A 60,948-nucleotide genomic window follows, 5' to 3' on the forward strand; every position below is an offset into this window, starting at 1 on the left:
CAGAGTTGAGCGAGTGCACCACCACAGTGTGAAGGCAGCATGAATGGAGCCATGATACCACGATTCACCATGGCAACAACCACAAACAATCGGTCGGCATACTTCACCCCTAATGAGGTGGAAGTATTAATGCAAGCGTACGGCGAGTATGAACACGCAGCAAAAGAGAGAGAAGCAGCGTGGGAGAAAATTGCTGTTCGAGTCAACGTGTAAGTTCCAATATAGTGTTGTCAGGTAACATTTCATTTACACACTAATCATAATTCATACGTTTTACCAATTCCCAGTGGGAAAATTACATATTTTACACTCTGTTTGTTAGAATGCACTACACACAGGCTTTAAATACACACCCATGCTCATATTTAATCACAAGAATAATTAAAAGTAGGAGCTAGCCCTCAGCCTAAACAAGGGAAGGCCAGTGGCTGAAGGCATCCCTGGAGGGAGCTCCTCATCTGAGGCAGCCACATCCCAGGACACAGGTGCCTTTATAATATGTAATGGCCTTATATTCATTGTATTCCAATGTGAATAGATACATTATTCCCTTCACAGGTTTGTCATTTGTCCCAACAGATTCTGCGGCCTCTCCCTTGTGGACCCTCATGCCACAGCAGAAGTCCTTGAAGCTGTAAGACAACTAAATACCCCAGACATGATGCAAGTACTTTAGAGTCTATAACAATGCTCCTCTCCACAGGATAAAACCGATGAAGAGAACACATTGTCTGCTGTGACAGAGAGGGAACCAGAGAGGCCTACAGGGGTATTATCACCACTATGTTACTGATAGTCATCTCCACATTCACAGTTCCTAACACTGCTGCGTGAAATATGGAGTGCAAAATGTATGACGGATATTCTACTTCTCAACAGAACATGGCTGGGCAGAACAGGAGGAGGGTCCATCAACCTCCACATCACAGCTAAACACAGTAAGATGTGCAACAGCTACCAAAGATGACGACGATGACAGACGGAAACGGCAGGGGCGACATGACGGTGGCAGACCAAAACAAACAAACCTGTCATGGTTAGAGCTGACACAAGCACGCCTCTGTCACCGGGAGCCGCCGTCATTGGCGATCAATGCATCAAAATCCCGGAGTACAAGATTGATACGGATTACCGCTTTCGCATTCGAACAGAACTTTGGCCGATCCTGGACTGTAAATGGACTCCAACTGTCTGCAATTTGTAAATGGATTGTTCCCGATGGAAGTATAACGGATTAGGAGACTGCAATTTTGAAATATAAAATTATTCCCACGTTTTATTACAAATAAAAGTCTTTTATACATACATATAAATACACATGGTATTTGCTGAGCCACAGAGGCACTGTAACAAAAAGAGAATTAAAGAACAGCTTTAATTGTGGATGACTTGTGGATTGTGGATGACTGGCAATATAAACCTAGTGTTTATATATATATATATATATATATATATATATATATATATATATATTATAAATGCAGAATGCAAATGAAGTGTGAAATGTTAAAATATTATAAATATATATGAAGCAAAACCACACAAACAATGAATAAAAACAAACCTAAAAAAGATCGGGGCCATTTACACAAGCAAAAACCTTTAAATGACTGTGAAACAGAATTCGTTGCAATTAAGAAAAAAATGATTTGCAGTGTTTCTGTCCACCGCTGCAACAGTTAATAAAGGGAAGAAGATGCTTAGAGCAGAATACAGCAGCCTTGACTTGAAGCTCTTTAGGTTGAACATTGTTACTCAAGCCACAGTCATTCTTTCCCACAAAACCCCGAGACGGTCATTCGCCGGGCTGCTCGGTCAGCGTGACGCCGCCTGACCTCCGTGTCCGCTGGACGTCATGTGATGCAGGTCAGGAGTAGAAGTTTTCGGCCAACTTCCTCATTCTCTTATTGCAGCCTTTGGTGACGGGTGCCGGTTCACTCGGCCCGCTGCGGTCCATAATGTGGCCTTGGTGCACAGGGGAATCGGTCTCGTCACCGGACAGCGTGGTCTTAATAAAGGAAAGGTGCACAGGGGAATCGGTCTCGTCACCGGACCGCGTGGTCTCAATAGAGGCCAGGAACATAAGGAAATCGGGCACGTCAGCGGACATCGTGGTCTCAATGGAGTCCCCTATCAGCTCCCCCTTGGCCACGTTAGGATGGTAGCACTTGTAATAAAGCATTTTCAAAAACAGGCCGAGGATGTAAGCGACGACAACGCAGACGATGCCGACGACTTCAGAATAAGGCTCTGTGATCATCTGCCAGCCCCACAGGCCGCAGAGGAGGGAGATGTCGACCAGCATGTAGCCGTGATACAGCAGGGTCCTGTACTTCGTCCTCCCTTCCGCCACGTTGAACCAGTTGAAGTACCAAATGAGCCCCACGGTGGCTCGGTAAAGCCGCTCCCCCCCAGGACTGTCCATGAGGTCTGTCTTAGATCGCCACGCGAAGAAGCACAGAACCACCCAGGAGGACAAGAAGTGGGCGAAGATGAAGCAGGGCAGCGCGGAGGCGAAGAGGGCGAGGGCGGTGAGGCGTGACGAGATGAGGAGCAGGTTCCAGAGGAAGTAGACCACCGACGACGACATCTGCTGCTGCTTCTTGTCGGGCAGGAAGGAGCGCAGCGAGCGGTGGTACATGGTCACGCCGAAGGCCATGGTGGAGGCCGACCCGAGGGCCTTCAGCACTGAGGAGGAGGAGGAAGAGGAGGAGGAGTCATTGGGGATCAGTCACTTTGTTTTTAGTGAATATATTTCTACACAATTGCATTTGTAAAATCACAATTTAAAAAAAAACTTTGAACCTTTGTGACTCTTCAAGATGCATTTCTGTCAGTTAAAGGGCCAGTACACCAAAATTATGAAATACACATTAGTTGTGTACTAGTATTCAGCCGTACATATAGTGTTGGCTTTCATTTGTCCATGTTTTCAGAGATACATCTTTATATTTCTGCTGGCGTCACAACTGAATGAGAAGATGATCCACAGAACAGTGTCTCTATTTTGGAAGCAGCTCACATGTTCTGGTTCTGGACTTTGACTGCACGGCCCCTTTTAAAGGCCCGATCGTTGTCATGAAGAACGCACCTGTGACGGCGCCGAGTTCGCCGCGCTGCAGGATGATGGCGAGCATGAGGATGACTTGAGGGGCGCTCTCCGAAAACGTCTCAATGAGCCGCAGCATGCTCAGGTCGTAGCTCATGTACACGGCGGTGAGAACTGGGTCTGTGACCTTTGAGGAGAACAGATAGACCTTCACCAAATCTGCGTGCCTGGGAGACAAAAGGTCGAGGGGGTCAACAAGTGTTGTAATGTTGAACAAAGCGCTCTGCAATCAAATGGGATTGTCTGTCAACAAGGGTGCCGTGGCCCCCGAAAGACATCAACGGAATAACTACAATACACACAAATAATACCAAAATAACCTCCACCATGAGCTACATTTAGAGGAGAGGGGAACGAAACATTCCAATGATTCCACCACTTTTCTCTGGTACAAGTCCTGTGTTCCTGCACTGACACCCGACTTCCGACGCGGCCCGAGGTGTTTTAAAGATGAAAAAGGCGGTGGCGGCGTCGCCGCTTACACTACCTGAAGTAGGTTCCCAGCTGCAGCACGTGAAGCAGCTTGAGCTGCCTCTCCGTCACGCACTTCTCCACCTCGGTTTTCCTCTCGGACTCGTCGTAGCTGTACCACAGCCAGCTGAAGGCCTGGCCGAGCACGGACGAGCCCAGCAGGAGCAGCAGCAGGATGCCCAGACTGGCGTAGTCCCGTTCCTGGTAGAAAGACACGACGGCGTATATGTCCAGCACTATGTCGAGCAGCAGGGAAAAGAGACCCAGACAAATGAGGAGGAAGTCCCTGCGAGAGTACTTGAACAAACGCATGGCGTCCTGTCAAGCTGAAGTCCAAGAAGACAACCGGAATTGGCCAACGGTCACATTCTTACACCCTCGGTAACCACTCCCTTAGGGCTACAGCTTGAAGTCGTACTGTGAGAATAGACAAAAAATCACAACATGCGCAACATGCGCCACTTCAACAACGACAACAAATGAGGTAAATTATTAACAACCAGTAGACCTTTTGACACTTTGAACCCTGAAAGAGAAACAAAGAATGAAGTGGAAGAGGACAAACTGCTCAGGATGTGTAGCAGGGTTTGTGCACACTGAGGACCTGCCAGGCCCACAGCGCGAACGCCGACCACAGCATCAGGAAGTGGGCGGCCATGTACCCGGACAGCACCGAGGCGCACAGGGCGAGGGCGGCTCAATTCAATTTAATTCATTTCATTTTGTAGAGCCCAAAATCGCAAATTACAAATTTGCCTCAGAGGGCTTTACAGTTTGTACACATACAACATCCTCTGTCCCGAAACCCTCCATCGGCACAGGAAAAACTCCCCAAAAAATGTAAAAACCCAGAGGGAAAAAAGGGAAGAAACCTTAGGGAGAACGTCAGAGGAGGGATCCCACTCCCGGGATGGACAGACTACAATGGATGCCATGTGTACAGAATGAACAATGTATAATACATGCAATTCCTATGACAGAAATGATAGTAATGAAGTAGTTGTGAGTAGTAAGCCAGGCGCACAGCAGGACCACTGCAGGGGCAACCACCATCAGATATAACCACCATCACATAGAACCACCATCCACAGAAGCCTGTGGGGAGGGAGAGCACAGAGATTTTAGGAGGGTAATGTCGGTTTATGAGTAAAGTAATATGATTAATATCTAAAATAATGATGATGATGATGGCAGCAGCAGGCGTCAGCATGGCCACGGTAGGTGTCAGGACCAGGGTCCCGAAGGAACCACGATCTACGGAGACCTGATAGGGAAGAAAGCACAAAAAAAACTCCCGGAAAGAAGCTGAATTAGTCATGTGCATTAATAAAACTTGAATTATGGTAGAACGAGAGCGTGAGAGAGGTGCTTGGTGTGTCCTAAGAATTCCCCCGGCATTCTAAGCCTATAGCAGCTTAACTAAGGGCTGGTCCGGACTAACCTGAGCCAGCCCTAACTATAGGCAGAATCAAAGAGGAACGTTTTAAGTTTTACTTTAAAAGAGCTGACCGAATCTGCCCCCCGGACTGAAAGTGGAACCTGGTTCCACAAAAGAGGAGCTTGATAACTGAAGGCTCTGGCCCCCAGCCTACTTTTTAAAACCATAGGAACAACAAGTAACCCAGCATCTATGGAGCGCAGTTGCCTTGTAGGGCAATACGGTGTTACAAGCTCTTGAAGATACAACGGTGCCTCACCAGCAAGTGCCTTGTAGGTGAGGAGAAGTACCTTAAAATCTATTCTTGATTTAACAGGGAGCCAGTGCAGAGAAGTTAATACAGGAGTGATATGATCCCTTTTCTTAGTTCTTGTTAATACACGTGCTGCAGCATTCTGAATCAGCTGGAGAGGCTTAAGAGATTTACAAGAGCAGCTTGATAACAAAGAATTACAGTAGTCCAGTCTGGAAGTGACAAACGCATGAACTAATTTTTCTGCATCACTTTGAGACAGGAAGTTCCTGATTTTTGATATGTTACGTAGATGAAAAAGGCAGTCCTGGAAGTCTTCTTCATATGAGAGTTGAAGGGCATATCCTGGTCGAAGAGAATTCCCAGATTCCTGACGGTGCTGCTGGGTACCAGAGCAATTCCATCCATAAAAACTTTATCGCCTGACAGCTGGCTTCGAAGGCGCTCTGGGCCTATCAAGATAACTTCTCTTTTTTCTGAATTTAGCATCAGGAAGTTGCCAGTTTGATCGACAGATACTGTTGAGTATCATCTGCATAACAATGGAAGTTTATGGTGTGTTTCCTGATAAGATCGCCCAGAGGAAGCATATAGAGGATAAATAAAAGGTGAGGTCCAGCAAGACAAGAAAAGAGATGAGTCCTTGATCCGATGCAAGTAGAAGATCATTCGTAATTTTCACCAGTGCTGTTTCTGTACTGTGATGCACTCGAAATCCTGACTGGAAATCCTCGAACAAAGCATTGTTTTGTAGAAAGTCACATAATTGATTTGCGACGGATTTCTCAAGGATCTTAGAGAGGAAAGGAAGATTAGAGATAGGTCTGACTCTGTAGTTAGCCAACACCTCTGGAGCAAGAGTAGGTTTCTTAAGAAGAGGTTTAATTACAGCTACCTTGAAGGACGGTGGTACATGTCCTGTCAACAAAGACAGATTCATAATATCTAACTCAGAGTTGAGCGAGTGCACCACCACAGTGTGAAGGCAGCATGAATGGAGCCATGATACCACGATTCACCATGGCAACAACCACAAACAATCGGTCGGCATACTTCACCCCTAATGAGGTGGAAGTATTAATGCAAGCGTACGGCGAGTATGAACACGCAGCAAAAGAGAGAGAAGCAGCGTGGGAGAAAATTGCTGTTCGAGTCAACGTGTAAGTTCCAATATAGTGTTGTCAGGTAACATTTCATTTACACACTAATCATAATTCATACGTTTTACCAATTCCCAGTGGGAAAATTACATATTTTACACTCTGTTTGTTAGAATGCACTACACACAGGCTTTAAATACACACCCATGCTCATATTTAATCACAAGAATAATTAAAAGTAGGAGCTAGCCCTCAGCCTAAACAAGGGAAGGCCAGTGGCTGAAGGCATCCCTGGAGGGAGCCCCTGATCTGAGGCAGCCACATCCCAGGACACAGGTGCCTTTATAATATGTAATGGCCTTATATTCATTGTATTCCAATGTGAATAGATACATTATTCCCTTCACAGGTTTGTCATTTGTCCCAACAGATTCTGCGGCCTCTCCCTTGTGGACCCTCATGCCACAGCAGAAGTCCTTGAAGCTGTAAGACAACTAAATACCCCAGACATGATGCAAGTACTTTAGAGTCTATAACAATGCTCCTCTCCACAGGATAAAACCGATGAAGAGAACACATTGTCTGCTGTGACAGAGAGGGAACCAGAGAGGCCTACAGGGGTATTATCACCACTATGTTACTGATAGTCATCTCCACATTCACAGTTCCTAACACTGCTGCGTGAAATATGGAGTGCAAAATGTATGACGGATATTCTACTTCTCAACAGAACATGGCTGGGCAGAACAGGAGGAGGGTCCATCAACCTCCACATCACAGCTAAACACAGTAAGATGTGCAACAGCTACCAAAGATGACGACGATGACAGACGGAAACGGCAGGGGCGACATGACGGTGGCAGACCAAAACAAACAAACCTGTCATGGTTAGAGCTGACACAAGCACGCCTCTGTCACCGGGAGCCGCCGTCATTGGCGATCAATGCATCAAAATCCCGGAGTACAAGATTGATACGGATTACCGCTTTCGCATTCGAACAGAACTTTGGCCGATCCTGGACTGTAAATGGACTCCAACTGTCTGCAATTTGTAAATGGATTGTTCCCGATGGAAGTATAACGGATTAGGAGACTGCAATTTTGAAATATAAAATTATTCCCACGTTTTATTACAAATAAAAGTCTTTTATACATACATATAAATACACATGGTATTTGCTGAGCCACAGAGGCACTGTAACAAAAAGAGAATTAAAGAACAGCTTTAATTGTGGATGACTTGTGGATTGTGGATGACTGGCAATATAAACCTAGTGTTTATATATATATATATATATATATATATATATATATATATATATATTATAAATGCAGAATGCAAATGAAGTGTGAAATGTTAAAATATTATAAATATATATGAAGCAAAACCACACAAACAATGAATAAAAACAAACCTAAAAAAGATCGGGGCCATTTACACAAGCAAAAACCTTTAAATGACTGTGAAACAGAATTCGTTGCAATTAAGAAAAAAATGATTTGCAGTGTTTCTGTCCACCGCTGCAACAGTTAATAAAGGGAAGAAGATGCTTAGAGCAGAATACAGCAGCCTTGACTTGAAGCTCTTTAGGTTGAACATTGTTACTCAAGCCACAGTCATTCTTTCCCACAAAACCCCGAGACGGTCATTCGCCGGGCTGCTCGGTCAGCGTGACGCCGCCTGACCTCCGTGTCCGCTGGACGTCATGTGATGCAGGTCAGGAGTAGAAGTTTTCGGCCAACTTCCTCATTCTCTTATTGCAGCCTTTGGTGACGGGTGCCGGTTCACTCGGCCCGCTGCGGTCCATAATGTGGCCTTGGTGCACAGGGGAATCGGTCTCGTCACCGGACAGCGTGGTCTTAATAAAGGAAAGGTGCACAGGGGAATCGGTCTCGTCACCGGACCGCGTGGTCTCAATAGAGGCCAGGAACATAAGGAAATCGGGCACGTCAGCGGACATCGTGGTCTCAATGGAGTCCCCTATCAGCTCCCCCTTGGCCACGTTAGGATGGTAGCACTTGTAATAAAGCATTTTCAAAAACAGGCCGAGGATGTAAGCGACGACAACGCAGACGATGCCGACGACTTCAGAATAAGGCTCTGTGATCATCTGCCAGCCCCACAGGCCGCAGAGGAGGGAGATGTCGACCAGCATGTAGCCGTGATACAGCAGGGTCCTGTACTTCGTCCTCCCTTCCGCCACGTTGAACCAGTTGAAGTACCAAATGAGCCCCACGGTGGCTCGGTAAAGCCGCTCCCCCCCAGGACTGTCCATGAGGTCTGTCTTAGATCGCCACGCGAAGAAGCACAGAACCACCCAGGAGGACAAGAAGTGGGCGAAGATGAAGCAGGGCAGCGCGGAGGCGAAGAGGGCGAGGGCGGTGAGGCGTGACGAGATGAGGAGCAGGTTCCAGAGGAAGTAGACCACCGACGACGACATCTGCTGCTGCTTCTTGTCGGGCAGGAAGGAGCGCAGCGAGCGGTGGTACATGGTCACGCCGAAGGCCATGGTGGAGGCCGACCCGAGGGCCTTCAGCACTGAGGAGGAGGAGGAAGAGGAGGAGGAGTCATTGGGGATCAGTCACTTTGTTTTTAGTGAATATATTTCTACACAATTGCATTTGTAAAATCACAATTTAAAAAAAAACGTTGAACCTTTGTGACTCTTCAAGATGCATTTCTGTCAGTTAAAGGGCCAGTACACCAAAATTATGAAATACACATTAGTTGTGTACTAGTATTCAGCCGTACATATAGTGTTGGCTTTCATTTGTCCATGTTTTCAGAGATACATCTTTATATTTCTGCTGGCGTCACAACTGAATGAGAAGATGATCCACAGAACAGTGTCTCTATTTTGGAAGCAGCTCACATGTTCTGGTTCTGGACTTTGACTGCACGGCCCCTTTTAAAGGCCCGATCGTTGTCATGAAGAACGCACCTGTGACGGCGCCGAGTTCGCCGCGCTGCAGGATGATGGCGAGCATGAGGATGACTTGAGGGGCGCTCTCCGAAAACGTCTCAATGAGCCGCAGCATGCTCAGGTCGTAGCTCATGTACACGGCGGTGAGAACTGGGTCTGTGACCTTTGAGGAGAACAGATAGACCTTCACCAAATCTGCGTGCCTGGGAGACAAAAGGTCGAGGGGGTCAACAAGTGTTGTTATGTTGAACAAAGCGCTCTGCAATCAAATGGGATTGTCTGTCAACAAGGGTGCCGTGGCCCCCGAAAGACATCAACGGAATAACTACAATACACTCAAATAATACCAAAATAACCTCCACCATGAGCTACATTTAGAGGAGAGGGGAACGAAACATTCCAATGATTCCACCACTTTTCTCTGGTACAAGTCCTGTGTTCCTGCACTGACACCCGACTTCCGATGCGGCCCGAGGTGTTTTAAAGATGAAAAAGGCGGTGGCGGCGTCGCCGCTTACACTACCTGAAGTAGGTTCCCAGCTGCAGCACGTGAAGCAGCTTGAGCTGCCTCTCCGTCACGCACTTCTCCACCTCGGTTTTCCTCTCGGACTCGTCGTAGCTGTACCACAGCCAGCTGAAGGCCTGGCCGAGCACGGACGAGCCCAGCAGGAGCAGCAGCAGGATGCCCAGACTGGCGTAGTCCCGTTCCTGGTAGAAAGACACGACGGCGTATATGTCCAGCACTATGTCGAGCAGCAGGGAAAAGAGACCCAGACAAATGAGGAGGAAGTCCCTGCGAGAGTACTTGAACAAACGCATGGCGTCCTGTCAAGCTGAAGTCCACACAGCCACACTAAGTGCACACAAAGCTTGTCGCGTGTTAAGAGGAAAAGAAGCCAACCGAAAGTATGCAACGGTCCCATTCTCATTACCACTCCCTCAGGGTTACGCAACAGCTTGAGAGGGTACCGGGAGGAAACACACAAATCACAGCATGCGCTGCCACTTCAACAACGAAGCTCAGTGCAACGTTTAAAGTAAGAACCTCCACTGTAAAACACAAGAAAAGACCACAAATATGTGTACAACAGTACAACTTTAATGATGTGGCAAATGAGGGAAAACATTAACAGCCGGTAGAAGTGGATCCACTTTGAACACTTTGAACCCTGAAAGAGAAGCAAACAATGAAGTGGAAGAGGTGGAAAAACCAACTGAACAAACAGTGGACGAGCGAGCAGCAGTAACGCTGGTGGTTCTGTACCTGAAGCCAGAGGGATCATGTCCACTTTGGTGTAATATCGTAACAATTCTCAGTTGACATTCAAACAAGCTGTCTGGAGGTGTGAAGCAGCTTTTTCACACAGAACATAGAAATGCTAAAAGCAGAACCTAAGGGTTCATTTTACATTCAAAGTCCTTCAAGTAGTCTCCAGTAGTAACCGCTGTAACAACAAAACCCGCTAAAAACACCACATACACGTTTTAATACCCCTTGCAGTCGTGTAAAAACCTCAGAAATGCAAGACTGGTCATTCAAATGTAAAGGTTCAACTACATCGATGAACTATTCTGTTGCATTTATTTGTTTGTAAATACATGGCATTCACACAGAAGCAACAACAAACCCATATGACTATGTGGTTATGAATGGAAAAGTTATCCACATGACTTCATGTGTAAAGATAAAAAAATACTATTTGCTTCGTAGAAAAGTCTCAAATAGCTTTAAATTTCCCTTTAAATGGATCAAATTGCCCTGTTTCCGTACATATGACAATGCATACAGTAGGTTTTTTTAAATAAAGTTCAAACCGTCCTCTTTAATATTTGTGGTGATATTAGGACATTGTGGCACAATTCAAGTAGCGCATTTTTGGTAGAGTTGCAGTAATATAATAAAGTGTCTGGATTAGTACAAATATTCTAGTAAAAATGTTCTCCCCGAGAATTTGCTCAATCATACGTGTCAATATGTGTACTGATTGGGAACCATTTAATCCATATTGCTTTGGGTTAAAATGCTGTTTTTCAGCCTGTAATTGAGATACAGGAAACAGTCTAGAGATATATTGTTGCAGACCATCACAGCCAAAGAAGGCAAACCGTATCAGTGAGTAAACATTTGACATCGCAGGCTCCATTTGTGTTACTGGAGCTCCTAAAGAATCATTCCTCTGAGTAGAAACGGGCGACCTGGCCGGCCATCCGCTTGTTGAGGAGCTTGGGGGACAGGCCGCCGTCCTGGATGGGAAAGTCTCTCATGGACACCTGCGCATCGGGCAGATCATTGGGGAGCCCTGGGTCCCTCGCCGGGGGCCTCCACAGCTTGGGGTGGAAGCAGCAGTAGTAGAGGGCCTTGAAGAGCAGACCAAGGAGGTGGAAGAGAGGCAGGGCGATGAGCAGAGCGAGGGCGTACGACTGCGTCTGCACAGGGTCCCTGTGGCACCACCACGTCGCCAGCAGGATCGCTCCGTCGGTGCTGATGAAGGAATGGTAGATGGCGCTCCGGCTACGGGTCTGACCGTCCTTCACGTTGAACCAGCTGAAGTACCAGATGAGCCCCACGGTGGCCCGGTACAGCCACTCCCCGGCGACGCTGTCCATGAAGTGCGTCCCCTGTCGCCAGGCCCACAGTGCGAACGCCGACCACAGCATCAGGAAGTGGGCGGCCATGTACCCGGACAGCACCGAGGCGCACAGGGCGAGGGCGGCCACGCGCGGGGCGATCAGCAGCAGGTTCCACAGGAAGTAGATCAAAGAGGAGCCCCAGCCCTGCTTGGCCTTGTCCGGGAGGAAGGAGCGCAGGGAGCGGTGGTAATCCACCACCATCCAAGCGATGGAAGTGGTCGACGCAGCGATGCTCACGACTGCAGACAAAAAAAGGGCGGAAGTTACACCATCGATGTAGCAACCCGAGTAGGAGTGATGTTTATCAACCCCCCCCCACCCAAAGGGAACTCACACTGAACCGCCCTGGCCTTGTGCGTGTGCAGCATGACGTAGATCATGAGGGTGAGCTGAGGGGCGCTCTCGCTGAACGTCTCGATGAGCCGCAGCATGCTGAGGTCGTGCGTCTGGTATATGGCGTACTCCGACCCCTTCTCCTTGCGCCACCACACCCGGAAGCCCTGTCGTATGGCGGAGATGTGCCTGCGTGCAAAGAAATGGGTAGTTAACAAAGAGTGACCCGCAGAATGTGATAAAACTGCTTCACATACCAAACCCCATTCCAGCTAAACGTCGTAAAGTGGCATGAGTAATATAGGCTCTTTTGTCCCGTTCACACCTCAGTACCACACGTCTTCATGTCACTGTTTCGACAGTAATCGTTATGCATGGTCACATCACCGTGCAAATGTTATCAGCTATGTGCTCAGTCGGAATATCCAGGTTTTCTTATTTACTGGTGAATAGATCAATTCCACACACACACCCCCACACCATTCATGTAACATGTTTTATTACGTTATTAACACACCAGATGAGTCATTGCAGTTTAACTCGTGTACACATGAACTTGGTGACTGTAAGTTTCGCACAATAAAAACAAAGAGATGACGACACGCGGCGCTATAGCGGCTTTACTAACGGCCGCGCGCGCGTCGCTCACCTGCAAAGGAAGCCCAGCTGCAGCACGTGCACCGCGCACGAGAGCTTCGCCCGGTCCCCGAGGAGCACGGCCGCCGCCTCGGTCTGCGCGCGGAACCCCGGCAGCTCTCGGTCGTACTGGAACCAGAACCAGCTGAACGTCTGGACCACGAAGGACGACAGGGCCATGAGGCCGACCAGCACCCAGAACCAGGTCACGTCCCCGCGGCGGTAAAACTCCGCGGCCAACCACACGTCCGAGCCCCAGTCCACCAGGAAGGTGCACGCTCCGATCACAGAGAAGACGAAGTCGATCCAGGAGTACTTTGAAAAAGTCGCGCCCTCCATGACAGTTTCTTTTTCGGCTTGTTTTTTGTTTTGTCTAGTTGACCAACCAACCGACCTGTTGCTGTTTAGCTAACATTGGGCTAACGTCCTGAACCGTTATCTGCCCGCCGCGGAGACAAGGCCGTTGAAGAGAAACGTTACCGACACGTTTACCGGTCAGCTTGTGGTCTCAACTCACTCGAGGAGCGGACATGACGGAGGAGCGGCCATGAATTCAGGGAGAAAGATGTGTAAATAAGCGACGAAATAAGGCAGCAGCTGGTGTTTCTGTAGTTATCCCCTCTGTCCGGATAGTGGTTAGCACCGCCCACCCGGTGTGTGTAGGTTATTTAAACTTGTAAAGCGCACAGCGCATGTTCGATAATAAACCCGGCACGTTTAGTCGATTATTTGAGTCGTCCGTCGGTACTTTCCACATGAAATATGAAACAATAATGTGTTTTCTGTCCAGCCCTTAACATGTTGTGATGGAAATATTTATGTCAACTAAGTAAATCTACTCAATTACATGTTATGTACCTGTATTACCCACTGCTACATCTACTACCTTGTAGTTCTACGCCAATTAAGAGGTTAATGTAGTATTGTTACTACACATCATTGACTTCCGGTCCGGTCATTAGACCAGACGGTTATTTATTGCACGTTTTAGAATACATTACAAGAATTAATTAACATAATACTCAACAACTTAAATATGATGTAATGTTAGGAAGATTTCATTTAATTGATTTCCGTGGGGAAATTCACACGCTAACCATGATGTACATTAATTGGTGAAAATGAACCCACTTTTACCAGCTTCAGCAGTAAACTAAACACAATAAAGAAGTGTCAAAAGTAAAAGTAGTCCCTATCCCGACTATTTCATTTCGGAATGGATTTATAATCCATACAAATTTACAAGTTTAAACGGCCTCACTCGGTACTGATTGGTAAACCCCTGCGAGACTGAACCCAGGTCAGTTAAAACCAACATAGCCAGACCACGCCCCCCCTGCCCGCGACCTGTTGTATCAAAGGAGCGCGTGTATGTGTCTCTGCAGTCTCGCGCCTCATCTCTGCCCTCGTTCGGTTTGAGCCGGATCCCACATTTCGCAAGGTTAGCACGCGCAGGCTAACACGATGTCGAGGGTGTACATCGGAAGACTGAGCTACAGGGCCAGAGAAAAGGACGTGGAGAGATTCTTTAAAGGCTACGGGAAGATACTCGAGGTCGACCTGAAAAACGGGTAACGTTGAGGCTCTTTATCGATGTCCGTTGTTGGTGGAGCCGCACAGGCCGCACAGCAACGGTTGCATGCTCTCTGGGCCTTCATATTTTCTGCACCATGCTAATGCTAACTAGCTACCTGGTAATTTTGATGTATATATGAAAACAGCCGACGATGTAATTTACCGCGACACCCCGAGGTCTTAGTGTTGCCTAATGCTTGCTTTTTTAAATAGCCGTACTAATATGTGTCGGTGCTTTTTGGAAATCGCGACATGTGCTAACGAGCTAACGTTAGCTAAGGTTAGACGTGGCAATGTCACAGGCAGTCGCGTGTATTGCAAGCAAAAACCTCCGTTAAACGAGTGCAAATTTAGTCACAATCGTTTACACTTTAAATTGGATCCGCTTTCTGCTTTGAACGTGCAGTCTGGCGAAAATAGGGCTGTGCAAATAGCCACGATCCGTAGTTCCAATTGCGCCTCACGGCGTCGGGGTGAAACTTCTTTGTTCAGCAGAGCATTATTTGCTGTGGACACGGAATGGCAGCAGCTACTAGCTCTGCACGCATAGACAAATACACACGGATATCAAGCTCTGCGTCAGGTTTCGGACCTAATTCGACCACCATATACGGTCTCTAGACATTTCTGTTCCTTTTTTTAAACATATTTGTTTATTTATGCAATTCAGAGCATTACCCAATATTTTATATATTTCAGCAAATGTTGCAGTACATTCTAATGTGTTTTCCTAACGTTTATGACATGCAATGTTTAAAACAGAATTAGCATTTTAAAATGTGAGAATTAAAATCAGCATTTATTTTAAGAATTTGCAGGGTTTTTTATTCAATCGATTAATCAACTTCACATTTGCACTTCCTTGCATTAACGTCAGACTGGCAATAATCTACACATCCACAGGATATTTGAGCTTCACATAGTCATTGTTTAGCCAACTAACCAGCATGGAACACCTATATTTTTCCTAACCGCACCTGTGAATGAGATCTGTAACCAGGTCCCTGTATGGAAAATGGGAGTTAATCGTGGTTGAGTTGTAAATGTCACTACACACATCAATCACATATGCCAATTCTGTGTTTTCGATTATGAACATCCCAATCCGTAGTAGTCGCCAGGTCTTAACATGTTCTCTTCTTTTATAAAGGTATGGGTTTGTTGAATTTGATGACCCACGTGATGCAGATGATGCTGTGTATGACTTGAACGGCAAGGAGTTATGTGGGGAGAGGGTCATTGTGGAGCACACCAAAGGACCACGCCGGGATGGAGGTTATGGTGGTAGTGGAGGCGGCGGAGGCGGCAGCAGCAGTGGCGGAGGAGGAGGTGGTGGTGGTGGAGGAGGAGGAGGTGGAGGTGGTGGCGGCGGCAGCGGGGGTGGTGGAAGAAGTAAGTGTTCAGTGAAGAATTATTTCTTTAACATGGATGTCATATGATGAGGGGTTTCATTCATTACAGGGAGTCATTGATCTAAATTACATTTTAAGTCCTTGGTGGCTTATGTGCTTTCAATTTATGTTCATGTCCTGAGGGTCGACCCTCTGATCATAGTGGATTAAGTGCTATAGTGTTTTCAGTGCTGATCCATTATGTTTTAAATGCCTGTGTGGAGGTGAACTTTTTTAAGGCAACATTAGGCTCGTTGTAAGCAATGCTTTCCCAATTTTGTAAAATGTTTAGCAAAGGTTTGTATGAAACAGGAATATAAATGTAGAGAATTCATTGGAGAAGTGTAAACTGTAATGGTTCACCCAGCTGTAGTCGTACCTCATCTCCTTTATAAGTGAACTCTACTGATGTCAGTGTAACTGTTTTCATTTTAGTTGTCTTAGTTGTCTGATTTTGCGATAGAAATATATTGACCTGTTTTTATTGTGCTGCTAATAAGAGTTCTAGTGCTCATTACAGCCCTCTTTAGTTCAGGGGGCCTTAGAGATTTCCACATTTGACTGTCAAATTTGTGTGCACCGTAGCCACCAATGACTTAAACAATTTCTTGAGTAACAATTTGATCGATTTTTGAAAATGAAGTGATATGTGATGGGGAAGTGGCTTAATGATGGAAAGGCTATAAATGTCTTAAAATATTGTAAACTTAGTACTTGATTGCTAAATATTCTGTAAATTATTGATGTATTACTTTATTTTATTTAAAATGATTGTCAATTTTAAAGGTAAAGATTTAACAAAGAACCTCAATGTTTTAATTGAAAGAGTCCTTTGCTGACTGCCTGCCCCTATTGCTGGCCATGGTGTCCCCCCTTTCCAAGAGTGTGGTTTGACCATTCTGGGCCCCTGGGCAGACCAAAAAAGGGAGCCATTGTGAATGAAGACCGCTTTTCCCATTAGGCCCAGGCCGGGTGGTGAGGATGCCATGGGGGTTAGGATCAGATGTGGGTTCAGCTCTTATAGGTGCCTGAAAAAAAAGAACTTGTTTTGTAACAGTGAATGATGTTAGATAAGATAGCTTGCTTTAGTTCACCGTAAGTACTTCCTTGATCAGATGTTTTCTGTTCTTATTTAGGAAAAAGGCAATAGACACTTTTTTAAATCAAAATTTTATAAGCTACTAACGTGTTAGGTTTAGGCTTTGTAATACATTTTTTTTGTAGAAATATATATTTTTTCTTTGACACCTTTTTTTTCTTTTTCCCCTTATTTCTTTTCCCCCCAAAGTGAATATTCATATATTTTGTAGTCTTTAGCTTGGAGTTCAGTATTAATGCACTACCACAGATTCGTTTTGGGCCTCATTTTTTCTGCCCTTTCCTTGTTGCCTTGAAAGGTGGATACGGCCGCTGGGGAAGAGACCGATACGGTCCGCCCATAAGAACTGATTATCGGCTCATTGTTGAGAATCTTTCCAGCCGCTGCAGCTGGCAGGACTTGAAGGTATGAATCCTTGGCTTTAATTTTTATTCTACAGATGGAATGTAAAAATCCATTAAGTAGTGCACTGAAATTGTTTTTAGAACTCCATAGTAAAAAATCTAAACGTGATGTACACACACACCGTTTGCTGGAAATCCTTCAGTGGATTATGTATCAGACAAAGAAAATGCACTGAAATTAAATCTCCTTGTTTCTTCTCTGAAGGACTACATGAGGCAGGCAGGGGAGGTGACTTATGCAGACACCCATAAGGGCAGGAGGAATGAGGGGGTGATCGAGTTCAGGCTCTACTCGGACATGAAGAGGGCACTGGAGAAGCTCGACGGCACCGAAGTGAACGGCAGAAAGATCCGGCTGATCGAGGACCGCCCCGGAGCCAGACGCAAGCGCTCATATTCTCGCAGTCGCAGCCATTCCAGGTAATTTCACACGGCTCACTGGTGCATGTTGATGTTTCTGAGCGTGTCAGTAGAGGAATCGTATACATTAGCATTTAATCGACCGATACAGCGCCATGCGTTGCTTTCTGCAGTTGGCCTGCTACCTCAGGGGTTCTTTTTCTAATTGCTGCCACGTGTGTTTTCAGGTCTCGCTCCAGGAGCCGCAGGTCTCGAAAGAGTCGCAGCCGCAGTGACAGCAGCAGTCGCAGCCGCTCCCGCTCCAGGTGAGAGTCCGAACTGCTGGGAGGGGATATTTGGTTAAAAGATGGCATCAAGCAGTCGATAAATGGAGGAAACTTGGATTATTATTGTACAGAAGACACAAACAGCCAATCTCTCAATCAAAGACGTTTGTGCCCCAGTTAGTGAGATGCGGATATTTCTTTGAATAGATGTCCATGGCGGTGCAAGTAGAAGCCTGATAGCTACGGCTGTTTGAGGCAGCAGGTCGTGGCCACGTGGTCGGTCACGTGGCTGAATGTTTAACGTGGAAAACGTCAAACAATTCTACCTGGTTTTGTCAACAGAGCGGCGTCCCACTCCCGCAGCCGATCCCGTAGCAAGAAGAACAAGATCAAGGGCAAGAAGGAGGAGGAAGAGCGGAGCAACGGCGCCCCGAAGAAGGAGCGCAGCAGGAGCCGCAGCCCCAAGAGCAGGAGCCCCAAGAGCCGCAGCCCCAAAAGCCGGAGTCCCAAGAGCCGCAGCCCCAAGAGTAAAAAGGGCAAGAAAGATGGGAAGAAGAACAAGAAGGATGAGTCCAGGTCTCGTTCTCGCTCTCGCTCCAGGTCTCGTTCCAGATCCGGGATGAAGGATCGCTCCAGGAAATCCGGCTCAAAGGGCCGCGAGCCACCCAAGAGCGAAGACGAGGGAGGCGAGGCCGAGCGGGGCTCCCGTTCTCGTTCCCGCTCCCCCGCTGAATCCAAAGCCAGAGCCCGGTCTAAATCAAAGTCCAAATCTCGTTCCCCCTCCCCCGCCAAAGCCCATTCCCGCTCCGCCTCCCGCTCCGAGTCCCGCTCCAAATCCCGCTCCCAGTCTCGTTCCCGCTCCCGTTCTCGCTCATAGTTCCAACTTTGGACTGTTTTGTCTTGAGTATTCGTCCCAGTGTCTCCGCCCGCCCGACATTCCCTATCTACCCCCCCCCCCCTGATCCCTCCCCTCTCCCGTTTTTTGATAAATAGCTGTAGATGACCAGGCACTCGACGTCTTTTATGCACACGCAACTCCATTTCATTTGACTTTTACTCTGCGTATTTTTTCATTGGAGCGGTCTTGTATGGGGTGTATGTCAAAAAAACAGGGTGCAAATCTCAGTTTTATAAGTTTAAATGATGGTGTGGTGCGTGTCTTTTTTAATCAATTGTAGAAGCATACTGTTTAGTCAAAATGCCGGGTGGGACTGTCACCTTTTTGTGAAATCCTTGTATCATTTTATTTCAGATTAAAAACACCTGTTATACTTGTGTCTTTGGGTTTTTGTATTAAGCAGCAAGGTTTGGTCTTGATTCCAAATGTCAATCTGAGGCAGAAAAGCGTCTCAAAGACTTCTTCTGACATTTAAAGCATTGGGCTGAATGGGCTTCAGGCAGAACACAGAACCTGAGAGTTGTTGAAATCCTTCAAAATATCAAATGTATGATTGTTTGACTTAATGAGATAATTGAACTGTATATCCGTGTTGCCACAGTTTAATTTGATTACTCCTTTTAAAAAGTAACTTTAGGTTAGATTAAAATGTATTCCGTAGCTGCCGACACCCCCGCTGCCTCAACATGAAAATGAAAACCGGTTTTGCCAACTCTACTTCATTAGAAGTGCATTTTAACAGTAATGTATCTCCTGATATTTTAAGTTCGCCTTAAACTATTTGGGGAAAAAATACTAAAGTTGAATGTCAGCTCAAAGACTAATAGCCAAACGTACTATTTATGATCTACATTGTTTATGTAACTTAAATTCTTTTCAACATGTTTTATGAACATTGTACCAGTTGACAGCATTGGAGAAGCAAGGAGGTGTAACGTCACTTGTAGGCGGATATCAGGTCTACATTTGTAGCTTTGGCCTAATACGTTATGAGTAGACTGTTGTACGGTGAAGGCTTTCGCTTTCTGCACCAATAACCTACGTGTCTACTGCGAATTCTCCCACATGCTAATGCAGCTCTAATGTGGATCTACTGATCCAGTGGAGCGTTACTCCTATTAGCGGTCCATAAATAATATCCACCTAATTCAGCACGGACGTCAGATTTATCTCCATCACTGATCGTGTTTATTATGGCACGAAACGAGGGCGAGTCAACAGTGTTTACGGGCAGCGTTTCCTCTACAACATGCTGCCCGACCAACGTCTGCAACTCCCCCACTTACTGGTTTTGGACCAAAGTCCTGCTGTTATTTGGGTGGTGGGGAACCGTCTTGTGGGATTTGCGGTTTCTTCAAATTTGACATGTTTTTGTAGCTTGATGGCACTTTGTCGCCACCAGCACAGTGTACAAGTGTGTACAACGAACCCTCTGTAGCTGACAAATACTCAAATTAGTGATTGTATTTCAATCTCTCTTCCATTGTGTACATACACATGACTTCACTCCCAGAGACGCAAGAACAAATCAAATATATATTTTACTATTAATGACAAAATGGTAACGCACGGGACAAGTAACTTTAATCTGATTACTGGTTTGGAACTAGTAACGCATTAGTCTTAGCTGGGTTGCATCCAAAGCAAATGACGATGGAAAAACCATTTAATTCATATGATCACCAAACTATTTACAATGCATGGTTGCCCATCAACAAGTGCACGCTTTGGCCAAAGTTATACTTTCTGCAGCTGCAAGATGTTCAATGTCATCAGAGCAGCTGATCGGAAGGTGTCCTGACTTTAAACTGACCCCCCATCTGTCTGTCCAGTACAATAACCTTTACAAACAACCGCTGTGCTGTTTACTGCGAATGAAACCATTTTATAGCAGATTCTTAGTATAACATTTTTTGCAGGTAAATAGTAATCTGAGGACACGGAACAAAAGTGGCGTAATGCTTCCGCCATCCCCTCACTGAGTGGGTCACATGTAGCGCTCTTCTTAGCACGTCTTCGGCCCGGTTCCTTCATCCAGCAGCAGCTCCTCGCCGCTCTGAATGAGTGCGTGCCGTCAGCAGTCTGCCAGTGTCAGTCATCGTTGTCTTCTGAGGAGGAGGAGGAGCACATCGTCCCGTCGCGGTAGCAGCGGCCCAGCAGGCGCAGCTCCTCCAGCGCGTCCTTGTAGTCCGACATTTCAGGCCCCTGCGAGAGGAAGCTGGGGGCCGAGCGGCGGATGTCCAGAGCGCCGGCGCCGCTGTGCAGCTGGGACAGCCACGAGCCGACAGCGGGACCCGACTGGAGGGACGTCATGACGGGCGCCAGGGAGACCGCCCGGCCTGCAGTTTATTAAGAAACACATGTAGAAAAAGACGATTTTCCAGCTGAAAACTAAATAAAAATGGAACTCACTGCCAGGAGGAAGAGGCTGGCTCTGCAGGAAGCCCCGAGGACCAAGGAAGTGACTGAATATCTGTGGGAACGGCGGCGTCAGCGCACTGGGTGTAGATACCAGCTGCAGCGCCCTGAAGAGACGAGCGGTGGGTTCAAATGGGCTCTAAACCAGTACGATGATTTATTGGTGACGGTTTGGGGACTCACAGGGGGGACCTGGGGTAGAAGGACCTGACGTAGGACTCCAGGACGTCCTCGCCTCTGTGAAGGTCGTGCAGAGGAGTGGCTGGCTGGGTCCCTGGAGCCAGAGAGCTGATGGAAGGGAAAGGAGTTACACAGTAAGGAAAGGGGAGCCGTTCGATGCCTATTTCCTTATTAATCCTCAATCATTTCTGTACACTCTATAAATGTGTAGACTCAACGGTTTTAAGCTTAACTGTTCTTCTTCCTCATGCTTTCATCTTTTTTTAAAGCATAAACTCGCATATAATCAGAGTCAAATCCAAAGCAGCCAGGAACCCGTGTTAACCAAAAAAAAAAAAGCACAAGTCCGAAGTGATAATAATTAGGGCCGACACGGGGAGGAGGGTATGAATGAATTAAAAGGAAGATTGTAAAAGGTGAAAGTGAAGTAAATGAATAATGTGTACAGAAACGTCTCACCTGGTGAGTCTCTGCCCCTCGAAGCCTCTGAGTGTCACCAACTGGCCGTAGCAACGGCCGTCGCCGGGTTCAGGGCAAGCCGAGAGAGGCTTCCAGGGCAACGCGTCCGCGCAGGCGCTGAGTGCGTCGGGGAGAGCGGCGCCGTGCATCATGGGAAAGGGCACGGCGCCGTAAGCGGCCACCACCTATCAAACCACATTGTGAGATCAGACGCCTCTCTCTTTGAACGGAGCGGACAGTGCGGCTCCTCCAGCAGCAGGAGGTCACCTTTCTGCCGGACACGGCCAGCGTGTCCGCCATCTGCCACATGGGGGCGCCGTCCTTCAGCCTGTAAGGCAGGGTGAGGGCATCGAGGGCCAGAGCCAGCACGGAGCTGGAGTGATACCACAGAGAGGGCTGGGAGGGGAACACAGACCACCGTCATTATCTTATGGAAAGAAAGTCAATAGAAAATGTCAAAATAAGGCGCAGAAATTAGAGATAAGTTCAATTACTGTTAAACGCATCTTTGATAATATTAATATTTATTGTTATTATAATAAAGGATTTCAAATAGGAGCTCACATCATAATTTAGGTGGGGGAAAGCGACGGGCGATGAGGGCCGTCTCCCCAGTCCACCCCGCAGCGTCAGCGGGCAGAAGAAGGAGCTGTTGGCGGCCATGTTGACCGTCCCCAACGCGCAGTTCAACACGTGGTAGAGCTCCTTCATCGGCGTCTGGCGGAGCGGCAACAACACAACGGGTACAGAAACCCATTTCCGCAACATCTGCTTCTGCTCCTACTGGCGTTCCATGACTCACCGTGTCCGGGTGGCTGACAGGCGCCAACCCCCAAGTCAGGATGCCCCTCCCGCCATAAGAGTCCTGCAGCATCTCCGTGACCTTTGACCCCAGGCCGGCAAAGCCATCGGCCAGGTCACAGAACACCTGGAAACCCTGAGATTGAAACAGCACGCGTTTTACACCTGGGAAGACGAAATCTGTTTGATATAATAGAGCACAGTATCACATGTCATTTAGCTGACGCTTTTATCCAAAGCGACTTACAATAAGTGCATTTCAACCATAAGGATACAAACTCAAAAGAACCACAAAGTGCAATTTCCTTAAATAAGCCGATTTACAACTCGCTATAGATAAGAGCCATTATAAGTTTGGTATATGGTAAAAAGACTTACCTGAAGGTAATCACACTCCTCTACAAAGAAGTGCAGTTTGTCCTCTAGCTGCTCCAGCAGCGGCCCCTGCAGGAGACCTTCTCCCTGACCAAAAGTCTCCAGACGGTGAGCCTCGCTGCACACAAATAAGAGACATCACTGTTTGGGGGGCGGGAAGGAAGAACAACAGGCTATGCAACGAGGACGCAGTTAAGCACTGCGGCCAGCAGCACTCATGAATCTGCTACAACCAGCAAGGTCTTCTGTACCAAACGGCCCCGGGGAGGAGGCGTAGGACATCTAAGCTAACTCAGCCAGGACCCGAGGCTATGGGCCGTAGCATGGCTGCGTTGCATTATATCAGTACATGACCCTCGCCTGCCTGTGATTGAAGCACAACTCAGTGTAAAGACATCTACTGGAGAGAAGAAGGTACTGCACGGGGAAAGGCCTCGTTTTGCTCATTGGCGTGCAGGAGAGCAGGAGGTTGCCCCTACCCGTCATGGTTGTACTGGTGGATGACGGAGACGGATCGAGGGTGCAGGTGGATCCTGAGGAAGTCGGACCACACCTTCACGCTGCCCTCCAGCCGGTAGCCTTTTTGGACACGAGCCAGCTGGCTGTTCACAGTGTCCACACTCACTGCGCCTGCTGGGAGGGTGGCGCTCTAGAGTGATTGCTGCTTGGTGTGACACTAAATCGTGCGTATACCGTGCAGGGTTTTTAAAGAAGGTTTCCCTACCTGAACAGTGAGGCCGGGGACTGGAATAAAAATCATCTTGAGCAAGGATCTCTCCTTTCTGGTAAAAAAGATTCACAATAATTGTTTCTACGAAGGTAATACACTAAGCCCCTACAATAGAGAATAAACTACTGTTGTAGTGGCAATGAAAATATAAAATGAACACCAACATCTAAAGTAGCAATGAATAACTTTCTCATACAATCAATTAATAAAAGTCAAGACAATATTTTGAAGGAAAATTGTACGTATAGTTTGCACCAGAAACACTCACATCCATCCTGTCCAGATCTTCCAGGAAGGAGTTCTTCTGAGGTGGACTTTCTTTGTGCATCATGAGGCTTCCCTCCCTGTCGGATGGAGAACGATTTTTTAACATCAAAAGAGACTAGGAATGGTCCAAACAGAGACTTCTGGTTTTAAAAATAGTCACAAAATCCTTTATTAATGGCTATGTCAATTAATGTAGGTCAATGTGTATCATTGTAGGTTTCATTCATTAAATAGTTAGTTTTTCATTACGCAAATTTGGAACAGAAAGATTCAGGTGAACATCGGTCGAAAAAAATCACAAATACTGTTTACACATAAATCTGTTGGGCCCTTGAATAAAGGATGTTACTGACCATGTGGCAGCGGAGGTGTCTGTGCCGGCGTCATATAGATTTCCCTCCTGCCGTAGAGTCCGCAGACTTCCTGTTAGAGACAGAGTGAGGCGGTCAGGTGACTCAGCATTAGACACGAGTTACCAAATTGACCCGTGTCCAGCCCAGAAACCCAAATGATGAAAATATGTATTATGTAATCAAACTAGTACACAAAAGGACATTAGTGTCACAACAGAAATACAAAGCTGCTCCAGCGCTGTCCAACGTTGGCGACATTCAGAAAAACGCCTTCAACGGGGAGAAGTTACCTTTGAGATCCATGGCGATGAGGCGCGGCGTGTGGGTGACATGTCCACCCGGAGTCTGTTCTTCACGAAACAGGACATCGCTCTGGATCTCACTCGGTGGCGTCTCTGGGTCGTATGATAAAGAAGCATCCTGCATGCAAATACAAGCCTGCTGTCATTTCCCTGTCAGAGTAATAATACATTTAATTAAACTAAATGACTGAACTAGTAATAGTAGTACTAACCTAATTGAATAAACTAAATATAATAATAAATAAATATATATATATATATATATATATATATATATTCTTCTTTGTATCAGCATCAAAACATTTAAATCAGAAAGTATTTTTAACTTTTACTTCAGTACAAAATACGCATTCAGAACTGTGAACATAATCAAAGTCATTTTCTAATATCAAGTGTGTAGTGACTTCACAGAAAGATTAACGGTTAGTGAGAAAGTACAATAGTTAGTGGACTAACAGTAGAAGTATGATGGTGCATAAAATATGATATCTGTTGTACTATAAAGTACAATGTATATGAGAAGGTATGAGACGACATCCTCTGCAGGATGCAGGAGGCTCAGAGATGTTGACTGACAGAGTAACTCTTCATCAGCTTCACCATTTCAACAGAGGCGTTATTTATACAACCAGGTTTTAAATTAGCACGTGATCTGTATCCTCGACCATAAGAGACAAGTTCGCTCTAAAATAAAGAGTATACTAATTTGATCACAAATATACTGCTGCCTTCAGGCTCGATAGCAGCTTTCAGCATCGTAAACGCCGATGTCGTCCGTCATCTTTACGGGGCAGCTCCATCGCGTATCAAGGCGTATTCACGCTGCTGCTGATGTGAAGCTCTCTGTGCCGCTCGGTGCAGCTACAAGTTTGACAACACATGCAAGGCTAACGTTAGCTAGCTTAGCGTTAGCCGCTTACCTGTAAATTCCACCAGTGAGTTCCAACAAAGTTGGAATAATGCCCCAACTGAAGAGTGACGACCTCTCTACAAACGTTACTCATCTTGGTGAATAGGAAAACTATTACGATCTTCTTCAAATTGGAACTTCATTGACATGTTTGGGACATGGTTTGGAGATGGCAACACCGAACAGCAACAACCAAACACAAAGTTGTGCAGCACTAAAATGAGATTAGGTGATTGGCTCAGAGAAATGTGTGATGAAATGTGATTGGATGTAGAAATGACGACGTTGTAAACGTCACCGCGCCATGGCTTCACGTGCGGTGTCTACATGCTTTTACCACCCGTTTCATCAAAATTGACGTAGAAAAGTTACTATTTAATAATATCTCTGGAAATAACAGTTTTCGTCAGACTTGTATTATATTGAGAAGACTGCCATGAAAACAAACATTTCTTTTGATATGTACCATTGACGGACGGTCATTTCCTGTGCAGTAACCGTGTGTGACAGCAGGCGGCAGTAGCTTTGTATAGTGTCACGTGTACGAACTGGAAAGAGGCACCGAGGAAGAGAAGACGAAGAAGAAGGCGACCATGTTGATTTAAAGGAAGAAGAAACACAATAGAGGAGATTTATTTCAAGTAAAAATCAGTTCATAAAGCGAATTGTAAAAGAAGTAGTTGATCAACTGCACACCAAATATACCTTATAGAAATAACAGAGAAACTAAGGTAGGTTTGCTGTATACGAAACCGTCCAATTTCCGTTAAAAACATCCGAGCTGCTGAGAGCTCGCTAGCACGTAGCCAGCTAACGTTAGCGAGTGGAGTTTAGTGCTAAATTAGCCCTAATGCCAACGATCTTGCTAATTGTGTCATATATTATGTTAACAATTAAATAAAACAGAATGTTACGGCGATGCATTATTCCCTATACTTTACGTATATGTTGTCATGTGTCTTAATTAAGAGCTCATTGAATCTCTGCAGGTGTTGAACAGCTTAATGATTTAGCTAAGTGCTAACCCTAGCTTAGCCTCAGGACCGTTAGCCTAACAACGCCAATGTTTTTTCACTTCAGTCACAGCTTTAAGGTGACGTTAAGTCATGGATTTTACTGAGGGAAATTAGTACAACCTAACAAAGCTACACAGTTGGTCGGAATGAAGCAAAGTTAATAGCTATAAGTGTTCATAGTAACGTTAATACATAAAATATGTAGGAAGGATAAACGACAACAAGATGACGGTCATCTAAAGGGAAAACGCGAACGACACAAACCGCCAATTATAGTCAATTCAGTCAATTAGAATAATTGAATAAATTGATGTATACTGTAACTCCGTCAGACGTAGAGTCGTTTTATATAAAAAAAACTGTTTGGGCTTCGCTAATTGGCCTCAGAAGATTGAACGTTACACCTGTTAAGTTCACCTGTGCAATTGGCGAATTAACCGCTGTAGTCTTTCACCGAGTTCTGCGAGGTAGTGTTTATCACAATTGCAATATCGATGCTTTCATTGTCGAAGTGAGACGTGAATTCTTAATATTGACTCGGTTACGGCTTCCCAGCCCAACCTTTGGGGCAAGACTCCCAGGTTTTTTCCCCCTGCTATTTTGGGTTGTATGTTTATCTTTCTGTGTTTGTTTTAGGTTACAGGTTTGAGTTGTTGGCTGACTTTGAGGAGGTAGCGGGTTGATCGCAGCCGCACTCGCACACACTTCACACACCAACCCGAAGACCGGCAGTGTCGTGGAGAGAGGGCTGAACACCCAGAGGAGAAGGGAAACGCACACTGAGGACTCAAAAGGGGTGAAAAGCTGTTTGGCTTTGGACTAGAAACCCCGTTTGTATTTGTGAATCCAGGATTCTTTTCACGCAGTGGAGCGACATATCCACACACAGTGGAACCAAACGTAGAGCATCACAGACTATATGTTATTGGCGGAAAACGTGTACAAAGTTGGATATCCTTTTTTTGGAAGAACAGGGATATTGAGCAAATCTATGGACTCAAAGTGGAAAGAAGAAATGCTCAATTTAGAAACAGAAATTTAAGCATTGAACTAAGATTATATCGAAGAGGCTGTTCCCCAAGTTCAGATTGCCTTAGTTGTTCTATTTCAGGACTTGGACCGCTTTTGATACTTGTTCACATATAATTTTTCTATATTGTGGGCAAGTATATACATGCATATGGATGCAAATTTCTCTTCATTTTGAAGAGCTCTTGTGTAAAAACGTTTTTTTTTTTTTTTTTTTTTGTTCCTGTACGTCAGTCACTCTTGTTGAAGGGGACCCAACTACACGTACATGTGTATATGTAAATACTACCAATTGACTTCAGTTGTGAAAGCTTTGGACTTAAAAAGAATAGAGAATATTGTTTGTTAATGCTTTATTAAACTTTTTTACTTTTAAAGAGAATTTTTAAAAAGAAAAACCTAAGAGGCAAAAATCTAATACTTTTGAATAAAAAGAAAAGGACAACGGGACAAAATGGCCACCGCCAGAACAGAAAACGTTGGCCCCGTCATCATGGGACTGAACAAGCAGAACGGGCAGCTCAGAGGACAGACCAAACCCGCTTCAGTCCAGCCAGCACCCACAACTCAAGCAAAGGCTTTGGGTGCAGCCAAGCTAGCAGGTGGTGCTGCTGAGGACGGAGGAGGCATCAAGTTTGGAGACGACTGGAAAAAAAGCCTAAAGCTCCCACCCAGAGACAACCGGGTCAAAACCTCAGTGAGTCCAACTAGGTAATCTTAGTGGATTTGAATGCAGTGTTGTGCCGTCATGCTCACCCTTCGCTGTGTGTACTGCAGGATGTCACGTCCACCAAGGGGAATGAGTTTGAAGATTACTGTCTCAAAAGGGAACTCCTGATGGGCATCTTTGAGATGGGTTGGGAGAAACCTTCCCCTATCCAGGTACGACAGCTTTCTTTTTCTTCTTCAAATTTGATATCCTTGGCAGATTTGATATTGAGAATATCTTGTTAACTTTCTTTCGTTACCCGTTTTTGCATATTTAAATGGAAGATTTAGGCAGTTTGTTGAATTAAAACTAAAAATGTAAATGTTCCTGCAGTTTTGCAAGTCTGCTTAACCTCTAGACAACTAAAGACATGACGAGTTGGGAACTTTTGTTTCACTCTATTAAAGTAAAATTCTATTTGGATTGTCACTGTCCTCACGTTGAAGGCCTTTTTTAATGAAACTTTTCCATTACAACATGCAAAAATTGACACGTTACTAGGGGTGTAACGATTAATTTTAACTTCGATTCGAATCGCAATTCATGGTTGCCGATTCGATTCATGGACGATCTGGGTTAATTTAGAACAATTCGATTCAGTGACTTGAAATCAATTCAGTAACTTTACTGGATCAATTCACAGAACCCCGGATTTTCAACCACTTTGTAGGGTCGCATGTCTTTATAGGTAAACTTGGCAATTGTTGTGCTGTGATGTTGAGTTTGGTGCTGGCGAGGCCTGAGGTGTCTGCAGAGCTGCAGTTACCTGCTGCTGCTGCTGCAGCGGTGACGCTGCTAGAGGTCCTGACTGTCGGCGTTGTTTAATCCCACGGCGCCTTAGTAGATGGCCGGAAAGATTCGACGTGTTTCCGTGGTTTTTATTTGGCTTCTACATATTCTACAAACAGCGAGCGACTTATTTAGAACACCTCCGTGTTTGCAAAAGCCGAAATGTTTCCACGCGCTGGATTGATAAGTTGGTTTGTAAATGTCTCGCTCGCAGTCGTCTCCTCCACGCTGTGTTTTGTTTTTGTTCCGAGTTTCGAGCGGCTGCCGCTGCGTACTGATGACGTCACAGACAGACTGAATCCAGTAACGTTTAACGTGTCTAAAGTGCTAAAAAACAAACAAACAATCAAACACACATCCATGCCGTTTTTGTACTTAAATCCAATGTGCAGTTTCCAAGTATCAATACAATCGATTATGTACCATTTCAATCGATTTGTAATCGATATGTGTCGTCCGGAATGCCGATTTGCGGAGCACAGATCGATTCAGTTGGATCGCAGGAATATAAATCGATTAATCGATTCAGTGAATGAATCGTTACACCCCTACACGTTACATATCTATCATCATGACACTTGAGTAGAATGAGACCAAGGATTGTATTTTATTCTTTGCAGGAGGAGAGCATTCCCATCGCGCTGTCCGGACGGGATATTCTGGCTCGGGCTAAGAACGGAACAGGGAAAAGTGGAGCCTATCTCATCCCACTGCTGGAGAGAATAGACCTGAAAAAGAACCACATACAAGGTGAGAGGCTGTGCTCATCCACCCACCCTCACTTCTCTCTCCCCTCTAAACCATCTATGTTGCTTAAGTTAGTTTTGTTTCCTCCTTCTTTACCGGGCCCTCGCTGTTACTTGTACCCTCAGTGTCCCTCCTATTATTCACTTTTCTGTAGTCTTAAGTGTCCTTGTAAATCCTTTTCACCACCACCCACTACTGTTTTTTTCATGTTCTAGCACTTGTCATGGTGCCCACCCGTGAGCTGGCTCTGCAAGTGAGCCAGATCTCCATCCAGATCAGCAAACACCTGGGTGGAGTCAAAGTCATGGCCACCACCGGGGGCACCAACCTGCGGGATGACATCATGCGCCTGGATGAAACCGGTAAGAAGGCACCGTGTGTCTCACTGACCATGGGAAAGTCATATTTAGTCATCTCAAGTCAAGATGAAACATATTTCACCTTTCCTTTTCCCACATCAGTGCATGTTGTCATTGCAACGCCTGGTAGGATCCTGGACTTGATAAAGAAGGGAGTGGCCAAGGTGGATAGAGTCCAGATCATGGTGATGGATGAGGTAAATACAAATAATAAATATGAAGCGCTCTGCTCACCACAAGGTTTTATAGTACATATATATTTGCTTTGTCAGACTTCCACCTCGCCTGCTTCGTATTAAATTGTCTGTTTCTTCTCAGGCCGACAAGCTGCTGTCTCAGGATTTTGTGGTGCTCATCGAGGATATCATCAGCTTCCTGGCCAAGAACAGGCAGATCCTGCTCTACTCTGCGACCTTCCCCATCAGCGTGCAGAAGTTCATGGTGGGTTTTTTCGGCGAGCTGCTGCACTACTCAGCCGGCCCGATGGCTCGGGGCCACTTGGCGCCGCTCGGCTCACACTGCAGCCCAAGCTGTTCCCAAACGGTCTCCAGATCTGTGTTTGTGTTTGGTATTGTTTGTAGGGCAACAATTGCAGAATGTGCTAGTTTTGGATCCTGTAAAAGTCTTTTGGAATGCTGGAAACAGCAGAACAAAATGACCAGACACATTCCATTGATTGACAAAACGGTTGTATTCTCTCCTTTCTGCAGGCCAAGCATCTCCAGAAACCCTACGAGATCAACCTGATGGAGGAGCTGACTCTGAAGGGAATTACTCAATACTACGCCTACGTCACAGAGAGGCAGAAAGTCCACTGCCTAAACACACTTTTTTCCAGGGTAACTGACCTGTTTTTTTTATTCACATCCAAGCATTTGAATGGTTCTTCCTCTCATAATGCTGTGGTGCGAAAGCTTCTTTTTTCTTCTTTAACTCTGTGTTGTGAACACACTGCTGTACAATTTGATCCGAAGACACGTGGTAGACATAATGATCCGTAACACAATCTTTTCTCTCAGCTTCAGATAAACCAGTCGATTATCTTCTGTAACTCCACCCAAAGGGTGGAGCTTTTGGCCAAGAAGATCACTCAGCTGGGCTACTCCTGCTTCTACATCCACGCCAAGATGATGCAGGTGAGGACAAGAAACAACTGACAGAGATGTTGCACTTATGTCTTTTTTTTTTTATTTGTATTATTTCAGATGGCCACTGCAGCATTTTTACGTCCGTTTGTTTTCAGGAATACAGAAACCGTGTGTTTCACGACTTCAGAAATGGACTGTGCAGAAACCTGGTCTGCACTGGTGAGTTTGTTGTGTACAATCGTTTTTTTTGTTTTTTTTCAAAGCCTCAGATACCAACAGAGATTTAAATCTCATTTCTTCTGACAGATCTCTTCACCAGGGGCATCGATATCCAGGCTGTCAACGTAGTCATAAACTTTGACTTCCCCAAGAATGCCGAGACTTACCTCCATCGTATTGGAAGATCAGGTCTGTTGTTTACACCGTTTCATGTTGTCGAAGCCTCACTGTCTCTTGTGGAAAGTGAGCTTTAGAAGAATGGAAAGCAAAAAGAATCTAGAAACGCAGAATTGGCAGCAATGTTTAAAAGAAGTTAAGATGAATGCTTTTTAATTTCTAATTGTAAGTATACTAGTTTTTACTTGTACAGCTCCCACCTGCCCAGTTTGCCTAACTTTTAAAATGTCTGGATATTCAACAGGATCTGGATTGGTTTTCATTTAACTAGTAAATAAGTCAAGTAAATTGCACTTAAAGTCCAGTCTGTCTCTGTTGGCAATAGATAACATCACTACAGTTTATAAGACAGATTTTTGGCTGTTCTCTCAGGGAGGTTTGGTCACCTGGGCTTGGCCATCAACCTGATCACATCAGAGGACCGCTTCAACCTGAAAGCCATCGAGGACCAGCTGGTGACCGACATCAAGCCCATTCCCAGCAGCATCGACAAGAGCCTCTACGTGGCCGAGTTCCACACGTCCGGCGCAGACTGCGACGTGGAGGAGATCGAGGAGAAGCCAACAGGGCGCCAACAGGACAGCACCTAAACCAGGCGAGATGCTGCGAGATGATTAGTAGCCTTTATCTGCACGAAGGAATGTGACACTGACCGCGCTCTGTCTCCTCCAGGACGCTGCAGGCTTTTGCACAGATCATCGTTCACAGGCAACTCTTCAGTTCCATTTTTCTCCCACAGCCGGTCAAATGGACGTGGAGGCAGTTTGTTTTTTCCTCAAGCATTTTCTTATCTTTGCTCAGAAAGAGCTGCCTCATTCTTTTTTTTTTTTTTTCTTCATATTTAATGAAAACACCATATGGTTTTGCACCAACCTCCAATTGACCCATGCATCCTTCGTACGAGCATAGCGTTGATTTCCTCCAAGTTCTCTTGGAGACAACCGCAAGGCCGAATATCAAAGCTGTTCTGAAGCGGTCCTTCTCTGAGACGGTTGTCATGGTTGCCCTCTGAAAGACGCTACAACGGCGCAATCCCACCCGCCACCTCGCAACACACGTCACTCAAGTGCCTTACTTACTCCCATGAGCACTCATCCATTCATAGCCTGCTGTCTCCTGTCATGCAGCAGAGTACGAGCACAAATATGCGCAACATATACCCAAGTTTATTTAAACATCCGTTATGCAAGGGACAAAGACCACAGATGAATTTGAACGTTTTATTTCTATTGAGAACGTTGCAATAAAAAAGGGCAGCTTTATTTAAATACTGCGTGACTGTTTTTCCCCTTTCGCTATGAATAATACCTGAGCAGAGTTAAAAGGACGAGACTGCTTGAGACCCCCCCGCCCCCCCAGACGCCTTCTGTACTGCCAACCGCTCGGGCCTCTGTAGTTGTGGGACCGCTTTCCCCTCCGGCATCAGAACAGCTTTGATACCCGCGTCTGACGAATTGATTCCGACGGATAAACCGTTTATGTGGAAATTGGTGCAAAACAAGTTTTTAATTTCCTCTTTTCGTCTTTTTTACTCCTTCAGACTGTTTTTTTTGTGTGGAAATAGAAAGTTAGAATTATTTACAGGCATTTTTTTTCCGCCCGAATATTGAGGTCAAACTTTCTTTTTAAGCCCCGTTGTGACCAAATGAAAGTTGGTGGATGTATCGGTTGTCTGTATGTGGATACTCTCCAGCCCTGAGGTTGAATGTTAAGCTCTTGAGTGGATTTGCTGCCGCTGCACCAGGACTCGTCTTCAGGTCTGTCCTTTGTGACGCGTTCTGCTGGTAAAGGACTACATTCACCTTCAATTGAAACTGAGTCAGCGGTCTCTCTGCGGCAGCAGCAGCGACATCTTCTATTCTTTCTTTCTTGTTCTTCTTTGTTTCTCCAGCACACCTGTGTTTTAGGTTGGGGGGGTGTCTATGTGTTTTTGAAAGCAAAATTGTAGCATCTCTGAACAGGCAGCTGTGACTTCTTTGTTTTTGTCCTCTCCTTTACAACGACAAAACGCAACATAAAAAGATTATTTTTGCTTTTTTAAGATTTCTTTTGATGTTTCTTAAAGCATTTGGCACTGGGTCATTTGTGGAGGGGTTTCTCTTTTGGGGGGGGGGGGGGGGGGGCGTCTTGAATCTTTGCTTTACTCTGGTACTTAAATCAAATGTAAACGCTTTTCTTTAATTTTGTTTTACCTCAAAGTACACACAACCGGGTTTTCTTTGTGTTTTAAGGCCAGAGGGTTTAGTTCTACTAGAAAGCATCGAAGCACTGAGATCTTTTTGAGCCTGTTTCATGTTTGTGTTGCCGATGATCAAAGTGCTTTTTCCCCTGTTTTTTTCAATTTGGCAATCTTTATACGGGGTATTGTGAATAATTTTGAGAAAACAAAATGGTAAATTAATTATTGTTTACAAAAAATACTTTGGTTCATGAGCGAATGAGGTCAAATTTCATTTTTTTAGCTTTTTTTTTCTTGAAATAGATATTCAGGATTTACATTGAAGCAAATGTGAGATGTATATATGTGAGCGAGCGAGATGTGTGTGTGCGAGCGAGATGTATGTGTGGGAGTGTGTGCGAGCGAGATGTATGTGTGGGAGTGTGTGCGAGCGAGATGTATGTGTGGGAGTGTGTGCGAGCGAGATGTATGTGTGCGAGCGAGATGTATGTGTGGGAGTGTGTGCGAGCGAGATGTATGTGTGGGAGTGTGTGCGAGCGAGATGTATGTGTGGGAGTGTGTGCGAGCGAGATGTATGTGTGCGAGCGAGATGTATGTGTGCGAGCGAGATGTATGTGTGGGAGTGTGCGAGCGAGATGTATGTGTGGGAGTGTGTGCGAGCGAGATGTATGTGTGGGAGTGTGCGAGCGAGATGTATGTGTGCGAGCGAGATGTATGTGTGGGAGTGTGCGAGCGAGATGTATGTGTGGGAGTGTGTGCGAGCGAGATGTATGTGTGGGAGTGTGTGCGAGCGAGATGTATGTGTGGGAGTGTGTGCGAGCGAGATGTATGTGTGGGAGTGTGTGCGAGCGAGATGTATGTGTGGGAGTGTGCGCGAGCGAGATGTATGTGTGCGCGAGCGAGATGTATGTGTGGGAGTGTGAGTTTGCACGCACGTGTCCACAGTTGTGGAAATTGCGTGTTCACTTTTAGAAATTGAGGAACATTGTAAGATTTCCTGGCTCTCATCATCAACATGTATTAAGTATCTGACTTATCAGGAATTAGCACTAAAAGTACTCGGCGGAAAAACTACCAATTATTACGATTTCCACCAACTTTTTTGTAGCTCCGGCCGTGTGTTTAACATGTTGTGACAGTTTTATTATCAACAATATAACTGATGATTAGAGCTACGGAACTAAAGATCTCGAGGAAGTGTGTGAGTGAGAGTTTGTGTGTGAGGTGAGTCAGTGAGAGAGAGAGAGGGTGTGTGTGTGCGTGCGCGTACACTGTCCCCTGGCCTTTGGCGTCAGGTGGGTGAGGGGGGTTGTGGGAGGGAGATTTGTCAAACTTTCAAAAAAGACGGGTGAGCATTTAAATACAAATTGGCAGTTTTGGGGATTATTGCAACTTCTGAATTGTGGAAGCTTCATGCCCTTTTTAAAAATGGCATTAATGGCCGACACGCCCCTAATGCCTTCTTCTAGCTAAATGGACACTTCAGGCTAATTGAGCCAAACTCAACGATGGACTCAGCAGAATTGCTGCAGTAATCTGAAGGTTTAGTCCCAGTTATTTCCTCTGCAACATGGACAGAAAAGTGGTGTTAAATTGGCACTCACATTTTTATTTTAATGGAGGGTAAACTGTCTGCAACGTGGATATATATTCAGTTGGGTGTTGCATACTTGAAGACGTATTTGAGTCTCCAGTCTTCTCTGTATGCATTGGTACCTTGCTGCTCCCAAAACTATTTTCAGTCCAATGTTAAAGTGACTTATCATATTTGGACTTTAATTGTCATACCCTAAAACCAGATTCCATGTTTTGGAGTTCTATTAATTACCTCCTTTGCTGCCCCATGATTTCCTTTTCATACCTTTTAGAAGAAAACTGTTCACTATTGGGTAGTACCAAGAATTAAGGTTATTCCAGTATTTTTTTCTTTTCTTTCCTTACAAAAAGCATTGGAGAGACACAAGGTATGTCATCGACATGTGTTGATCAATTGGTCCTCTACTGTTGTAACTTGGAAATACATGCAGGGGTTATAAAATTCAATAAATTGATTTGGAATCCACGCTGCCTGGTGCTCAGTATTTTATTTACATAATGGGGTTTCTAATGAAGCACTAGCATAAGTCTACGTTGTCCCAGAAGGAATATTTAACTTGAAACAATAAGTATATAGTGTGGGGAGCAATAAACTGCAAAATATATATATATATATTAATCCTACAATATAATTTTCTGGATGTTTTCTGGTGTGTGTATGTATGTATGTATGTATATATATATATATATATATGCTAATTAGGTGTTCATATTTTGTGTAATTTTATAGTGTTCAACTCTAAAAAATTTAAATTTGAAACTGAACAATAATTAGTAAAATTGGTAGATAAAAAATAGCTAGAACGTTGTCACGTCACCATGACAACGCCAAAAAATATGATTTACAATTGAGGGTATTTATGCGTATTGTATATATTTTATGACACCACTGTTGCAAATCAATTTTCCGGGAAAGTTGCTCGAGGCCGATCGATTTGTTGCTAAATGACGTGATGCCATTGCATGATGACGTTCGTCATTGTATACAATACAAAATAACGTTGCTCAGATTGATTGCCCATCTCGGAAAAAAATGATTCGACATTTAGTTTACGTTTGTCCATTATCACATTTTTATTTGTAGAAGTAATATAAACGAAACACATTTTATATGATGGGATATTTTCAAACACAACATTTTGAATTATTGAACAATTACATGTTGTTTCTCCAACCTCCTCGAACCCCCTAGTCCTCCTCCCCCCCCTCCACCCCCTCGCTCCTGACCACCTTCCTTTCCTCACCTGTATTGATGAGACAGGTGAGGAAAGGAAGGTGTTAACATCAGCATTGATAACACACTGCTGTGTTATCTGTCTGTTTTCCCAATTCTCTGAAGGAGGCAAGAGTTAACCCACTCCTGAAGAAACCTATCCTGAAACCATCTGAAGAAAACAATTACAGGCTGGTCTCTCTTCTTCCCTTCTTGTCCAAAACTCTTGAACGTGCTATCTTTAACCAACTTTCCTTCTATCTCCACCGTTACGACCTCCATGGCCCCCTTCAAGGCAGGCCATTCCATAGAGACTGCTCCACTCTGCTAGAGCCGCCTCTCTCTCCTCTGTCCTCATCCTTCTGGACTTCTCTGCTGCATTTGACACAGTCAACCACCAGATCCTAATTTCCTCCCTTCAGGAACTTGGTGTCTCAGGTTCTGCTCTCTCCCTTTCCTCGTCGTACCTCGACGGCCGCACCTACCGGGTAATGTAGGATATTAGAAACAAATATACGACCCGGTTCATAAAATTAATAAAAATGCATATAGTGTACACCAGAATACAGCCATGATTCTGAAACTGTAATCAATAAAGTAATGACAATATTGTAAAACCACTGTAGTTCTTCAACTGTAATAGAATAATACCAATGCAGTTATGATTGTATTTAATGCAATCAACTGGAATGCATACATGTAATACTTGCACAACAACTGATATTGACTAAGGATCATTTGAAATCCCGAGTTACATTGAACTCACCAGAAGACCACTCCCAGAGGTGTGGACACTAACTTTCACACCTTTAAGCATTGTTATAAATACCTGTAGGAACCATTGTTCTCGAGTTCGCTGGTGGAGGCAACAGACGGGCACTAGGGATGGTCAAAAGACTGACTTGGGGCCTGTTGGTTGCTGAGACCAGCGGCTCCTCAGCTGAGATGTTCTTTTTACCACAACGCCATCTCTTTTATTAAATACATTTGATTTAACCTTTTGATCTGCGATGACCTCTGTCCGTCCGGCGTTTCTTCATTTTTGAACACAACAGTAACCTGGCGAGGATCTGTGTCGGAACCTTGTCCTCTTACTACTGGAGTTCCTCAAGGTTCCGTCCTGGGTCCCCTCCTCTTCTCGCTCTACACCAACTCTCTCAGCGCTGTCATTCGCTTGCATGGCTTCGCCTACCACAGCTATGTGACACCCAACTAATTCTCTCCTTCCCTCACTCGGACACTCAGGTGGCGGCACGGATCTCTGCCTGTCTGACTGAAATCTCTCAGTAGATGTCCGCTCACCATCTGAAAATCCACCCCGACCAGACTGAACTACATCTCTTTCCGGGAAAAGATTCTCCGACCCAGGACCTGACGGTCAACTTTGGCAACTCTGTGTTAATGCCCACTTTGACTGCTAGGAACTTTCGGCATGACGACAACCAACTTCTTTCTTATAATGGGGAACAGGCGGTTCCTGTTGAACTGCATTTGACCCAGATAGGGCTGCATCTTTCTGCAACATGTTTGTGTGCTGGTGTTGAGACTTGAAATACATGTTGTTCGTGCAATCCGGCCTTTAAGCGGCCTTCACCCATTATTACTATGCATTTATAGTTCATTAATTTATACTTCATTCTAGCGTAAGCGTGCATGTTTATACTTCAATACTCAACACTACTATCAAAGTTGCTAAGTTGGCAACACTGAATACACGTGTGTCGTCCTCTTTATTTAAATTGTTTTGCGTCTCCGTGTGTTCACTGGTTATCCCAATTTTAACTTCACGTTACGATGACTTGTGGGTAATTCCCTTCCTTGGAGAAAGGGTTCATAAAGTGCTCATAACGTCTACCAGAGTTAAAACACTCAACGATTTGACAATGGGAAAGAACTATACCCTCAGCGAGTTAGCGGGGAAGCACCGTGAAGTTTAGGATTTGGCGAAGTTATTTGACCTTGAAGGCGTTATACTTCATCCGTACTATTGTCTGCAGCTCTCCACCAATCGGTGACCTCAGAATTAAATATCCCTCCTCTCAGCAACGGACCGCACTCCCATTAGCCAATAGTCTTTAAGTAGAAGCATGACGCCATTGACGCAAATAGTACAGTTTCTGTAGCCAATCATTTCTAGGGGTCATTGTCCGTCGTCCAATCATAGAGCCGGTAATGGAAACAGGCACCGCCTTAGCGCCGCACACTTCTTCTTCTTTGGTGCTACTGTATTTAACTTCCGGCTTCATCGTCCTCTGTAAATCACAACGTGAGTATCTACCGTTAGCAATTCATTTTACGTAATAAGAGATTTAGTTGAAAATATATTAACTATTGGCGTATTTTTAGCATTTGAAATACCCCTAGGTAATCTTTGTTTCCCTTTACAAATAGCAGCCGTTTGTTTTAAGCCTGTCAGTTGCTGTTTGGTAGCTAGCTAGCTTAGCTAAATTTTTAATACAGGCTTGTAACATTAGCTCACGTTAGTTGAGGCAGGTTTCAAGAAATTCGTGACATCTTCGTAAGAAAGCCTAGTTAAGCCACTCAACGCTATGGTTTATTTCTATTAGCCGGTCTTTCTTAGCTGCTGCTGCTGCTCTGAACTCCCTATGAATGAACATGACATGTGTGAAAGGTTAAAGGGGCATTCAGCCTACTATACACGTGAAGATTATTTACACCCTCCGGTTTGTATCACTCAGCCGCAGCCCGGTGGCACTTTCTTTTTAATCCCCGTTTTTGCTTTGAGGGTAGCTTTAAACATTTAGAGAATATAACCTCCTTTATCTCATTAGGGTGCCTTATGTTATATGAGTTATAAGAAATTACCAGTCAGTGACTTGTAAAATAGCGTTCACGTCAACAACACGGTCGTCTGCGAAGGCTTTAATTAACTGACTTAAATAATACCTGTTAAAATCACAGGTATTATCCCCTTTAATCAGCCTTTCTAGATAATTAAACACTAATGAATGATCATGCTAGTTTGTCAGTGAGCTGTGTTTTTAACGTTGACTCCCAACTCACCCTCTCTCATCCCCTAACGTCTCCCTCCAGAATGGGCAGTGTTTTGGCTGCCAGCTCCCCCAACCCCCCACCACCCACATCCGGTGGGGCCGCCTCCCCCGGGCTGACGGTGCCGCCGGGCTTTGGGATGCCCCCAGTTATACCTTCCAGTGGGGAAGCTTCAGGACAGGAGCAGGAGGATGACAGCCGCTTACCTAACCCCGGTACATTCGACGAGTGCCATCGCAAGTGCAAAGGTGAGGGGCAATAACTGAAGACCGTCACAACAGGTGTTGTTTGGCTTCTTATGCCTTGACTCAATTTAGAAATACACTAAATCATTTATAAGCTGCTGTCCTTTATTATGTGTCTATTCTGCATTTTCTTTTCTTCTCAGAGGTTTTCCCAATGCAGATGGAGGGCGTCAGGCTATTTGTCAACAAGGGCCTCAGCAACCACTTCCAGGTCAGTTGAGTTTGTTGTTACACACTGACACCAACGGTTTCCCTCTAACTGCCAAACAAAATATAGTTCACGCAGTTTTCCTTGGAGATCTTAGTCCTCGATGTGCACTCTCTTTAAGGTGAATCACACTCTGCTGCTGAGCACCACGGGAGATTCCACCTACAGGTTCGGTGCCACGTACGTCGGAACAAAGCAGATGGGTCCGGCAGAGGTGCACATCTCCTCTAAAAGTAGTTATATATATACGTTTAGATATTCTTTACTCATGAACTGTAAAACCAACTCTGGTTGTGGATCAGTTTTTTCCAGTCATGGTTGGAGACATAGACAACAGTGGGAGCCTCAACGCCCAGATCATCCACCAGATCGCCAACGGAGTGCGATCCAAACTCGCCTTCCAGGTAAACTCCTCTTTTGGATCTTTTTTATTTAAGTTATTCCTCTTGTTTTTACTTTGACACTTAATTCTATTGAATATTCCCTGAGTTCTCACCGTGGATGATTGCTAATTCTTCACATATATGGTATTTGGGTCCATAACTAGTTCTGAAATGAGGTGACAACACACGTTTTTCAAGGAGAGATTAACGTTTCTTTTGACACGAGCTGTTAAAGACAATCTAAGTAAAACGTAATTGATCAACTTTGAGCTTTGGGTCTTTTTAGCTTCTTTCAGACGAGTAGAAAAGGAAACATCCCAAATTCAGCAGGACTCGCATCCACCAACAACTTCTTCATTTCTCTGTTGTTAGGGTCTTTCTAGGGTTTGTTCTTATAATTCACGTTATTTATTCAACAATGTATTACTAATACATGGAGGTAATAGTTTTTTGTGACAGTCGACAGTCTTTGTGCAGTAATAAAGAACCTTTTGATAAAAGCCGTTGTCTACCGACATTTATGACACTATTTAATAAGCAAAATAGAGGTCATAACTCCATTGACGGTTTATGCAACATCTTCATATTTTTGGGGAGTGTTTCCGGCTGGTGCCCTTCGTCACATGATCCTGACGAATCACCCGAAACAACCCAACAGATTGTCTTTTGTTCTCCCCGCACGGTTTTGAAGTTGTGACAGGACGCATCATTCTGATCGTGTCGTTGTCGTCCTCAGACTCAGCAGCAAAAGTTTGTGAACTGGCAATGCGACGCTGAGTTTAAGGGAGAAGATTATACTGCAACGGTTACTATTGGAAACCCCGACGTCCTCGTGGGCTCCGGTAGGTCTGCAGTCACCGCTTTGTCCTCCGGGGACTGAACTCTCGCTCGGTCCTGACACCCGGCCGCCTCGCGCTCACTGCTGTCGTCCCTTGTGTCAGGTATTGTTGTAACGCACTACCTCCAGTCCATAACGCCGGCTCTGGCTCTGGGAGGGGAGCTGGTTTACCACAGCAGGCCGGGAGAGGAGGGCACCGTGATGTCTTTAGCGGGCCGATACACAGGTGAGACACCGGCAGAGGCTGTAACGATAAATTGTTGTTGTTTTGTCATTCGGTTCAACCCCTATTGACTTGGCCCCCTTCTGTGCAGGCAGCAACTACATCGCCACGTTGACACTGGGCTCGGCGGGAGCTCACGCGTCGTACTATCACAAAGCCAACGAGCAGGTAACTCGGGCTCCGTTGACACGCACGCAGGTTACTGCTCGGGGTTGATTGTGAGAGCGTGTCGGGTGATTTGTAATTCCCTTAACGTGACTAAACGCTCCCGTCGGTGAGCCATTAGTGAGGCCGTGTTTCATCAAGCTGCTCCCATCAGGTCCTAACTGTCTGCTGCTCTTCCACAGCTGCAGGTCGGTGTGGAGTTGGAGGCGAGCACCCGCATGCAAGACACCAGCGTGTCCTTCGGCTACCAGCTAGATGTACCTAAAGCTAATTTGCTGTTTAAAGGTGCGTCAAATACAGCATTCAACATTACTGTTTTTCAGGGGTGCAAAATTCGCCGTTTTTGTTTCAAAATAGGTAATTTGTGTGATTCATGTAGATCTTCAATAAAAATATTTTTGAGGGGGGGGGTTCGGTCCTCCAAGTAATCTGCGAACGCAAGCTGTCATGAATATTTTTTTCAAGCTTGTTCGTTTGGCCAACTCGTGTCATCATGTCATCTTGGGGTCTATAGCTGCCTAGATGCCGTAATAGACAGGAGTGACGTTCGTACGCTGTAAGAACGTCAGTCTTTCTAACGTAGGCTAACGTGCTAATGTCAGTTGGCTGACAGACGCCTCGCAAATCACATCAACCATTTTTGCTGGTCACAATAACGGTGTTATCGGATAGTACAGTGTCTATTTCTCGGGAACTTTAGAAAAATCTAAGCGAGAAAACAACGAAAAATGTACCTACCATACCTTCACATTAATAAATCCTAAAATAAATAATGGGAAATCAACGGAGAAATCAAAGGCTCTGATATCAATGTAATCTTAGCGAATGAGGGGTGAGAAGCCCCCTCCCTCCCTCTTGCTAATATTTATTCTGTTCATCCAAAGTGAAATCTATTCTTGAGGTTCCAAAGCAATTTGTCTTTGAATGTGAGTAGTCGATCGATGTCCCGTCGTATTTCTTACTTTGTCTGAAGACACTCTAATATCGTGTCCCTCCAGGTTCAGTAGACAGTAACTGGGTCGTTGGTGCAACGTTAGAAAAGAAGCTGCTCCCGCTGCCGCTCTCTCTGGTCCTCTGCACCTTCCTCAACCACCAGAAGAACAAGTTCCAGTGCGGCTTCGGGGTCACCATCGGCTAGAGTGAACGCAGACGAGCAGACTCCGCCATGTACAACGCCGTGTTTGTATGTGTGTGTGTGTGTGTGTGTGTCCCATCACTTCTTCAGTCATCGCCTTACTGCTATCAGAAGGTAGTAAAGCTCTAGGTAAATAAAATTGGAGGCGTTTAATCCTGTAAGAATCGTAGCCTGAATGATTAGAAGTTAAACAATGATTGGTGAGAATTTGTTGACTGTGGACTCCTGGTGCAAACCAGTAGGCAGTGGAAACACATAAAGAGACATTACAGAATTCCGGAACTGCTTGTTTTATTCACTGAGTTTAGTGCCTGACGATCGAGTCTTGAGTTTTATTCTTTTTCTTTTTTTTTACTGTAAATCTGTCTTGGCGTCCAGCGAATGAAATCGTTGTCCTTTTGTTTGTTTAAAAGTGATTTATTGGTTACTAACCAGTTTACCAGTCAACACTGCATGTCACACAATCCATCAATGTTTTGTTGCCTTTTTTATGTTACATATGCATCAGTATATATATGATCTGTATATACCTCTTGGAAACTGATAAATGCCATTTCTTACAAAAAAAACCAACATGCACACTTTGGTCGTTTCTTTCAGTTGTCTCGTTTCTCGTGGGCGTCACGTGACGAGTGCTCAGTCGTTTACGTTTAATAATCATTCATTCAGCTAGAAACACGACTGTTACTAAACATGGTGACAACTTCTTATGGTCCTGTACTTAATGCTCAAATGGAGTTGTGAAATCATTTGCAGGCTATGGAATGCTTATTTTTTATATATAAACATATTTGGATTAACAGGAATAAATTATTTATATATATATATATATATATATATATTTATATATAAAGAAAATATGTGAAAAGCGTTTTAAACTAAAACTGAGTCCTTAAACTAAGACAGAAAAAAATCAATCTTATTTGTTCAGAGACCATTTGTATCATATCAGTAACTTGTGAAATACATTATTGAACATTTCTCTTCAGTGAAAGAATGAGTGCTAATTAAACTACGAGACTGAACTTGTTTGCCTGATTTTTATTTAGTCAAATATACATTTGGTCAAGTAGAAATAAATATTTTCTGAGTGGAGGCAGCGTGTCCCTTTACTGGGTGGTCTTGGTGAAAGACTCCCACAGAGCAGCCAGCTGAGCCTGCAGGTCCTGAGCGCTGACTTCCAGCTTGGCCTTCAGCTCCTCTCCTCTCTGAACCAGGTTCTGCTGGATCTCCTGGGTCTTCTGGTTCAGCTGGACCTCGAAGCTCTGGGTCAGGGGGACCATGCTCTTCTGAAACTCGTCCAGGCTCTGCTCCATCTTCTCCTTGATCTCCTCTGTGTAGGGGACCATCTGGGCCTGCAGCTGGCTCATGCTCTTGTCCAGCTGCGCCCTCAGCTCCTGGCTCCTCTGCAGCACGACGGCCTTCAGGGCCTCGGGGTCCATGGCCTCCACGTAGGGGGTGGCGTCCTTCTTCAGCTCCTCCACCTGCCTCTGGAGGCTGGCCACCAGCTCCTCAGCCTGGGGCCTCAGGGTGGCGCTCACGGCGGTCAGATCCTTCTCCAGGCGGGCCTTCAGCTGCTCGGTCTCCTGGGTGAACCGGGTCATGTACTCCTGGGTCAGAGGAGCCGCCTGATTCCGCAGAGCAACTGTGTACTGATTGACTGTGTCGGCGCTCTGGGAGATCATGGTGCTGAGCAACACAGAGGAGGAGTTGTTAGGATTCCATACAGTCTTAATGATAACAGTGCGTTTACGACGCCACTAAGCTTCCTTATAGCTCTTACTTCACGTCCTGTCCCAGCTGAGACTGTCTGATCTGCGTCAGGGAGTCCTCGGCGGTGAGGGTCGCTTTAGAAACGTAGTCCCAGAATGCATCTTTCACCAAATCCAGGCTGCTCTTGGGCGGCTCCTGCCACAGGATGTTGCCGTGGCAGACTGTGGATGAAAGGCAGCTTTTGTAGAAAGACGGACTACTTGTGGTTCATATTTATTTCATGAAAAAGACATTCACTCACCAGAGAAAAGTGCGAGAACCACAAGTACCTTCATGATTCAATTTGGCTCTGTTGGATAAAGAAAATGATTTAATTGGTTTGAAAGTAATACTTTGACATGTTTATCTATGAGGTATTTACATAATTGTTACCTTACAGAGTGGCAGCTGGTCCCTTATTCACTCGAGTCGAGTCAATGACTTGTGGTGAGCAGACGTCCGTGCCGGCCTTTTGTAGCCGTGTCGAGGGGTAAAGTCCTCCTCTGCTCGCCCCGCTGGACAGATTCCTGTCACGACTGTCATTCCACGTCATAGTGTGTGACATCGCCTTGTCGTTTTGTGATACATACATACATATATTCAAGCTAATGCATTGGATTTGAATATTAAACACATGTATGTGTATGTATGTTCTTTTTGTGACGACCTGATGAGATTATTCACCAGCTTTGTGCTCTGCTTTTGGTCTCATCGACTCATCGCGTGGGAAATATCTGCCTCTCTGCTGCTAAATGCTCCACTTAGTTCATCCAGGTGTTCGCACAACAAAGTATAAAACTTAAACAATCGATCATGACGTTCGCTCAGACACTTCTAAGGAAATCAGAAAACCATATTCCTTTGTCCCCAAAAGCCATTTGGTTATGTACTTTTGCCATTTGATGTATTCCCTTGGCTAATGTAGGCATCTTATGAAGAAAACAGTATTGACTGGGGCGTCTTCAGCTATGTCCACCGCACCTTATAATTGGCTTCACCATTACTTTGTGCGTCACAGTCACAGTTGGATGTGTATCAGTAATTCCCCCCCGGGGGCAAAGAAGTATGCTCCTCTGCGTTTGTCAGCAGGGAAAATGAGACTTAACATTGTTAAGAATAATCTGCTAGTCAGATTACACAACAGGGTCAAAGTCCTGCTCTCATTTCACTGACAACAGTAGCCTTTGTAACGAAGCTAAGAGCTTCATGTGTGTATGTTTACTCTGCGATGGAGTAATCAACATGAACAATACAGTAATGAGGAATGAGCCTTATTATCTTCTCTGTCGACATTTCTTACCCCCGTGTCACAGAGATGTTACATAACGAGTGACCCTAATTTGTGCCCCATGTTACAATCAAAATGTGATGTAATGTGACAATTACAATATTATATTGTATTGATTATTAGCTATATTCTCTGTGTATGTATATGTATATATATATATATACATATATAGCTCATACATATATAGCTCTGGGCCTATCAAGATAACTTCTGTTTTTTTAGTTTAGAGTTTAGCATCAGGAAGTTGCCGGTCATCCAAGTTTTGATGTCTCCAAGACATTCTTGAAGTCTAATAAGCTGGTCCGTCTCTTCTGGCTTGATCGACAGATACAGTTGAGTATCGTCTGCATAACAATGGAAGATTATGCTGTGTTTCCTGATAAGATTGGTGGTCTTTGAGGATTCACCGTTTACAAGCACAAACTGGGATCGATCCGATAGGTAGGATTTAAACCAGCTGAGTGCAGTTCCTTTGATATCAATCAAATGTTCTAGTCTCTGCAACAGGATACAATGGTCTATGGTATCAAATGCGGCACTGAGGTCCAGCAAGACAAGAAAAGAGATGAGTCCTTGGTCCGATGCAAGTAGAAGATCATTCGTAATTTTCACCAGTGCTGTTTCTGTACTATGATGCGCTCGAAATCCTGACTGGAAATCCTCGAATAAAGCATCGTTTGGTAAAAAGTCACATAATTAATTTGCGATGGATTTCTCAAGGATCTTTGAGAAGAGAAAGGCCTGTAGTCAGCCAACACCTATGGAGCAAGAGTAGGTTTCTTAAGAAGAGGAATCCGGCTGACTTTGATGATCCTCCGACCTTGTTACACCACATTTTTTTACTTTTCATCTTGCACTACCATCCGAACAACCATCCGAACAACCTTTAATGTGACTGGTACATATTTTAGTTAAAATTTTACATTCATCAATAGTTGTTTTCTTGAAGAATAGACACACAAGGTGTTACTTAAAAACATTACACCAATTACTGGGTATGACTCATGTGTGCGTGTTTCTGAGCGATGTGCAATGACATGTAGGCTACACAAGGTTTCGTCAGACAGTGGTGACATCGTAGTCCACTGTTACCACAGTTACTGTGATGTGGAAGCAGCAGTGACAGCGAGGCACTTAGCGGTGAACTTTGCTCCTGCGTTTCCTCTGCAAGACTCTGCTGCCTATATATACTCAGCCATGAGACACAGACACACACACACACTGAACGCTCACTGACTGACAAGCATCCGCACAGGTATTTATCTAAAATAACCACAAAGAGCAGTCGCAGTCATGAAGGTCATCGTGGTACTCGCCCTCGCTGTTTTCACTGGTGAGAGACCATTTTTCAGTTTTTGTGAAAATCAACAACATTTAAGTGGGAGACGAAGTATTCCGTCTTCCACGTGGCAATGAATGCATTTGACTTTGTTCTCTCAGCAGGTTGCAATGCCAACATCATGTGGCAAAACCAGCCCAAGAGCCACGTGGACCAGTTGAAAGATGCTTTTGAGGACTATGTCGACAAGGCTACCGCCGGGCACCCTCTTAGTCAGATCAGAGAGCTGGGAGCAAAAGTGCAGTAGGTGTCTCAAAGGCAGATGATATTTTTCAGGGAAATTAATGCAGAATAAACATTCATGGTATCAATAAGTTACAGTTAGTCAGCTTGAAGCGGGTGATAAATCCACAGAGAAGAGAGTTTCCGGTGCCTGATCTCTCATTGTGTCTCTGCAGCACCCTCATCACTGAGAGCGCAGACGCCATCAACAAGCTCACCAACCCTCTCTGGACTCAGGTGGCTCCTCTGACCCAGGAGCTCATGTCTAAGTTTACCCAGGAGGCCGAGCAGCTGAAGACCCGTCTAGAGAAGGACCTGACCTCCATGGGACACAGCCTGCGACCCCACGCCGAGAACATGGACGCCGAGGCCCTGAAGGCCGTCGTGCTGCAGAGGAGCCAGGAGCTGAGGGCGCAGCTGGACAAGAGCATGAGCCAGCTGCAGGCCCAGATGGTCCCCTACGCCGAGGAGATCAAGGAGAAGATGGAGCAGAGCCTGGACGAGTTTCAGAAGAGCATGGTCCCCCTGACCCAGAGCTTCGAGATCCAGCTGAACCAGAAGACCCAGGAGATCCAGCAGAACCTGGCTCAGAGAGGAGAGGAGCTGAGGGCCAAGCTGGAAATTGACGGCCAGAACCTGAAGAGGCAGCTGGCTGCTCTGTGGGAGTCTTAACAAGATGTCCCAGTAAATGGACTAGTATCTCTTCTGAGTTTATGGGACAAATACAAAAGTGCAATACCTCATTTTTTTTCTTTATGGATGAAAGATGCTCTTCAAGGATCGAATATTTTCTCTGTCTGTGTTGCTGTTTACTATAAGATTTCACCTGTAACAATAAATTGCTAAAATGTATTTTCTTTGTGTTCATCAGTTCAAAAAAGGGCTATAAATCAAGAATGGAACCTCCTGTTTCACCACGTTTCCAACAAATATATTACCATCTAAATTAAAAGTAACTTTTTGTACACTTACTTAATACTCTGTCTCTGCTTTGAGTGGTGTGACCAGGAGCTATTTTTAGCTAATATCTTCAAACCTCAAGTAGATTTTCTTGTGTAACTGTAACATCAATGAGTCAGATGGTCCCCTTTGCCATCATGCTCCACTTGTGCAATTGATACATTTTTGCCACTCCAAGTAACTTGGATAAAAATAAATAAAATGCAATGTTTTGATAATATATCATAATCATTTGCCCACTAAAACCCACAGATGATAACGGCAGTACAGTATTACCAAAGTATATATAAATAAAGACAACAATGCTCCACATTCGCAAGGACGTTGAGGATTGTTTTGTCCCCCAAATATTTAACCATTCATCATTTGTGATTTTCAAATTCCTGTTCCCATTTTCCATCAGGTGTTGATATAAGGTCGATATGATTTTGTATTTCTTTGAGTTGTAGACTCCCAATATGGTTGTAATAATTCCTTTGTTACCCTGTTTAATATTGTGCTTTATTTTGCTGTTAAAAAATCCCTTAATTGTAGATATCTGAAGTGGTCCTGGTTATTTAGCGTGTATTTGTCTTTCAGCTCCTGGAAGCTTACCATACTTCCATCTTTGATCACTGTGCACATTGCTGTTATTCCATATGAGATCCATTGTTTAAACCTCTGATCAAGAATACCTGGAATAAGTTGTGTATCGTAGGCTATCCATCGTGGGGGCCCGAGCTCCTCCTCTAATCGTTTTTTCCTTATTACTTTAAACCACAGCTTTGTAAATCGGGGGACAACGTCCATCTGTTCATAGATGTTTTGCCGTACTTCTGTCTCCAACAAGGCTTTGTATTTCCCTTCCTTCTAGATTTTTCCACTTTGCTTGGTAATCGTTGGTACACCAGTATATTATTGGTCTAATTTGAGCTGACAGGTTTGTTGCCCTGAGGTTTGGTAGTGACATCCCCCCTTCATTTTTCCATCTGTAATGTTTCATATTTAATTCTTGGCTTTTGGCCATTCCATATAAACCTTAAAATCATTTGATCCCAAGCTCTGAATTGCTTCTCAGAGATCTCGATTGGAAGTAATTGGAAGAAGAATAGGGGTTTTGGAAATATGCTCATTTTTAAACTATCTATCCGTAGGCTGAGATCTAACGGGAGGACAGCCCACCTCTCCATGTCACTCCTAATGTCTTCATCCACTTACAGTACAGTTGGCTTTGTGTAGATCATCAATACTTTTTGTTATAGTTACTCCGAGGTATGTCATACTTTTAGAACTCCATTTTAAATTAAGTGTTTGTTGTATATTTTCCGAAGGTTTATAATTTAGAGTTAAGAGGGTTCTGTATCCAGAATAAGAACAGAACATCTCAAGTTGATCGATTAATACAGGCGGGCGTCTGTCGGGGGCCTCCAGGTAACAGATCAAGTCATCTGCAAAAAGCCCAATAATATGTTCATCCTTTCCAATCTTTATCCCATCAAGGTCTGTATTCTGCCCAACTGCTTGTGCAAGGGGTTCTATAAAGATAGCAAATAGAGTTGGTGAGAGACAACATCCCTGCCTGGTGGACGGCTCTGGTGCTGTCAGGCAGAGTGACGTTTATTATCCCTGCAGTTGGGTTATGGTAGAGTGTTTTGACACATTGAATATCTATTTCACTTAGTCCACATTTCTCCAATACCTGGAATAGAAAATTCCAGTTTACCCTGTCGAATGCCTTTTCTGCATCAAGGCTTATTAAGGCTGCAGTAATGTTTTTACTATTAATGTGTTCAATTTTGTTCTCCGTAATCCGTAATCCAACCTTTTATTGCTTTTGAACTACTAAAATAAAGCCGTACCTGTGATTTCTTGTCACTGGTTGGATTTTCTTCTAAATAGGTCAAAATGATTTGAAAGGCTCTGAAGAAAGAGGATTTTGTGTGAGGACATATTCCTTTATTTTATTTACCACCCCAGGTTCAGATCCTTGGTCAACAACACAAAAACAACATCTACTTTGTACACATTAACAGAGCACTCATAGTGCACACAAATCTTCTAATGGTTAATAATCTCTGTTTAGGACACGAGAACATTTCCACACGTACACACAATAAAGTATTTCATTAATTACCCCAATCCCTGCTGAAGGTAGATTATTGAGAGGGTATAAAAGTTGGATAAATGCTGGCGGTGGTTGTTAAAGCACCCAATAACGTGAACTTTGGCCTTTCTCTTGTTGTCAAAATAATTGTGCTTCTGATGGTGCGCAGTTCACATTTCTGTTGCTGTGACTAAATTATTTTAATTACAGCATTTAATTAAATGTTTGCACAAACTTCCCTGCATTTCATTTAAGAGTGAAACTGTGGAATCAAACTGTCCCCCTGATGACCCCATGGACCCATGGACCCCATGAAGTCTCCTAGTTTTTGACGTGTGCTTGAGTGTGTACTTTCAGTGTGTGACGTGGAGCTAAGATCACACACAGACACACACGCACACACTGCAATAAAAGATAACAGCACCGCACTTCATGATGAGAACTTCGGACGCAGGTCATCGATCCTCCCGACCGGATTGCATTAAAGCCCCGTGAACTGTATAAATACTGAGTGACAAGCGTCGTCCGTTTCACAATCGTCATTGATTTGGATCACTGAGGTAAGTCGCACAGCTGGTCGGTCTCAAAGATTTTGATTTGAATAAAAAGTTATAGCGATTCATTGCACCTCTTTGTTTTTTAAGGAGGTGATGTTCAATGGGTAAACATTCTAGCGTTCTGTAAAGAACTACAGAATTTCATTTAATGTTTAAAATATAATTTGACCTGTTATATTATATATCACAGTTGTCATCATGAGGGTCTTGGCTGTAATCCTTGGGCTGGCTGTCCTATCAGGTGAGTCCAAAATGTCTTCTCAGTGACACTTTTTCACAAAATCCTTCAATCAAATGACACTGCAAGTGTTTCACTCTGCAGACCGACGCATCGGGTCTCCCATCTTTTTTCCCCATTTCAAATATTCGTCTGAACGGAATCTCTGACATTGCCCGTCTCTGTCCAAAAGGCTGCCATGCCAGAAGCGTGCCCGGGGAGGGTTGGAAGAAACCCTGGGAGGAAGCGGTCGACAGGTTCAACGATTACTTCACGGACCTGAACTCGCAGGCCGAGGAAGTGGTGGAGACCATCAGGAGCTCGCAGATCAGCCGAGAACTGGAGTGAGTGACAGAAAGCTGTCAGAGTGATGCATCAGGTTCTTTGCACCTTTAACCAATGTGTGAACGTTTTATCCTGCGTGCTACGGCACCCACGTCGTCTTTGACGGACTGCTGACGTTGTTAGTGTTTTAATACACACCACTTTCTCACAGAAACATTTCAAATTGATTCCACAAGAGTATCGCTGCAGTCCCCAACCAGAGCTTAACTAGCATTTTCTCTGTTGATTTCGTATTTTTTAGTTTGTGGTAATACTGTGAAAAGGACAAAGCATTGTGTATCTGACTTTTTGCCCACTGGTCTGAGAGACGAGTAGGTTGGAAAGCATCAGCACACTCTTGCTTGGTTTCACAACACACATTGCTGAGTCCAAGGAGGTTGACAATCAGCGCGTGAGTGTGTGGTGACACGTGTATCGTGCACTCTGATCTCAAGTCCGCATCTACGACTTCTCATATGGACCGTTATCTGTTATCAGTCCAAGCCACTATTCAATCTCTCCTCTTCTGTAAAAATCCTCAGATTTCTGAACACGAGTGGGCTCAAAACAAACAGAGCTTCTGCTTTATTTCTTATTTCGCCTTTGTTTGTTCTTAAACCCCTTTGGTTCCCTCCGCCACCAGCACCCTGATCCAGGACAGCATGTCCGAGCTGGCCATGTACAAGGACGACCTGCAGACCAAGCTGGCGCCCTTCACTCAGGACTCTGCAGAGAACCTGGGCAGGGACCTGCAGAAGCTGACCAACAAGCTGGGCGATCACATGAGCGAGGCCCGCGAGCAGATGGCCAAGTACAGCCAGGAGCTGCAGACCATGATGGAGCAGAACGCCGAGGACGTGCGGGTCAGGGTGTCGGCCTACACCCGCAAGATGAAGAAGCGCCTCAGCAAGGACACGCAGGACATCAAGAGGTGAGTGGGAGGAGCCTGCTGGAGGCTGATGGGGAACTCCGTCCACAGAGCATCTCCGACTTTTACCAGTCAAAACTTTTCTAATACTTCATCCTAATCTATGTTTTAGTTCTAAATTACATTCTATGGAATAAAGCTTTTGTGTTTGAGTCTCTTTCTTCTGTTTCTGTCGCAGACGGGTTTCAGATTTCCTTGAGGAGGTCCAATCCAGGGGCTCGAGCAACATGGAGGACGTGAGGTCGCGCTTGGACCCGTACTTTGTTCAGGTGCGTGACAACGCTCAGGCCAAGATCACCGCCCTGAACAATCTACTGAAGTCGCAGGCGGAGAACGTGAAGGACAAGATTCAGACCGCGGCCCAGGACGTCAAGGACCGGTTCGAGAAGACTGCCGAAGACATGCGATCCACCCTGGAGGACAAGATGGAGGAACTGAAGAGCTGGTTTTCAGCCCAGACTCAATAATCAGCAATAGCATGTTGCACTGTAATACGTCTGTTTAATCGTCACCTGTTTCATCACTTAACATACTCTGTATGTGTCCGAAGACCCTTCAATAAAAACATACAAAAATAGCTCACAATCGTTTGCACATTATATCAAAACAAAAACATATTTGGAGAATTTTCAGTTGTCTTACATTCGGCACTGCAATTGTTCTGTTTATTACTAGCATTATAACTAGCATTATTTATGATAATTAGGGCAATTTCACTCCAAAAAATACCCGTGCACATGCTCACACAGTGAGCGTACATTTAGATCTGTTTGGAATCTGCTCCAAATCCTTTGCTGTGTGAGATCTGAGAGCCTTTTTGTTGCGTCCACGCGGCTCTCAACATGGTGACAACAATGCTTGTAGCTAACAGTGCTAACGGTGCTAACGGTGCAATACACTGACAGACCCCACAGGGTTTGGAAAACAACTCACGCTAAGAGGGAGGACAACTGTATTCTCAGCTAGATAAAAGTCCATTATGTATTATATAAAAACGATAGCTTTTACCCACAGTAGCAGCCAATGCTGTTACCGTCCCGCCTATGGACGTACGTTAATATGCATTATGTATTTGTTGTGTCGGCTGGTTTCTTGTTGATCCGTCTGTGTTCTTATACACAGTCTACGGTCAAATTCTACTATTTCCTGAGACTGTCACATTGAGGTTGAAACAGTGCCAGAATACACTACTCAAGTAAAGACATGCAGTGATAGTTAACACTAAAAGTAGCCCAACGGCACAAAAAAACTGCTCAGGGACATTATTATTAGTACTTTTGGATCATTCCAAGCAGTTCATATTTTTTTCAATCGCGAAGGTTAAGGACAAGTCTCTTGAAACATACTTTTAATAGTGTCGATTTTATTGATATAATAAAATTGTCAACAGCTGAAAATAAACTCTTTAAATCTCTAAAACACAGTAGCATGGTTTATGAAATGTGAGCAGCAGCTTTGGCCAAACACGTGAAGCCACTGCAGCAGAAAGGTGTTCAATGAGTGTTGAGTAAGTAGCACGATCTACTCAACCGTGTAAAAGAGTAATATTAATAACTTGAACCAGGATTGTATCGACCTTCAGGGAACCTCCTGCTCCACACACACACACGCACACGCGCACGCGCACACACACACACGCACACGCACACACACACGCACGCACACACGCACGCACACAGAGTGACACTTCAGACAGTGTGCAGTCGCAGAACGAGTGGCTCGTGAAATAAAAAAGGAAAAACACCAATCCTCAGAAGTTGATTTAATTCAGACTTAAAATATAAACAACAAAGTGTTAAAGTTTTAACAATTGTTAAGAATATTGCTTATAAGTTACCTTCATAACCCACGTCCTCATACGGCCGGCAAACCTAATAAAAATATTAATAAGAGTGCACCGGAAATGTGTTTTTCTGTGCAAGTAAACCTTTTTAGTTTGTGCGGTAATGTAGGCAAAGCTTTTCCGCAAAACACTTTAGCGGCACTTTAAATTCAAGGCACAGCAGCTCGAGTACTGACATACGGCACATGAGTACAGTACATCAGTTGAGAAACGACTACAGGGCTGGTGACGGGGACAAAATCCTCAACGACTCTTTTGTCACAATCTTGGATCCCCACAGAGCTGGTAAAGACATTTCTAGGCGTCTCTCTCGATTGTAGCGGATGCCGGAAAAGATGACGTGCAGTGGAGGTTTCAAGTGCAGTGTCCCTAAGCGTCCTCTACATCCTCCTTTTCGTCCCCCTAATTCTCGCTGACTTGTTTGCCCTTTCTCAAATCCACCGTACCCCTCCCTCATCACGTCGATAAAGCTCAGCCTGACTGACTGCCGCTCGGAGGCGTCTCCCCCGGCTTTGGCCGCTTGCGAAGGTTTCCCTGCTGAAAAATGGTCCTCATTTGCTCCACGCAGATATCGGCGGCGACCTCCGTCTCCTTGGCGAGCTGGTAGAGGCTGAGGAAGCCGTGCGGCAGGTCCTCCACCACCGTCAGGCTCACGGGCTGGCCCATGTCGCGCAGCTTCTTGGCAAACATCACCGAGTCGTCCAGCAGGGCGTCCAGAGCGGAGGCCTGCGGAGGAAACGCGGCGAGGAGTCAGGGAACGAGGCGCCTATTGCAGTTCTACGGATTCAACAAATGAAGCCGTGTGTTTTTGCATGAAACTACACACCAGAACACCGATACACTTAACCGGACTTATCTTAAATTGTCCTTCTGGGTGATGTGAACACTTACCACTATGTGAACAGGCGGCAGGCCTCGCAGCAGGCTGGCTGGAGCCAGCAGGGGCGACACAAACGGGTTCCTGATGATGGGGCAGGACGTCGGGCGGACAAAGGCCAGGCACTCGGAGCGCATGGGCTCAAAGCCCTCTGGGTAATCCACCTGAGCGCCGCACTGTGCGGCGGGGTTGCGAGCCGCGCCGCCTGTGGGCCCCCTCTGCGCCGAGGAAAGGGAGCGCGTCCCCCCCGTCGTCCGCATGGGGTCCAGAAAGGACTGGATCCAGTTGGAGGCTCCCTGGGTGAGATCGCTGAGCAGTGCGGCGGTGTCTCGGCCCAGAGCGCTCAGGCTGCCGCTGCTCGCCGCCGTCTGCACCGTCTGGGAGTGAGCACCTGAGAAAGGAACGCGCGAGCGCTTAGCGAGGCTGACGTCCGTCTGACCTCATACATTACGAAATCCAACACATTTAGGAATATACTCCTTTTTTTTTTTGAATAACACTATCCAGATTTCTTTTTCTACAATGGGAAATAAAGCTTTCGCTCAATAATACACAATGACAACAAGATATCCTCGACACAATATGACAAGATCTGCTACAATGTTACGCTTCCCAAAGACGGTTATGTGAGTCTCCCTGTGCAGGTCACATGATCACTGTGCCCTTGGATTTTGACATTGATTTGCTTTCATAGTTGAGTCACACAGCATTTTATGTAAAACTTTTCCGACAAGCTAACCGGAAAATTATCTTATGTTAGACGAGGCGGGAAAAAATGCTGTGGGCACACGCACACGCGCACACACACACACATACCTGCATAGGCATTGATGCACTTAGTGAGGACACCGAGAGGTAACAGCGGATCGATGAGAGTGAGCAGGCGGGAGGGCGAGGCATCTGTGGTGAGCAAGGTGGCGGGGTAGGCGGCCATGATGCCGTCGGGGACTCGGACTCCGCTGCAGATGGCCTTCATGGACACGGTGATGCAGAGGTTTCCCCCGGCGCTGTCGCCCGCCAGGCAAACGCGCTCCGCCGTGGAGCCTGAGACACACGGACGGGACGGTTAGCGCACGATCAACGGGAATGTTAACACGGTCGGTAACAGAACAGAACATGTTCAATACTAACATTACATGCTGGAATGGTTTTCGTTCCTTTTATCATCAGAGCATATTGAAAGCGTTTGGATGTAAGACAGACACAATAACCAGAAACAATGAGGCACATTCTACTGTAGAGATAATAAGTCACATGCCATAATTAGGACACAAAATGTCCCTCCTACTGGGGGACAAACGGTAAACCACGTATGAAATGTCCATTTGCAATATACATCTGCAAAGGGCACATCTGGAAAGGTGCACACATTGTCTATTTCTTTCTGTGGAAATACAGCCGTCCCTAGAACGGCACGCCCATATCTGGCCAGAAGTATGTGCACGTGTCAGTAAATCCCCTAATATGATCAGTTCATCATAACAAAAGACTTCTCCCTGCTGGTTGGCTACGGCCCGTGTGGTCTGAGAGTGCGGCGGCGTGCACACACCCAGCAGGTGGCAGTTGTTCAGAGCCCAGCAGTAGGCGTAGAAGCATTCCTCCAGAGCTCTGGGAAATGGTGCTTCAGGGGACAGCGAGTAGTCCACGGAGAGGATGGGCACGCCCAGCGCCTTAGACCAACTCCGCAGATAATTCTGAGTCGTGAGGAGGGTGAATGACAATCGTGCTTGTGTTTATAAAAGGATTAGGAATACGAGCAGTAGTATTAATCCTGCAAAAATCCAGCGTTTGCGGTGCCGAACCTCGTGGGATCTGGACGTCTGGGCCACGAAGCCGCCTCCGTGGAAGTGGATGAGCAGCCAGGGGGAGCGAGGTTGCTTCTGGACCCAGGGGAGGTGGGACGCGGAGATGGTCGGGGGGTCGCCCCGTGAATAAGCAAGCAGCTCTTCGCTCTCCTAAAAAAGGGGACAAGTCACAGGGTAACTACCGAAAAAAGATTTGAGAGGAAAATCCCTTTGTCAAGATCATGCCAGGTTATTTGCAGATTTCCTCACATAACAAGAGACAGGAATGTGTCCCAAGCAATTCTTCATAGGAATATTTGTCTCGGTAAATCTAAAGGCTGGTCCAGAGTTGTATTCCTCACCACATCCCTTTGCTGCACATGTGGAGCCTCACCTGTCCTTCTCGCAGCTCACAGGAGATCAGACGCATGTGCACTGGGCCGGGGCCCCAGTGGGCTATCGGAGGGGACACGGTGGCTGTTAGGCTGGGGTCCGAGGCCAGCGGGAGTTGGAGAGGGACAGGAGGCACGCTCAGGGTGAAGTTCACCTGCACCGGGTAGGAGGCTATCCTGCTGAAGCCCTGCAGGGAGAAAGACACGCCGTTAAAACAGTAAAAAGGGCCGCGGCGGAGTCCAGTTGGCAGAAGGATAATTGACCCTGCCTACTGCTAAAACGCCGGACTCTGTGAGGTTCCAGAAGGACTTCCAGAACTGCATGTCCAGGTTCTGGGTGATGCGTTCAAACTCGGCGCCCCGCAGCTCCGGATCGATGACGTACTTTCCCGACGTGAGGAGGGAGAGGGCCGCCAAGCCTGAAGGACGAGGGAAAAGCCTTGTGAAAAAGCTCCTTCGGTACCATGACATTGTGCACAAAACCAAGACTTACTCAAACCCGACTGCTGTTTGCTGTACGTCTCCCCATATGTTACCATGCTTATGACAACAGTCTGGAGGAATGGACGTAGAGCCGGCGAGAACTGCGACAAGAAACGAAGGGCGGATACAACGTGGATCTCTCTACCTAAAAGCGAAACAGCTTTTCCATCCCTTCAAAACGGCTGTTTGGGATCTGATTTATTCGGCCACCCCCGACGAGAAGTACTCGAGGAGCGGTCAGAGTGATCGACAGACTTACAAAGCTATTCAAATAATTCTCTTGTGAGAAAGCCAACGTTAGGGTGCTAATAATTGGACAAAAATGGCCGACCTGAAAGCCCAGGCAGCGGCCGTAGAAGCAGGCCTTGTGCATGGAGCTGTACTCCCGGACGAACTGGCGGCTCAGGTCCCCGTCCTGCAGGGAGTACAGCTGGCCGTAGCCGTTGTCGTGGACCAGCTGCTCGGCCAGGTGCAGCAACGCGCGCAGCTGGCACAGCGCGCTGCAGTACGCCTCCATCTCAGACGCGTTGTGCTCCGCCCGGAAGAAGGCACTGTTGTAGTTGGAGGCGATGTAACGTCCCTTGTGGATGATGTGCAAAAGGCAAGACAGCAGGACCTGAAGGAGGGAGAAAAAAAAGCAACGGGACTATTGCGGAGAAGGTAGAGGAAACGGGTGGATGTTTAATATTTTCGGTACTATGAACAATTAAAAAAAGTTTGCGAACTTTGAGAAAACTGTCGACCACACAACGAAAAGACATGTTACATGTGACACCTTTCTGCTGTAAACAAGTCAGCGGTGGGCGGAGCAATGCACGCAGTCATCGGTTTCAGCCATACCTTGGCCAGGGTGCGGTAGCCATTCCCGGGCGTCTGTGCATCGAAGTCGTAATGGTGGAAGATGGCGCTGAAGCTGGCGATCACGGGCTCCAGGGCTCGGCCGTGCTCCTGAATGTCTCTCATGCACGTGACCAGACGCGTGGCAACGGCGCCGTACGGCAAGTCGGAGGGCCCGCACAAGATGGAAACGTTGTCCTCACATACTATCTCCAAGGCTGCAAACACGGCCTTGTAATCCATATCTGAGGCTTGGGAGGGGAAGAGACAAGAGCACCCTTATTTGACCTCCTCTCTATCGACGTCTGCAGCTCTCGACTCATGTGATGCCTGGAAGGTGAAGGGACCATCACATCAAAGGGTATTCGCAATGACCTCATCTGCCGTGTTGTAGTCGTGTTATCTGCTGGGTCAGGGGTTGAAGTTGCACTAGAGTCTGGAGAGTTCAAACTAAGAAAGTCAGGATTAGCCGGAGAGGATTTTATACACAACAAAAGTCCACGTGGAGCTTTATTTTAATAATGACGCGGACGAGACAAAATCAGCAGGTGTCTTGCTAAATCGTGCAGATCTGTTGTCAGATTGATTGCAAATATTGAAAACGGTCTCCTCTCTTTTCTAGTCAACTGATGGGTGCATGACCAATACACGAGAATACAAGAGCTTTCCTCATGGCAGGTATGATTAAGTATGACGCACCACATCCATCGATCTTACCTTTTAAAATCAACTTTTTCCTCAAAAACAACCAGATTCCAACTATTGGCTCTAAAGAATATCATAACCAGGCGTACAAGACAAATACTTCTTTCTATCTAACAATAACGTCATATGACCTCAGAAAACCACGAATTGCGAAAGGGGAACGAATGAGATATGAATGCGCACGTGTCTCGTGCATTCAAATGCATTCATGGTGGATGTTACCCCGTTAAAGAATAGCATACTCTATATTATACATTCTACATAATTAGATTACAGTAGATTACAAACTAAACATATTTTTGAACGCCTGGAATAAAAACAAATAATCACGCATTTAGAGTCAACTTCATTTTCACTTATTCGGTTGATGAGTTTTCGGTTTCTGTTTCCCGGGACTCGGTCGTTGAGCCCCTTTGTTGCCCGGCTGGACGAGGCGGTTCCAGTGAACGGCGTGGAAGCCCCCGGTGTCCCGGAGCGGCCTCTTTCAGCCACGAACAGCTGATCGGTGACGTAAACGGTCAACAGTCAACACCGATCGGCTCCCCGTGACGTTAAAACGCATCTTCGGGGTTTGCTGCACCTCTAATATCTTCCTCCGCAGTCACATCTCCTCCATTCCTTCACGCACACGTTATTCACATTACCGTGGTCACCGGTCCGGGAACCGACCGCCGGCCGGACGGTGACGGCTTCTCACGCGACTCCAAGTTGGGGGGGCAAACTGTCGACCACCCGCTCGCTCCACTAACAAACACCCGTTTTAACATTCAACGACGTCGTTTCGCCTTCGCCTCAAACAGCCTCCGTCCCGCCGAAACACGACACGGTTCTTAAGTTAAACAGACTTCTCTCACCGACCGTGGAGTCATCCGAGCCGCCGCCTCCCCCTTGATGTTCCGGTGTGCGCGCGCGCGCGAGGGGTAACGTCACGTGACCGGAACGCAAGGCACCCGCGACGCGCGTGCACGGGCGAGCGGACTGAAAAGGCCTACAGGTGAGCTAAGCGAGCACACGCGTCACGTGACTAACGCGAACGCCTGTTGGCGGTGCTCAGGTGGCGTCCAGGTGTTAATATCGAACACTGGACAGTTTGATATATTATATCATTTCATATTTGAACATTACAGTACACTTGTGCACATGCGTTTTTTTATTTATGTTTATTTGTTTTTATGTTTATTGTATGTGTAACATAGGTTTCTGATTCTGATACAGATTTGAGGTACTTGTACTTTACTCGAGCTGTTTCTTTTAATTTGCATTATAATGTTTCTCCCCTAAAGTGGAGGGAAATACTGTACTTTTTGTTTCAATAACGTTTATTTTATTTATTTGATAGCTTCA

General features: G+C 45.5%; 11 protein-coding genes and 2 long non-coding RNA genes across 23 annotated transcripts; 7 read left to right on the forward strand and 6 right to left on the reverse strand.

Moving 5' to 3' along the window:
• Positions 1 to 538: 538 nt before the first annotated feature.
• LOC144383453 (uncharacterized) lies at positions 539 to 1,019 on the forward strand. The gene is made up of 3 exons (XR_013450857.1): positions 539 to 634; positions 704 to 769; positions 880 to 1,019. It is a non-coding gene; the product is annotated as an uncharacterized LOC144383453 (long non-coding RNA).
• Positions 1,020 to 1,258: 239 nt separating this feature from the next.
• LOC144383452 (XK-related protein 8-like) lies at positions 1,259 to 4,180 on the reverse strand. Of its 2 annotated transcripts, XM_078080795.1 has the most exons (4): positions 3,597 to 4,180; positions 3,092 to 3,276; positions 2,024 to 2,688; positions 1,259 to 1,969 (listed from the first exon to the last, which is right to left on the reverse strand). In XM_078080795.1, the coding sequence occupies exons 1-4, from the start codon at positions 3,890 to 3,892 to the stop codon at positions 1,868 to 1,870; spliced, it is 1,248 nt and encodes a 415-aa protein (XP_077936921.1). In that variant the 5' UTR covers positions 3,893 to 4,180; the 3' UTR covers positions 1,259 to 1,867. The 2 variants fall into 2 exon arrangements, with proteins under 2 accessions (XP_077936921.1, XP_077936919.1); XM_078080793.1 differs by having other exon boundaries at positions 1,259 to 2,688.
• Positions 4,181 to 6,760: 2,580 nt separating this feature from the next.
• On the forward strand, positions 6,761 to 7,241 carry LOC120826061 (uncharacterized). The gene is made up of 3 exons (XR_005713204.2): positions 6,761 to 6,856; positions 6,926 to 6,991; positions 7,102 to 7,241. It is a non-coding gene; the product is annotated as an uncharacterized LOC120826061 (long non-coding RNA).
• Positions 7,242 to 7,480: 239 nt separating this feature from the next.
• On the reverse strand, positions 7,481 to 10,379 carry LOC120826055 (XK-related protein 8). 2 transcript variants are annotated; one of them, XM_078080796.1, is made up of 4 exons: positions 9,819 to 10,379; positions 9,314 to 9,498; positions 8,246 to 8,910; positions 7,481 to 8,191 (listed from the first exon to the last, which is right to left on the reverse strand). In XM_078080796.1, exons 1-4 carry the CDS (start codon positions 10,112 to 10,114, stop codon positions 8,090 to 8,092), a joined length of 1,248 nt encoding a protein of 415 aa, XP_077936922.1. In that variant the 5' UTR covers positions 10,115 to 10,379; the 3' UTR covers positions 7,481 to 8,089. The 2 variants fall into 2 exon arrangements, with proteins under 2 accessions (XP_077936922.1, XP_040043914.2); XM_040187980.2 differs by having other exon boundaries at positions 7,481 to 8,910.
• Positions 10,380 to 10,865: 486 nt separating this feature from the next.
• LOC100174881 (XK-related protein 8) lies at positions 10,866 to 13,321 on the reverse strand. Its single transcript, NM_001267641.1, is given in 3 exon segments — positions 10,866 to 12,165; positions 12,261 to 12,448; positions 12,909 to 13,321. Coding segments are annotated over 3 exon segments (1,215 nt in total). The 5' UTR covers positions 13,235 to 13,321; the 3' UTR covers positions 10,866 to 11,464.
• An 859-nt stretch (positions 13,322 to 14,180) lies between these two features.
• LOC120826060 (uncharacterized) lies at positions 14,181 to 19,261 on the forward strand. The gene is made up of 6 exons (XM_078080797.1): positions 14,181 to 14,466; positions 15,621 to 15,862; positions 17,259 to 17,365; positions 17,570 to 17,784; positions 17,952 to 18,029; positions 18,333 to 19,261. The coding sequence occupies exons 1-6, from the start codon at positions 14,360 to 14,362 to the stop codon at positions 18,865 to 18,867; spliced, it is 1,284 nt and encodes a 427-aa protein (XP_077936923.1). The 5' UTR covers positions 14,181 to 14,359; the 3' UTR covers positions 18,868 to 19,261.
• A 1,149-nt stretch (positions 19,262 to 20,410) lies between these two features.
• msto1 (misato mitochondrial distribution and morphology regulator 1) lies at positions 20,411 to 25,953 on the reverse strand. 2 transcript variants are annotated; one of them, XM_040189257.2, is made up of 14 exons: positions 25,694 to 25,953; positions 24,762 to 24,891; positions 24,472 to 24,541; positions 24,120 to 24,195; positions 23,846 to 23,903; positions 23,601 to 23,751; positions 23,125 to 23,239; positions 22,748 to 22,882; positions 22,510 to 22,662; positions 22,213 to 22,341; positions 21,946 to 22,130; positions 21,490 to 21,594; positions 21,301 to 21,413; positions 20,411 to 21,227 (listed from the first exon to the last, which is right to left on the reverse strand). In XM_040189257.2, exons 1-14 carry the CDS (start codon positions 25,775 to 25,777, stop codon positions 20,980 to 20,982), a joined length of 1,752 nt encoding a protein of 583 aa, XP_040045191.2. In that variant the 5' UTR covers positions 25,778 to 25,953; the 3' UTR covers positions 20,411 to 20,979. The 2 variants fall into 2 exon arrangements, with proteins under 2 accessions (XP_040045191.2, XP_040045190.2); XM_040189256.2 differs by having other exon boundaries at positions 23,601 to 23,754.
• Positions 25,954 to 26,207: 254 nt separating this feature from the next.
• On the forward strand, positions 26,208 to 36,057 carry LOC120826362 (putative ATP-dependent RNA helicase ddx6). 2 transcript variants are annotated; one of them, XM_040188559.2, is made up of 13 exons: positions 26,208 to 26,414; positions 27,336 to 28,425; positions 28,506 to 28,610; positions 29,847 to 29,976; positions 30,189 to 30,335; positions 30,435 to 30,529; positions 30,651 to 30,773; positions 31,043 to 31,171; positions 31,352 to 31,468; positions 31,576 to 31,639; positions 31,727 to 31,828; positions 32,189 to 32,411; positions 32,489 to 36,057. In XM_040188559.2, the coding sequence occupies exons 2-12, from the start codon at positions 28,183 to 28,185 to the stop codon at positions 32,404 to 32,406; spliced, it is 1,473 nt and encodes a 490-aa protein (XP_040044493.2). In that variant the 5' UTR covers positions 26,208 to 26,414; positions 27,336 to 28,182; the 3' UTR covers positions 32,407 to 32,411; positions 32,489 to 36,057. The 2 variants fall into 2 exon arrangements, with proteins under 2 accessions (XP_040044493.2, XP_077936924.1); XM_078080798.1 differs by having other exon boundaries at positions 32,499 to 33,857.
• A 2,842-nt stretch (positions 36,058 to 38,899) lies between these two features.
• tomm40l (translocase of outer mitochondrial membrane 40 homolog, like) lies at positions 38,900 to 44,038 on the forward strand. The gene is made up of 10 exons (XM_040188517.2): positions 38,900 to 39,070; positions 39,859 to 40,064; positions 40,205 to 40,272; positions 40,391 to 40,483; positions 40,572 to 40,673; positions 41,389 to 41,494; positions 41,594 to 41,716; positions 41,805 to 41,881; positions 42,061 to 42,163; positions 42,877 to 44,038. Exons 2-10 carry the CDS (start codon positions 39,860 to 39,862, stop codon positions 43,014 to 43,016), a joined length of 1,017 nt encoding a protein of 338 aa, XP_040044451.2. The 5' UTR covers positions 38,900 to 39,070; position 39,859; the 3' UTR covers positions 43,017 to 44,038.
• A 1-nt stretch (position 44,039) lies between these two features.
• On the reverse strand, positions 44,040 to 45,314 carry LOC120826339 (uncharacterized). Of its 2 annotated transcripts, none has more exons than XM_040188520.2 (4): positions 45,159 to 45,314; positions 45,028 to 45,075; positions 44,797 to 44,947; positions 44,040 to 44,702 (listed from the first exon to the last, which is right to left on the reverse strand). In XM_040188520.2, exons 2-4 carry the CDS (start codon positions 45,059 to 45,061, stop codon positions 44,123 to 44,125), a joined length of 765 nt encoding a protein of 254 aa, XP_040044454.1. In that variant the 5' UTR covers positions 45,062 to 45,075; positions 45,159 to 45,314; the 3' UTR covers positions 44,040 to 44,122. The 2 variants fall into 2 exon arrangements, with proteins under 2 accessions (XP_040044454.1, XP_040044455.1); XM_040188521.2 differs by having other exon boundaries at positions 45,164 to 45,259.
• A 1,901-nt stretch (positions 45,315 to 47,215) lies between these two features.
• Positions 47,216 to 48,466, forward strand: LOC120826340 (uncharacterized). 2 transcript variants are annotated; one of them, XM_040188522.2, is made up of 3 exons: positions 47,216 to 47,386; positions 47,494 to 47,635; positions 47,791 to 48,466. In XM_040188522.2, the coding sequence occupies exons 1-3, from the start codon at positions 47,347 to 47,349 to the stop codon at positions 48,284 to 48,286; spliced, it is 678 nt and encodes a 225-aa protein (XP_040044456.1). In that variant the 5' UTR covers positions 47,216 to 47,346; the 3' UTR covers positions 48,287 to 48,466. The 2 variants fall into 2 exon arrangements, with proteins under 2 accessions (XP_040044456.1, XP_040044457.1); XM_040188523.2 differs by having other exon boundaries at positions 47,497 to 47,635.
• A 2,570-nt stretch (positions 48,467 to 51,036) lies between these two features.
• Positions 51,037 to 53,260, forward strand: apoea (apolipoprotein Ea). The gene is made up of 5 exons (XM_040188519.2): positions 51,037 to 51,217; positions 51,405 to 51,455; positions 51,625 to 51,775; positions 52,399 to 52,686; positions 52,862 to 53,260. Exons 2-5 carry the CDS (start codon positions 51,413 to 51,415, stop codon positions 53,148 to 53,150), a joined length of 771 nt encoding a protein of 256 aa, XP_040044453.1. The 5' UTR covers positions 51,037 to 51,217; positions 51,405 to 51,412; the 3' UTR covers positions 53,151 to 53,260.
• A 1,170-nt stretch (positions 53,261 to 54,430) lies between these two features.
• Positions 54,431 to 60,639, reverse strand: lipea (lipase, hormone-sensitive a). Of its 5 annotated transcripts, none has more exons than XM_040188516.2 (11): positions 60,459 to 60,639; positions 58,903 to 59,150; positions 58,394 to 58,678; positions 58,073 to 58,163; positions 57,853 to 57,998; positions 57,582 to 57,767; positions 57,206 to 57,358; positions 56,953 to 57,097; positions 56,220 to 56,447; positions 55,418 to 55,794; positions 54,431 to 55,252 (listed from the first exon to the last, which is right to left on the reverse strand). In XM_040188516.2, the coding sequence occupies exons 2-11, from the start codon at positions 59,140 to 59,142 to the stop codon at positions 54,998 to 55,000; spliced, it is 2,106 nt and encodes a 701-aa protein (XP_040044450.2). In that variant the 5' UTR covers positions 59,143 to 59,150; positions 60,459 to 60,639; the 3' UTR covers positions 54,431 to 54,997. The 5 variants fall into 5 exon arrangements, with proteins under 5 accessions (XP_040044450.2, XP_077936925.1, XP_077936926.1 ...); XM_078080799.1 differs by having other exon boundaries at positions 60,249 to 60,626; XM_078080800.1 differs by having other exon boundaries at positions 60,463 to 60,565.
• Positions 60,640 to 60,948: the final 309 nt, after the last annotated feature.

Source organism: Gasterosteus aculeatus, chromosome 10, assembly GCF_964276395.1.
Source record: "Gasterosteus aculeatus chromosome 10, fGasAcu3.hap1.1, whole genome shotgun sequence".
Lineage (NCBI taxonomy): Eukaryota > Metazoa > Chordata > Actinopteri > Perciformes > Gasterosteidae > Gasterosteus > Gasterosteus aculeatus.

Excerpts from the sequence above, each read along its gene's own strand:
- LOC144383452 (XM_078080793.1), bottom strand. The coding sequence starts at position 3,892 with ATGCGTTTGTTCAAGTACTCTCGCAGGGACTTCCTCCTCATTTGTCTG. Across the intron at positions 3,277-3,596 it reads CAGCTGGGAACCTACTTCAG|GCACGCAGATTTGGTGAAGG; the intron begins GTAGTGTAAGCG and ends TTTGTCTCCCAG. Across the intron at positions 2,689-3,091 it reads CGAACTCGGCGCCGTCACAG|TGCTGAAGGCCCTCGGGTCG; the intron begins GTGCGTTCTTCA and ends CCTCCTCCTCAG.
- LOC120826055 (XM_040187980.2), bottom strand. The coding sequence starts at position 10,114 with ATGCGTTTGTTCAAGTACTCTCGCAGGGACTTCCTCCTCATTTGTCTG. Across the intron at positions 9,499-9,818 it reads CAGCTGGGAACCTACTTCAG|GCACGCAGATTTGGTGAAGG; the intron begins GTAGTGTAAGCG and ends TTTGTCTCCCAG. Across the intron at positions 8,911-9,313 it reads CGAACTCGGCGCCGTCACAG|TGCTGAAGGCCCTCGGGTCG; the intron begins GTGCGTTCTTCA and ends CCTCCTCCTCAG.
- LOC120826060 (XM_078080797.1), top strand. The coding sequence starts at position 14,360 with ATGTCGAGGGTGTACATCGGAAGACTGAGCTACAGGGCCAGAGAAAAG. Across the intron at positions 14,467-15,620 it reads GAGGTCGACCTGAAAAACGG|GTATGGGTTTGTTGAATTTG; the intron begins GTAACGTTGAGG and ends TCTTTTATAAAG. Across the intron at positions 18,030-18,332 it reads CGCAGCCGCTCCCGCTCCAG|AGCGGCGTCCCACTCCCGCA; the intron begins GTGAGAGTCCGA and ends TTTTGTCAACAG.
- msto1 (XM_040189256.2), bottom strand. The coding sequence starts at position 25,777 with ATGAGTAACGTTTGTAGAGAGGTCGTCACTCTTCAGTTGGGGCATTAT. Across the intron at positions 21,595-21,945 it reads GAGGGGCAGAGACTCACCAG|CTCTCTGGCTCCAGGGACCC; the intron begins GTGAGACGTTTC and ends CCCTTCCATCAG. Across the intron at positions 21,414-21,489 it reads TTCTACCCCAGGTCCCCCCT|GGCGCTGCAGCTGGTATCTA; the intron begins GTGAGTCCCCAA and ends TCGTCTCTTCAG.
- LOC120826362 (XM_040188559.2), top strand. The coding sequence starts at position 28,183 with ATGGCCACCGCCAGAACAGAAAACGTTGGCCCCGTCATCATGGGACTG. Across the intron at positions 29,977-30,188 it reads GAAAAAGAACCACATACAAG|CACTTGTCATGGTGCCCACC; the intron begins GTGAGAGGCTGT and ends TTCATGTTCTAG. Across the intron at positions 31,640-31,726 it reads CAGAAACCTGGTCTGCACTG|ATCTCTTCACCAGGGGCATC; the intron begins GTGAGTTTGTTG and ends TTCTTCTGACAG.
- tomm40l (XM_040188517.2), top strand. The coding sequence starts at position 39,860 with ATGGGCAGTGTTTTGGCTGCCAGCTCCCCCAACCCCCCACCACCCACA. Across the intron at positions 41,882-42,060 it reads ATCACAAAGCCAACGAGCAG|CTGCAGGTCGGTGTGGAGTT; the intron begins GTAACTCGGGCT and ends GCTCTTCCACAG. Across the intron at positions 42,164-42,876 it reads AGCTAATTTGCTGTTTAAAG|GTTCAGTAGACAGTAACTGG; the intron begins GTGCGTCAAATA and ends GTGTCCCTCCAG.
- LOC120826339 (XM_040188520.2), bottom strand. The coding sequence starts at position 45,061 with ATGAAGGTACTTGTGGTTCTCGCACTTTTCTCTG. Across the intron at positions 44,948-45,027 it reads GGTTCTCGCACTTTTCTCTG|TCTGCCACGGCAACATCCTG; the intron begins GTGAGTGAATGT and ends TTTCATCCACAG. Across the intron at positions 44,703-44,796 it reads CAGCTGGGACAGGACGTGAA|CACCATGATCTCCCAGAGCG; the intron begins GTAAGAGCTATA and ends TGTGTTGCTCAG.
- LOC120826340 (XM_040188522.2), top strand. The coding sequence starts at position 47,347 with ATGAAGGTCATCGTGGTACTCGCCCTCGCTGTTTTCACTG. Across the intron at positions 47,387-47,493 it reads CGCCCTCGCTGTTTTCACTG|CAGGTTGCAATGCCAACATC; the intron begins GTGAGAGACCAT and ends TTGTTCTCTCAG. Across the intron at positions 47,636-47,790 it reads GAGCTGGGAGCAAAAGTGCA|CACCCTCATCACTGAGAGCG; the intron begins GTAGGTGTCTCA and ends GTGTCTCTGCAG.
- apoea (XM_040188519.2), top strand. The coding sequence starts at position 51,413 with ATGAGGGTCTTGGCTGTAATCCTTGGGCTGGCTGTCCTATCAG. Across the intron at positions 51,456-51,624 it reads TGGGCTGGCTGTCCTATCAG|GCTGCCATGCCAGAAGCGTG; the intron begins GTGAGTCCAAAA and ends TCTGTCCAAAAG. Across the intron at positions 52,687-52,861 it reads GACACGCAGGACATCAAGAG|ACGGGTTTCAGATTTCCTTG; the intron begins GTGAGTGGGAGG and ends TTTCTGTCGCAG.
- lipea (XM_040188516.2), bottom strand. The coding sequence starts at position 59,142 with ATGGATTACAAGGCCGTGTTTGCAGCCTTGGAGATAGTATGTGAGGAC. Across the intron at positions 58,679-58,902 it reads GCTACCGCACCCTGGCCAAG|GTCCTGCTGTCTTGCCTTTT; the intron begins GTATGGCTGAAA and ends TCCCTCCTTCAG. Across the intron at positions 57,098-57,205 it reads AGACGTCCAGATCCCACGAG|AATTATCTGCGGAGTTGGTC; the intron begins GTTCGGCACCGC and ends CTCACGACTCAG.